Source organism: Diadema antillarum, unplaced genomic scaffold (assembly GCF_040938485.1).
Source record: "Diadema antillarum isolate AM-2024a unplaced genomic scaffold, OU_Dant_1.0 seq00000546_RagTag, whole genome shotgun sequence".
In the NCBI taxonomy this organism is placed as follows: domain Eukaryota; kingdom Metazoa; phylum Echinodermata; class Echinoidea; order Diadematoida; family Diadematidae; genus Diadema; species Diadema antillarum.
The window spans coordinates 490,510-551,457 of record NW_027271492.1 but is presented as its reverse complement, the minus strand read 5'-3'; the positions used below and the strand labels follow the sequence as shown (position 1 = coordinate 551,457).

Here is a 60,948-nt window from a genome sequence, read left to right as displayed (position 1 = left end):
ATGGGCGTGTCTGCCCCCTTTAATTGCGGAAGTGGCACCATGACAGATCCCTCCCCCATCCCCACCCCCACCCCAGTTACGGAATTCCTGGATCTGCTCCGATAAAGAATAGTCAGATTTTTAAAGAGTTTCTTTGTTGCTGTTTTCAATCAATCTTTGCGTCGATTTTTTTTTTTCAATCGGAGAAGGGACCGTACTTCACAAGCTTTGTCTTTTTAGTGGGTCCCTGCTTTTTTTCACACAATGCATATTTCATTTATTTCACTTTTGTTACCTCAGCAACCACTGCATTGTACCCCTACTTTAGGTTTTCAATTATTGCTTTCTCTGTACAAATTACATGCATTCTACTTTCATTGAAGAAAGCGAGATTTATGTTCACCAAATAGATTATTTTGCTGTGGAAAAAACAACAATGAATTTGAAGTTGAACTTGAAAAAAAGTCAGGAAAATGTCTCATGACAGGGTCTCTTCCATCGCAGACTCGAAACATCGAGGGTGGATTCCGCCCTTCCCTCTCCTGCCACGTCCCTTAGAGTTTAAGGGGTTTACCTTTAGAATCGGTTGATATATATTTTGATTTTTCCCATTCGTTGCAAGTATACTCATAATGGTCCAATAGTTTTGACTGTAATGTATTGGTACGTTTATAATCGTTTAAAAAGTGGAATCAATTGGTAAAACTGCCAGATTTGATGAACTGGTATGAACTTCCCCAGTCATGCCAGTTTGATACATTACCCGGCTGGGTTCTACTAACTGTTACAGCCTAAACTTTATCAAAGTGCATGTAGGTTAAATCCGCATTGCTTTGAAGTTGAATAAATCTATCAGTTGTGTCAAGTCATTTGCAACAGGTATACAAGAGCCTGGTTCAAAAAAGTTGAATCTGCTGGAATCATGGAGTTGATGTTTTAGTATGCCAGTTCTTACTGGTAAATCTGCCAGTTGTGTCCAGTCGATTCAACCTGCACCAAATTGGTCCAATTTTTTCGGGGTCATCCCACAAGTCATACGGCCCACAAGCTCGACATTGCATCATGGGGCTTATTGTAAAAGTGTCGTGGGCCTTATTTACCTAGTGTCGCAGTCATGTGGGCCTTGTTCGCTAGGTGTCAAATTCATGGGTTGTTTGATTTGTTGGCTGTATGATTTGTGGGTGTCGAACTCGAATGTGCACTCATTGTTTCTACTGTAATCAACTGGTTGTTGTATGCCATTTCACACAATTTCTTTCAAGTGGATCATCAACTGAAATATCTGCTTGTTGTGTCCAGTTGATCCCACTTTGTCTAAGGGCATACTTTGGTCTATTTCTTCCTACTGGAATCAACCAATAGGCTTTAATGTTCCAGTTTACACAATAGATCTAATTTTTTTAATCTGTCATTTTCATTAGAACAGTTCAACTGTTAGTGGTATGGCAGGGCCCTGTGGTATAGAGCAGCGACAACACTGGAGAGGCTCTCCTGGATAAGACCTTATTATTATTATTATTATTATTATTATTATTATTATTATCATTATTATTATTATTATTATTATTATTATTATTATTATCATCATCATCATTATTATCACCAGTACCACTATGCTACTACTATTAGGTATGTTGTTATTACACACATGTAACTCACTCATCACAGTTTGATCCATTTGTTCAAACTGGAGTCATCTATGTTTTCTCAGTGTACCAGTCCATTCCATCGCTTTCAAGTGGAATCAACTGGTAAATCTGCCAGTTGTGTCTAGTCAAGTTCAATACAATTATTGTATCTATACAGGAATCGGGTAGTTGATATTTCAGTATGACACTTTATTCCGTTTCTTGCAATTGGAATCCAGTGGTGAATCTGTAGGTTATGTCAATGAATTCTAATTGGTAGACAATTGCCTAGTTTATTTCATTTGTTTCAGTCTGTCAGTTGGAATGAAATGTTAGTTTGGAGTCAACTTGTCTAAGTGGAGTCAACTAGTGAGTCTGCCAGTTGAACGACATGTTTTCCAGTTGGTACAAATAAAACTTCATAATCAATGATTTAGAGCCAGGCCATAATATTCAGCTGGAATTGACTGGGGTTTTTTTTTCAGAGTGTGCCAGCTCATTCAATTTAGTGTCAGCTGGAATGGCGTGACTTGGTATTAATTTTCATCTTTAATTGTATGGTAATTCACACCATGGTAATGTGAACGAGTATCGGCCTACTTCCAGTTTGCAACTATTTGAACAAGTTGGGTCAAACGGATAGCTATAATGGGACCATTTTTCCCTTGTGATACCAGTAGAGAATGTACCTTTTTTCGTCATTATTTGACATTTAAAAGGAGTATACAGTACTGGATGAGATGAGGATTCAGCTTGTAACATTTTGCGAGATATTTAGAAACCACTCTTTGAAATGATAAAGAGCAGAAGAGGACTCAAACGTTTATTTAATGAAAACAGGCTGAGAAATGACTGAGATATCTAAAAACAAATTAAAACAAAGAGCTCCTAATGAAAGATGGGGCCTGTCAATTTCATTTTGATTTTTTTTTTTTTTTTGGGGGGGGGGTTGGTAATCTCAGCCATTTCAAGACGAATTTTCTTCAAAACGTTGAATCCTTCTTGAAATTACAGCTGTGTATGCTCTTTCATACACTTTATTTCATGAGAGGTTTATCATCTAACAGAAAAAAATAAGTTGTAAATCTGAATCCTCATCTCAACCAGTACCTACTGTACAGTCCCTTTCAGCTATAAGAATATCATAATTGATATGTTGTTGTTGAACCATGGTATCACCATGGCTATTTTTGTGTACCCTTAGAAATACAGAAGATGACAAAAAGACTATGGTTACATATGCTGCGGTACGATTAAAGACCCTGTGGTTGTAGTACATGGTATGATGGTTATCATATGGTATCTCCGTGGTTATTCTATGGTACAAGTAGGCCTAGTAGTGCCAGAACCGTGCCATGGTATGATGGTTATTACATGGTATATCCATGGTTAATTAGTGCAGCGATACTGGGGAAATTCCTTATATACCATGGTTATTTTATGGTACAAGTGGTAATACCGTGGTGATGCCTTGGTATGATGGCCATAACCCGGCATCACCATAGTTATTTTATTGTACCTGTATAGTTATACCAGGCAAATACAGTAGATGGCATGGTTTTTCCATGGTACTGGTAGTAATACCATGGTAGTGCTATGGTATAAAAATTATAACATACTATTACCATGGTTATTTTGTGTCGCCTATGGTAAAACCATGGAAATACCATAGACTTCACAGTTATTCTATAGTATATGTATCAGTACCATGGTCGTGTCATGGTATTGATAGTTTACCATGGTTTTTCTGTGGTATCACCGTGCATCACCATGGTTTTTCTGTGGTACTCGTAGCAATACCATTGATACCATGGTTTTACTATGGCAATTGAGGTTTTACCATGGTTTTTCTGTGGTATCACCATGCATCACCATTGTTTTTCTGTGGTACTCGTAGTAATACCATCGATACCATGGTTTTACTATGGCAATTGAGGTTTTACCATGGTAATACCGTAAATTTCATGGTTATTTTTTGTAAGGGTCGCATCTATCTCTCTGCGAGATGAAAGATAAAACCATTCCGGTGGCAGAGTGAGATTATGCTGCATGCATAGTTTGGTATAAAAGCACCAAATTTTGCCCACAAAAAGACTGAAATAATGTATTCCGAGCGGATTTAGATACTGAAGCCATTAGAATTTTGACGTCTTCTCCGATTGGCAAGTTAAGGAAGTATTTTCAAAAAGTACCGACTATAGTATACAATCACTATTTTCAATCTTACTACTTATCTTATCAAAATGTAATAAAAGTAACCTAATTTATGGATTGAGAATTACTCATTTAATTGCTAAAATCCCGAGTCATTCAAGGTAGTGGCGATGTTCAAAAATCGCTGTGTTGCACTTTTAAAATTTGTGAATTGTACGTCTCTTTTTTTTTTGTACTGATCACACGGACATGTTATTATCCCTGCATATGGCCGGATCGCTGTGTATATTTTCAACGACACGCATGTCAAATTTCACATATTTCTTCGTACATTCTGTTGGAAAGGTAAAAATAAATTTTGAATTGGAATTAACATGGACCAAAGTTAAACGTATGCGTGGTATTATTGTTATTATGTACTGTTATTGTGCTCGGACATGAGGAAGAGCCCTTTCGGCTGAATCATTTGCCGTTCTGGAGTAAATGCAATTATGAAATCAAATGAAAATTTATTCTTATCATGCAGTCATGGCAGTCTTCTTCTTAGTATCATATCTTATTTATCATAATCGTCATCCTTGTCGCTGTCACTTTACATTTTCACATTACTAATCCCTAACAACAACCATATTCTCGCCCTAATAGAAAAATATTCCTGGGTAAAATGGCAATGTGTATGTGTGTATGTGTGTATGTGTGTGTGTGTGTGTGTGTGTGGTGGGGGGGGGGGTTGAACGTACATCAATCGCCTTTAGTACATTAAAATTTTCTCTCTTGGCCGCAAATTAAACCTAGAGGTATGACCTGAGGACTTGTCTACGCCACTTCCCCCCTTTTTCAAGATTTTTTTTTTTTTAATTAAACAATGTCGGTGCCCACTTTGTTGGAATGATATGTAAAATATTTTTAAGCAAAGAGATTCTGGGACAGTGATTGGCTGAATCATTGTATCTGTCACCACTGCACCGGCGTAGCCAGGATTTGATCTTAGAGGGTGGGGGGGGGGGGGGGGGGGGTTACTCAGTAGTATGCGAACAGGGAGGTGGAAGAAGGGAGCGAAGCGAACGAACCCGAACGAGCGGAGCGACCGGGGGGGGGGGGGGGGGAGGGGGGAGGGAGGGGACGGTGTAGCGGGGGGGGGGGGGTCCCCCTCCCACGGTGAGAACTTTTGCATTTTGAGGTTGAAAATGGTGTCATTAGATGCATGTTTTTGCGTGTTTTATCGACTTGAAACAGTCTCACTTGTTTAAGGTAGCAGTATATTTTGATGTAGATTACTATTGAACATTCGGCCTAAACTTCTTGTATTATTTCTTAGAGTGAATATCATGAACGATGTCTGCTGTAAGCAATCAAACAGAAAAAGCAAGCACACGAAGGTATAGATAAGGGATATTTCTCCTTCCACACGAAGATGATTTTGCATTTTCAAACCTGAAATTTAGTGATCTGGGGCAAACTTTGGATACAACACTACTTTTAATTTTTCTAGCCCCCCCCCCCCCCAAAAAAAATGGAAATAAATAGGGTTTATTCAGGGAAGTGTTAATAGCTAAACCACGACATTGAACTCTTATTCCGCGTGTGCATCAATCTGTGTATTATAATTATGTACAAAGTCTATAAAAGGGGAGGGTGTGAGAGGGGGAAGCTCGACAGAGCTTTTACGTTTTTAGAATTGAAATAAAGCGATCTGAAGCACACTTTTTGTGGGAAATTCGGAAATTGTCATTCCCCAAAGTTTACTTAGTCTATAGAGAGGACCAAGCAATCGGAGGGTGGCAAGGCTGTATGTTTCGCTTTCATAATGGTCAGTTGCCATCTTATTATGTAACCGACCATGACCTGCATCAACTGTCCACCTGTACCTCGGTGAGGAAATATTTTGTCATGTCTTGCTAATCAGTGATACAGGTGATTTTACTTTGTATAAACCTTTAGTGAAAGCAGACAAACCTCTCCTTTCCCTTTCTCCTTTCAACTATCTTATCTCTATGCAAGTCATCCCTCCCTCCTATTCTCCTTCCGATGTATATTATAATAATTATTATGTTATGCTACGGGGGCTGCACGCAAATCAAGCTACGCTTATGCTGTAGCCCCTCTGTATTATTCATTGTTGTATGTTTTGTTGTACTTTTGCTGTACATTGTACACAGGCAATGGACAAGAAAATACTTATATATATTATTATATTTATGTTTGTACATGAATGTGTATATGTACAATGATGATACAGAAACCAATAAATCAAAATCAAATCAAAATCAAAGATATACCTCTCCCATATAAGAGGGATTTTTTTTCTAATTTTAGACCCGAAATCTAACAATCTGGCGCACACAATTCTGTTGGAATGATTTATGTGGAGATTTATCAATCAGAGAAGTGTAGCAAGTCTGTGGAAGGAGACAAAGCAGGAGGATGTGGGAGGGAATAAGCCCCATGTCCCCTCCTACACGAGGGGGATTCCGTATTTCCTTATTGCACTTAAACTTTTTGGTGCACACATTTTGTGGCATATTTAAAAAACTGTCTATGTTCAAAGTGTAGCCATAGTCTATATTTTGTATGCATAGGGAGGGGGAGGGGCGAGCAGAGAAAAAGCGTGCGAGAGTGCTATCCCCACCCACCCTTCTCGTACGAGGGAGCTTTTGCCTGTTTAAAGTAAAAGGGTTGATTAAAAGGGATATAGGGCCTACCCCTTGTACATGAGGGACTTTAGAGTTTTCGGAATATAAGTGATACGTCTTGTGCACTCAGAATAATTATTTAGAATTTTTGTAAATCTGAGAAATGTACTAAGGCTATAGGGAAAGGGGCACAGAGGGGGAGGGTTTCGGAGGGGAAGCAAGAGAGATTTTGCAATTTTAGAATTGAAATTCAACGATCTGGTACATGATTTGAGTGAAATATTGAAAAAAATTATGATCTTACTTGATAAAAGATTGAGAAAGAGACCCGCTTCATGCACATGCACACAGTATACGCGCAATCTTATATTTTTTCCGCCTTCGAAATCCCCGGTCCAAGTCGGGGTGGGGTTGGGGGGGGGGGGGTGGGGTGGCGACCGCCCCCATCGCCCCATCGCCCCATTGCCCCCTCCCCCACCCACCCTTGGCTATACGCCGGTGTCTGTCACCTCTTGATCCAAGTTGTCGGTCGGGGGGGGGGGGGGGTAAATTACAGGATATCTCCCTCCCACACGAGGGAGCTTTTGGTGGAATATTTGCAATTTTTAATAAAAATTGAGAAAATATAGGGAAAATGTGAATGGCTAATTATCATTCGCGATCTCTTCATCCAGGATCATTGTTTTTCATTTCATTTCATTTTATTTCATTCTTCTCCTTTTTCCAACAGAACACAACACAGTATAAATTAGGAATCATATCACAATCGTATACTGTACATTCAACTTGCAAATGATATCAAGTGATACAATAATAAAGTTACATATATATGCATGTATACGCAAAATAATACAAGGTTATGTTTCAGTTGAAAAAAAAAAAGGACTGAGAGATCCACCAAAAAGTAAGCTTGTAGATTGTGAACCACTCAAGAAAAATCTAACGAAATACTTATTTGCATATGCTTAGCACAAGTATAATTTAAGACAAGACGGAACAAAAATAGGAGACACACAGCAACATGACCCGACTAGACAGAATGAATGGAAAATGGAAGGAAGGAAGGAAGGAAGGAAGAAAGAAAGAAAGAGAATGCCTACACGCTGATCAAGGAAACGAAAGAGGGAATTGAAAAGGGAATTGAAGAGGTGCTTCAAACAGCTGGTGGCTGCATACAGCCGTGCAGAGATTATAATGGCTGTTTCATTATAATGAATTCAGAGATTCATTGATTGATGGTTGGATGATGAACCCTGTGGTTGTTGGGACTTGGTTAATAAAAACGAAACGTCAGAGAGGGTTTAACAGAAAGGATTTCAACTTCCGCTTAAAAGAATACAAAGGAGGATAATTTTTTTATTTCGCAACTTAATGAATTCCAGAATCTAGGGCCTGTGTATATAAATGTATTCTGAGCCAATAATGGTTTTATGATCCTTTCTTCAATGTGTAAGAGGTGGACCGAAAGGGCCGGGGAGGGAGCCCATGCATTTTCAGATTTAAAATTCAACGATGTAGTGACGCATAGTGTGGTGGAATAATTGAGAATTTTCAATCAAAATTTTGTAATATTTTGAACATGTTCGCATTGCAGATACAAGCTCTATCAATATAGTGCTTAAATGAAAGAAACATAAGAATATTAAAGTTTGAAAATACAGGAGGACGATTCTCAGAAATAAAAACAAAAAATCCAGGGAACAAGTGCGTCTGCCCCCCCCCACCCTCCCAAAGGTGTAAAAGGCCAAGAGAGCAGGGGCAAAAGAGAGGAAAAGAAGGGGAAGGGGAGCCGAGGGAGGCAGAAAGGCGTTTCAGCTCGAACTTTGAGGGACTACAGATTTGAAAATAATGGGCATTTCTTCATTGTTTTCCTTTTGGGGGATATATGATTCTTCTAAATGAAAATTTTTAGATCTTAAAAAAAGCTATATAGTCGGGTACCTAAGGGGGGTCACCATGCATCCCCCCAGGACTCTTCGAAACTTACATTTTCAGGATCCTCATGACATACCAAAACATAATCAAGATGTTAACAGGAACGAAAAGTGGCTGTTCTAGGTGAAATTTAATGTATTCTATTGTTTTTCAACTTTTTCAACTTTTGTTTTTTCTTTGTTTTTCTATTGGAAATTGTCACTGACCACTTTTTTACCATAATTAGCACAAAACTAATCAATGAAAGTGATTAATTGTAAAAATAATCAGGTTTTCATGACTTTCATGACAGAGCACCTGTTTTCCATAGGAAATGTACACAAAAGCACAATATTGTGCCCGTTTTGGGACGACATTCCGTTACAAAAATGGGCGTGACTTCGCAAAAGTATGCGGGGAAGTTGCAAATTTGGTCTCAAAAGTTGTGCGAGACTTGACCAAACAAAGTCAAGAAGCCTCGGGACCGATTTATAGCGCGAAACTTCGAGGGGGGGGGGGGCGGATCCCCCCCCCCCGTCCTTATGTATGTATGTAATATATATGTGCTTACATGTAGGGCTTACACAGTAGGGTACCTAAGGGGGGGGGGGGGTCACTGTGCACCCCCCCCCCCCAGGACTCCTCAAAACTTACTTGACTTTGTTTTGTTCAAGTCTCACGCAACTTTCGAGACCAAATTTGCAACTTCCCCGCATACTTTTGCGAAGTCACGCCCATTTTTGTAACGGAATGTCGTCCCAAAACGGGCACAATATTGTGCTTTTGTGTACATTTCCTATGGAAAACAGGTGCTCTGTCATGAAAGTCATGAAAACCTGATTATTTTTACAATTAATCACTTTCATTGATTAGTTTTGTGCTAATTATGGTAGAAAAGTGGTCAGTGACAATTTCCAATAGAAAAACAAAGAAAAAACAAAAGTTGAAAAAGTTGAAAAACAAAGAAATACATAAGAAATTATGAAAAACAATAGAATACATTAAATTTCACCTAGAACAGCCACTTTTCGTTCCTATTAACATCTTGATTATGTTTTGGTATGTCATGAGGATCCTGAAAATGTAAGTTTCGAGGAGTCCTGGGGGGATGCATGGTGACCCCCCCTTAGGTACCCGACTAATACTGCTGTTTGCCCCCTTAAAATGGAGAAAGTGAAGGGAGGCAGAATTCACTCCTTAGGCTGGGTTCACATAGGAGGACACTAATCGGGTATACGGTGCACGTTTTCGAGGGCACGCGAATAGCTTGAATCGAACAATAGGATTATACCGGGTCACAAGAGGGCACTATTCGAAAATGCCGTATAGCTGCGTATTATACAGTATAGTGGGAATTGTGCTTGTTCGACTTTCGTGCAGCGTATATCATCCTGTTCGGGTGAGGCAGCTGGTGTTTTGAATGTGTGCTTTGGTTAGATAAGGTAAGTAACAAATTATAGGATTTCTTGGTACTCATTTTCTTGGAATATTTATTATTGATTACTATAGTCATTCTTATGATAAGTTACAAATAATGTGAAAATCGATTTAATCCAAAAAATATTGTTTATAAAATAATTTCTTTATTATTTTACTTTTGCTGTGAGTTCACAGAGCTGGGATGGGGTAGTAGAATTGAGCTACCCCCCCCCCCCATAAAAATGACGTAATTAATGAATAACTGATAAAATCAATTAGGCTGATACATGTTTGAAATGTTAAAACAAATATTTGCAAACATATACAGTATTTCGACTTACATTCTCCCTCCCCAATCCCCTCCCCAACATCCCCCCAAAAGAAATAGATAAAATTTAATATTTAGTGTGTATAACCCCATGTCAATCGACTGGCTGAACTAACTCCATTAAAAAATCATTCAAAGTTGTATTTAGAATTTCAATAATTTGCAGAGGTGATTTCTCTTCTTTAAGTCAAATAGTCCTAAAAGAGTTTATTTTCGAATATCAATGAGTTTTGTTATTTTTTTTTTTTTTACAGAAATTAACTTCAGGAATTGGCGGCAAAAGAATGTAGGACACGCGTGTGCTACCTTCTGTGACCCGCCATGCCCGTATAGCGTATAGAGAATAGCGAATAGCTAATAGCGAATAGCGAATACCATATACCGTATACTATGTGAACCCAGCCTTATAAGTCACGTACGCTCGCGATAAGCCAGCGGTTTGCTTCCTAAAATGGCTGCCGTTGGGCTCCATAGCGTACTACACATTTTTACGTGTAAAATAGCGCGAGTGCACCCTCTTAGTTTATAACACGCTCTTTGGTTCACCTATGACGCAACAATTATAAATTTTAAGCATATTTCTCGTGTATGGTTACCAACAAACAACATGTACCATCGACCGAAACAGGTGCAGATATCAAAATGATCCTAACTTAGCTATGTATTAGCATTAAATATTTAAAGTCATAATAACGCATATATAAGCTCCTTGAAACGACCCTTTGAATAGGAATAACCTTTTCTCTGCTTAAGGTACAATCGATTTCAGAAGTTGTAATCTATAGCAAAAACTGAATCCGATTCTCCGAATCTCGTTACATCATACACTTGAAGAGTTTGTTTGCACAAACCGACAAGTCCATATTTGCCAAATGGAGATATTTGCGATTAAACGTCAAGAAAAATAAAGAGAATGACAAGAAATGTTTAACTTCTTTTGACCATAACTTCAAAAATGTACTTTTCTATGTAGTGACCAATATATCATTTAAAAGGTATTATTTTGTACTTTATGACAGAGACCGTACTTCAAAATCGTCAAAAATGGACTTATCGGTTTTTGCGAACAAACTCTTCATTTGTAATTATATATAGATGTGTATGCGTGTGTGTGTGTGTGTGTGTGTGTGTGTGTATCTACACGCATCACAACTCCAGAAATGAGCATAATAACCATGTGATCATGGTGTCAATACCAGCAGTTTACACTGGTATTTGAAGAACAAACCAATTTCTGGAGTTCTGCTCTTTTTCTGTTATCGATAATTTTATTCATTTGAGTAACAAGTGGATTATGAATTACTTAAAATATATGTTGAAATGTATTTGAATATAATGTCACGCATAAAGAATACGCGATCAAAGAATCAGTCAGCATAATCAATAGCCCTACGTGGTATCAAGACAGGATGTAGCTGGAAATCAGAATATAGTTTGTGTAAATACGATGAAGTTCATTTCTCCCGAAGCGGTCGGCGCTCTTCCTGCAAACATGAACCAGCATGATCCATAGGCCTACGTGGTATCAAGACAGGATGTAGCTGGAAATCAGAATATAGTTTGTGTAAATACGATGAAGTTCATTTCTCCCGAAGCGGTCGGCGCTCTTCCTGCAAACATGAACCACACACGACAGACTAAGAAAAACAAACCGACTGATGATCAAAACAGACATAGAGGTTCCGCAGAACATTACACCATGTATCTGTAGGGATTATCACTAGCACTCACCTTATAAAGATCAAGCGCTGGACTTGCCACAGTTAGTGTAGCCAAGGAGTAGCTTGGTGTTTGTGTTGACCTATCAGATACGAGGAACTCGGCAGAATGTTTTCTGTATTCGTGAGGCTCTACCCCTTGGTTTTTTTCGGGTTTGCACTGGCAGCGCTGCAAGGCACCCAGGCCGGTGGTTGTGGCTGCCCACCGTTGTGGACCGCATTCCAGGGGCATTGCTACTGGTGAGTGGTGATCAGAATAAACATTGATTTGATTTGATTTGATTTGATTTAATTTGAGTTGATTTGATTTGATTTGATTTGATTTGACTTTTATTCTGTGTATGGCATTGCTTTTCACTAACATCAATTTTCCTCAATTTCATCATACTTTGTAAACACAGATATGACACTACCCAGCATGCAGGCTTAATTAGGTGATTTCAATAAGTTTTGTTGCATAAAATTTTAATATAGGCCTATAGGCCTATACCATACCGTCCTGTTGTCTGTAATATTCACTTGCTGCCAAGCAACTGCCAAGAGTAAGTACAAAGCACAAATTATATGAAAGTCAAGTATTAAAACCTAAAACCTCTTCTTTTCTGTTATCGAGAAAATTCCAAAATATTGGGCAAAATGAAAACACACACAAAAAGAGTGAGATGAATAGAGACGGTGAAAATAGTCCTAGTCTCTGGCAAGTGGAATTAATTGGATTGTACAGGGTGGGATATTTTGTTTTCAAGGAACATGGAATCAAACATGAGGGTCCGGAGAGAATTGGTTTCGTGTTGTATCTTTTCTGACATTGATTGATCACTGTCAGTGTTCTACAATGGAGACATTACAGTACAAACTCTGATTTTAGGTAAACCCTACATTTTGGTCATCAAACCATTCTTCATTTTGGCTGCAGAATTACGGAGAATATATTATATTCCCCCTTTTAGTACGCATTGTCATGAATGTCAGGTTGGACACACTCTAAACGACTAAAGTTTGTAGGTAATTCTGTGAGAATAGGACAAATCTTTGTTTATTTTTCAAGGGTTTGTGCAGCCTTAATAATGAATTCAAGCAGTTAATCCTAATTCTAAAATTTAATGAGTATATATTGTTTGCAACAAATCAATGGCAAAAGTATAAGAATGGCATTTTTGTATGGTAAAATTGTTTTTATGACTTATGATAGAGTTAAAAATTTCCTTGAAAAATATTTTTTTTTTTGCATTTTTTAAAACAAAAAAGAAAAATTAATAACTTATCACCAGAAAATTCTGTTTAGTCGTATGAAAAATACGTTTAGGAAAGTCACATTCATGAATTATAAAGTTCATGGAAGTTTTTTTTTAATATATCTTTTATGTGCATTTACGGCTGAATTGAAACAGAGTTTCGTGACATCATGTAGTTTGGTGTTTGATGTATCTATGTCCATTCTATGATATGTTTAATTTATATCAATTTCACACAATACAAATAATGTATATAAGATTGTCAAATAATGGCTTTATGCTTTTCATGTTAGCTCTATAACGATTTTCATAATTTGACATCATGTAGTACATAAATCGACAACTCCATGTATAGATATGTGGAATTTACTGTGATTCTTGAGCATAGAAACAATACTTTGAAAAACCTGAAACAAATTACACTGCATGAGCAAGGATGATGACATACGAGGTTCACATTCAGAAATGTAGCAGTGTAATTCCATTACAATACCGCTTGCTTGCGAGTTCCCCTGCGTATAATCTATGCATGCCTTCTTCTTTTGTTCTGCTTCCTTGAGCCCCAACTCATGCATTCTTATGGTGACTATGCCATGTCATCAATTTTGTTCATTGCAATTTGTTCTAAATTTTCAAACCATTCTTATTCTTCATCCCAATGATCACAAATTCTGAAACTCTGTCTTCAGCATGTTCAGTATAACTAATTTATAGTTGTTTAAATGCAAAAATATGAAAATCATTCGGAGGTCTCCTTTAACATTGTGAACATTTGAGATCAATATTCGAAATGTGATTTTTCCTACTGGATCTCTGATCTAGCAACTTGGATATAATTTGGCTATGCGGCATTCGGTCTGCCTATACATAGTCTGATGTTTTATATGACTGTTTGCTTTGAACAGTTCATGCCCGTACATTGACACTGAACTGCCAAATCTGGTACAATTATTCTACTGTGGGTACTCATTCACCTATATAGCCGATATTGACAATTAACTGGCTTCAACCTGGGAGGTGGGGAAAGTTCCACTTCAGTGGTTTCATCCAGTGGACATTTAACATAGTGAACTTATGAAAGTTACAGAGTGTTAATAAGATTCCCATGAATTCCCATCTAATCCTACACGCATTATGAAGAGACGCTATAGCTGTTGTCATTCTCTCACTGCTCTCCTAACAAGTTGAAGAAGAAGAAAAAAATGCTGTCACCCACATATAACGAAATTCGCCAATGATCAAGCAATAGTTAATCGATGATACTTCTTTCTTTACAATACAGTCACTGTTATTAGATTATTCTAAGACTCCAAAGTACAATAGTTTGATGTGAAGGACGATTATTAAGCTTTCTTGATTCCAAGTCGAAATACAACTTTTAGAAAGATGCAATGTGTTCAGTTCAGTTGGATTTCAATGAAGTTAAGACAGTGTTAACACTGCCAATTTAATCACATTTTGTGAGCAGTGGTGTTGAAACCAATTTCCGAAAGCATGAAAATTCGAAGATTCCAAACCTCTCTCGAGTCTGACTGTGATGAAACATCTTTCATTCATTCCTATTCATGTTTTTGCTCTTTTCCTCAACGCCAAGCTGAGCGTGGTGTGCAACTTTACAAAATTATACTTCGATTTGATTCGCCTTATTTTCCTCTCAGATACTTCTCGGTGGAGAACACAACGTGGTACGAAGCGGAGCTGCACTGCCGCTCTTTCGCTGTTCCATGTAACGAAAGAGACGGTGCACCTCAACTGGGCCATCTCCTCTCTATTCACTCACAGGAGGAAACGGACTTCATTGTGTCTCTCTACGAAACGCTCCGGAACAAGCGGGTGAGCTCGACTTACAATGGAGTAGTTGTAAACTTAAATGAAGCAAGTCATAACAAATCACGAACAAACGAAGAAATTACAGGGAGCGATTAAAAACAACATTTTTTTTTTTTTTTTTAGAGAGAGAGAGAAACACACCTAGACCCCATTTACTGTTGACATGAAATCTTGAGCAGCATATTTGTTATATAGGGTTTCAGATCCTATACAGTACTCACGCCAAACGACACCTTTTAGTGAAAACCGTCAATGCTTGCTTCTGTGTATTAAATGTAAACTATACTCTGATTGTTAAGCACAATATTGCTGTGTGGGCATTCGGTTTTCCGACATTTCCGCGGAGGCCTACTTTTTATCGTATATCCGCTCTTTAGCGATTGCATCGGAGGAGAGTAATGTATTGATAAAAACATATTTGGTGATCTTTTAATTGCAATTTCAATAAAGAGAAACAAATTCTGCACTTCTTAAGCACTCATTACGAAAATGTTGAGTTAGTATAATAAGTACAAAATAATTAATTCAGCCCTGTGCATTTCATTACAAAATTTGAAGTCGTTCACATACACCTATTGGTGAAAGCGCCAATGGCATTAAAAAGTAAATTAAATGTAGCTCTACACACCCAGCAAACACATAACATTTTCAGAACGTTTCCTCAACGTTTTTTTTTTTTTTTGAGGTTCCGTACGTCTTCGTATAAAATGGACGTTTTTAAAACTTGCATACAACGTCAAAGTTGGGACTTAGCATTTACCGCAAAGCACAGGTGTTTTTGGAAACCGTTTTAAAATGTCAATGGACGTTAGGTTTTTATTATGTCTGCTACGTCTTCGTCCTTATAAACATCCACACAAAGTTTTTATTAGGTCTGCTACGTCTTCGTCCTTATAAACATCCACAAAAAGTTTTTATTAGGTCTGCTACGTCGACTTTGTCTTTATTAAACGTTTTAAAAACGTTTTTATTTGGTCCGCTACGTGTTCGTCATTAGTCTCTTTATAATGAATATTCATGCGTATTTATGAATATTCTAATATGCAAATATGACTTGAAAACTAGTAGAAATAGATGAAAGACATTGAAATTTAAAGATTTATGATGGGTTCAAACTGTCTGTGTTAAAAATAAACTTACCTATACATTATTGTTCAGTTATTCACAATTTCAAATTGTGTTATGAAGAGGTATTTTCATATGTTAATATGCTAATTAAGGTGCGTGTGTTATTCTAAGTAACCATGTCTTCATGCATTACTATACAAATGATGCACAGGATAGAGTGCGTTAGTGTAGGCGTAGTGCACTCGAGGGTATTTACAATTGTGAAACATGCACGAGGCGAAGCCGAGTGCATGTTGCACTACATTGTAAATACCCGAGAGTGAGCTACGCCTACACTAACGCCACGAAATAATCCTGTGCATCATTTGTTTTATAAAATGGGTCGAAAATTCGAAAACTAACATCATTTTTCAGCGTTTTTCACGTACCTTTGTGGGTCAAGACGTCCGAAGATGTTCGTCCCAAACATTTACGCACGTCGCACTCGCGGAAGTCCCGCACATACAGTATAAGTATAATGGGGGGTTGGGTTTCCGGACACTTAAGTTCCCGCATGAAAACTTACTTATTTTACATAGAATATGCACCCTTTACCTTAAAGACTTGATATAGACTCCTCATATAGGCCTACTAGACAACATACTCTGAAAACGGCGTGAGAATTAACCTGCTAAATCGTTGGATTTGCTCTTCAAAGTGACTCCATGTACGCGTCCGGTCCCATAACGCTTGGTCTACTGTACTGTACAAAGTGTATAGTACAGTATACGTACGTACGCCACATATGTTATGCACAAGGGAAGACAGGCCGGCCGGCCGGCAGCGCAGCCCGAACTAGAAGTTGTTTACAGGATTGACAGCGCGTACGCGTATGCATGCAATTCATCAAAGGAGCCGCCGCGCGCACAGACGATCGGCAATCTACCATAGGATTACAGGCAGTGCAGTTGTACTGAAGTAAAGGAAGGAGGTGTGTCTCATTTCAGCGCTTCCTATTGGCTACATTCTTGAACCCATTTTATAAAACATTTTGCTGGTATATAAAGAATGTGATACACATTTCTCAATTGGGAATAAGATGTAGTATAGGTATAGGTGGTAGGACAATAGGAACAGTTTAGGATAGGATTATATTGACCGATTCTGTGACGCGCTATGTGTATTTTTGGCATGGGCAGCGCCATACTGGGTGTATCATCCGACCCCACCCCCCTCCGCACTCCCCCACCCCTCTCCCTACATTAGCACGCGCGCAGAATGAAAAACTGCGTTAGCCAATGGGCGTCTCGTACTGAGTGCGCGAATGCTTGCTAGTGCGCGAACCGTTGTTACAAGTGCGTGATAAACATTTTGCCCGGGGGTGGGGGAGAGCAAGGGGGGGGGGGGGGGGGGGTCGGCTGATACACACCGATACACCCACTATGGCTGCGCCCTGTGCCGTAAAATGTCTGCTGCCCTCAACGAACCCGAATCGGTCAATAGGATGAGGATTAGGGCACATTAATCCTAGATTGTGCCTGTATAATCTCATAACTATAATTTTCTCTTTTGATACCCAATAAAAATAAACATTAGACGTTCTTGAAAGGTTTTTTGAACTTTCTAGATGGATATGAAAGGTTCTCTAAATGTTCTGGAACGGTTCATAAGACTTTTTAAACGTTCTTAAAACTTTTTTTAAACGTTCAAAACGGTTTTTTAAAGGTTTTCTAGACGTCAGCGGAACGTCCACATAACGTTTTGAATATTCTTAAAAGGCTTTACTGACGTCTACAACGTCCAAAAATTTTTCTGCAGGTCCTTAAAAGTTCCAAAAGGTTTTTTATCGGTTTTCTAAACGTTAACAAAACGTTTTTATAACGTCCATCTGAAACGTTTTAAATACGTCGAAAACCTTCCACAAAAAGATGTTTTGAAAACGTTTTGACAAAACGTTCAAATAACGAACTTGGAACGTTTCAAGAACGTTCAGAAAACGTCCAAATGTTAGCTGGGCATTTGCTTTTCCTCGTTCCCCTGCACTGAGCCTGCATGTATTGATGTTTGCTTGTGGTTTCTCTCGCAGGTGTCCACTAAGACCAGGGTCTGGATCGGATTGCACGACAGGGTCACGGAAAATACATTCACCTGGAGCGACGGCTCACCCCTTGACTACCTTAACTGGGCACCCGGACAGCCGAACAGCTATCAGGGCGAGCAAGACTGTATCTCCTTCTGCGCGGACTGGGGACACACCTGGAACGATCTGGCCTGTATACCCACTTTGGAGTTAACGTACACTATCGAAGCGTTCATTTGCAAACTACCCGTTTGGTAAACGTGGGTCGACAGCGCTGTCTTCGATGTACTCGTTGCCGCATTCAGCCTCATATTGTTGTTGTTCTCATAGCACTTTCACTTGAGTGGGCGGTAGATAAAGAGTAGTTGTTTCATCCATCATGCATCCGCAACAAAAGTTTGAGCTTCCATGTTGAAGATAATTTCATTTCCTCTCTTTTGTTACGCTCTTATTATATCTGTGGGCAAGCCGTATAATCATGACTGGCCGCCACGGTCACGGTCAAACTTGAATACATGGGCAGGTTTATAGATACTGTTTATCAGCCTTAAAATGGAGGCAGAGTTAAAAAATAACAACAAAAAGGCGTGTTGGAAGCAGTTGGGAAAGAAATCTACGTTCTGTTTCATTGTATCTATGTACCCTATAAAAACAAAACAGACGTCTATTTCGTCTCTCTGCGAGCTGAAAGATAAAGCTATTCCCGTGGCAGAGTGAAACAATATTGCATGCATAGTTTGGTCTAAAAACACCAAATTCTGCACACAAAAAGACCGATAAAAATATAGTTTTAAGCGATTTAGATACTGAGCCCTTCAGAATTTTGGCGTCTTCTCCCGTTGGCATGTTAAGGAAGTATTTTCGAAAAGTACAGACTACAGTATATATACAATCATTACTTTAAATCATACAACGTCAAAATGTAATAGCAGTAACTAAATTTATTGATTTAGAATTACAATTTAATTGAAAAAATATTCCGAGTTTAAGGTCGAGGAAATTTTTAAAAGTGGCTGGTACCATAGTTTGAAACTTGAATCACCAGAAGCGAATTAAGTAATTCGAAATCTATCAGACTGCATGTTTGTTAAGTGTGGTTGGATATCAAACATTTTTGGGTACAACAAAAAATGCATTCACCTTTATTGACGTTGGAACGCCCGTTTTGCCATTTGGTGGATGTTTAGATTTCATTGCGTTGTTAAGCATTTTCATGTTCACATTTTAAAGGATTCACTAAAATATACATTGAATTTGGTAGAAAGGCCTATACTCGATTACATTATATAAAGTGGTGGCACCGCGCAGGCTTGTCATAGTTTTTGATTATGAACTTTGCTTTGTTGTCCTTAATGGAAGCAGAAGAAGATTGAATCTGATGAACACGAAATCACTAGACCGTTGCATAATCCACATTGTGTGGACCTTATGCTTCTTCCTCCACACTCTGTATTGCATATGATTGACATGTTGTCCTGTATTGTTCATTCTTTTTTTCTTTTTTAAAAACCAGTTGTGCAAGTTGTGGAAATACATGAAATGAAAACAATGCCTCTCTAAATGATGTTCTTGTTTTGTGCTGAAGCAATAATAATTGCACAGAGATAGTTCAGTCTTTGGAACTTCGCTGTTGGATTTAAATTCTACATGTACTTCCATCTCACTCATTATGACTCACTGGTGTAGCGGGGGGGGGGGGGCGATGGGGGCGGTCGCCTTTTTCAACCTTCCATCAAATAAGATCATAATTTTTTGAATATTTCATTTAAAGTGTGCACCAGATCGTTGAATTTCAATTCAAAATATGCAAAATCTCTCGTGCTTGGGAGGGGGATACCCCTCCCAAACCCTCCCCCTCTGTGCCTCTTTCCCTAGCCTTAGTAAATTTTTTAGCTTTACTTATGAATAATTCTGAGTGCACATGACTTATAACTTATATTCCGAGAACTCAAAGTTCCCTCATGTACAAGGGGAATTTCCCCTTCTAATCGACCCTTTCGTACCTCAGTCTCCCCCCCCCCCCCACACATACATCAAGTTTTTTTTTTAATGGTTTTCCATATATTCCATCAAATATGCGTATACGAAATATCTCAATTTCAACCTTAAAAAGGCAAAAGGTTGGAGATAACACTCGCCCACACCTTCTCCCTGCTCGCCCCCACCCCCCCCCCCATGCATAGAAGTAGACTGTGGCTGCACTTTGAAAATGAAAAATATGACACAAAATGTGTGCACCAAAACGTTTAACTGCAATCAGAAAATTATACAGAATCTCCTTCCACAGACTTGCTACACTTCTCTTCTGATTGAAAAATGTCCAGATATTCCAACAAATGGGAGGGGGACACCCCCCCCCCCCTCCCAAACCCTCCCCTTCCCCTAGCTCGCTCCGCTCGCCCGGGCTCAGTCGCGTTTATGATATTCAGAGTAAGAATTGATACAAAAAGTTTATCTAAATGATACCATTTTATATATATTATAGGCAAATTGTGCAATAATAATCCACACTAGAATATACTGCAACCTTAAACAAGCGTGACTGTTTCAACTCTTTAAAAACACGCAAAAACATGCATCAAATTGCACCATTTGCAACATCAAAATGCAGAAAGTTCTCACCGTCGCGGTGGGACACCCCAATCCCACACCCTTCCTCTTCCCCCTCGCTCGCTCCTCTCGCTCGGGCTCAGTCGCGTTCATGATATTCAGAGTAAGAATTAATACAAAAATTTTATTTAAATGATACCATTTTATATACACGTATATTACAGGCAAATTGTGCAATAACAATCTACACTAGAATATACTGCAACCTTTAAACAAGTGGGACTGTGTCAACTAGTTAAAACACGCAAAAACATGCATCAAAATGCACCATTTGCAACATTAAAATGCAAAAAGATCTCACCGTGGGAGGGGGACACCCCCTCCCATACCCTCCCCTCCCCTCGCTCGCTCGGGTCCGCTCGCTCGAGTTCAGACGCGTTCATGATATTCATTAAAAAGAATTAATACATGATGGGTATTTAAATCATACCATCTTATAGGAAATTTGTTCACTAATAATCTACATCAAAATAATTATACTGCTACCTTAAACAAGAGGGACTGTTTCACGTCGATAAAGAAATTGCCCCATTTACAACATCAAAATGCAAAAAGTTCTCACCATGGGAGGGGGGACACCCCCCTCCCACACCCTCCCCCCGCTTGCTCCGCTCGCTCGGGTTCAGTCGTGTTCAGGATATTCAGTGTAAAAATTAATACAAGACATTTATTTAAATGATACCATATAACCATAGCCAAATTGTTAAATGATAATCGACGTGAAAATATATTGCTACCTTAAACAAGTGGGACTGTTTCAATTCGATAAAACGCGCAAAAACATGCATCTTAAATCGCACCATTTACAACATCAAAATGCAAAAAGTTCTTACCCTGGGAGGGGGGAACCCCCTCCCACACCCCCCTCCCTCGCTCGTTCCGCTCGCTCGGGCTTGGTCGCTTCGCTCCCTCGCAGACTAACCCCCCCCCCCCCCCCAAGATCATATCCTGGCTACGCCGTTGTTAAGACTATGCTGTCAAGTAAAGGGCTGTACTCAAAAGTGTCTGATAAGGTCTGCATTGAAAAGTTGCAAAATGAACAAGAACGGTCCTTATGAATGAGAATGGTCGTGAAGAGTAAATAGAGAACATGTTCTTTTGTGTTCTCAACTGGTCAGCCATGAAGGCAAATTTGAATAGACATCTTAACTTCACATTCAAGTTTTCAGTTGTGCCATGCCAGGCAATTTGATAGCTCATCAAGTTTTATGGTTGTACATTATGCCACGTATAAACAATGTTAAAAAAAATCCCGCGCCATAGGGCAAATTGAAGCTGAGATGCTTCAAAAAGATGACAACGCAAGACCACATAGAGCGAGACTTGTGCGCAGCTTTCTCAATAGAGAGGACATCACTAGAATTGACTAGCCTGCACGCAGCCCCGACCTCAACCCCATAGAACATCTTCGGGCTCAACTTGGCCGAGCTGTGGGGAAGAGGGTCACAAATGCAACGACAATTGGCAGGACTCCGTCAGATACAGGTTGACGAGTGGAACGCCATTCCTCAGCAGCGAATCACGAAGCTAATCAACAACATGAGGACACGGTGCCAGGCGGTGGTGCAAGCACTTGGGTCGTCCACCAGATACTGAGTCCCGATCATATTCATTGACAATATAAAGACAAAGTAAACCTAAAGTAAAGACAAAATAGCGACAAAATGAAGACAAAGATGAAAACTCCAATAAAATCAAGACCATTACATGCCATTTCACTTCTTTATGTCTATGTTGTGATTAAAGTGGCGAGGTTCTGTGAAATAAAATGTTTTGAGTCATGATCGTTTGTGTTTGTGTGTGTGTGTGTGTGTGTGTGTGTGTTTGTTTGTTTGTTTGTTTATCTGTTTGGTTGAACGCATACAGGTTTCACTCCATAAAAATGCTGATTACTTTAGAGAAAGTAATCAATGAGGATCTGAAATCCGCTATGACATGGTTTTCAAATAATGAATTGCTGCTCAATGTTGACAAATGTCAGTTTATGTTAATCGGTTCAAAGTCAAACTTGAGTCGTTTCTGTAATGTTGATATTCGTCTAAATAACAAAAAATTATTTAGAGTCATGGAATGCAAATATCTTGGGGTCTTGCTGGATTGTAATCTCTCATGGATTCCACAAATTAACAATGTGAAGAAAAAGGTTTTAAAGATGTATTTTGCTTTAAAGCGAATAAGACAGTTCACTGATGAAAAGATAGCGTTAATACTTTACAAAACCTTAATCCAGCCTCACTTCACTTACTGCAGCACTATTTGGATGAATGGTCGACAAACTCGGTTAAAACAGCTGCAGATTTTACAAAATAGATGTTTAAGATCTGTACTTGGAGTGAATAGTAGATTTCACACTGAAGCTCTCTTTGAAACCCTCAAGATTGATCAGCTGAAAGAATACTGGGTCAAACAGGCTTTGGTTAATCTGTTTAACTTACTTCATAATCTCGGCCCACCTGTTTTATCTTCATTGATCGAATTCAATAGTGATGTTGGCTATGCCCTTCGTCATGCTAACTCACAAATTGCTCTTCCAAGACCTCACACAAATTTTCTTCAACTTAGCCCATTATATCATGCATCAAAGCTTTTTAATACATTGCCCAACAATCTCAGACTTATAACAGATTTGAAATTTTTTGGTAAAGAGATCTGTAAAATTGAAAATATCGGCTCTCTTCTTTCATCATGTAGATATTGAATATTAACCTATGTCCTCTTATGTCACTACATGGTTACTACGGTTTCTTTTTCTTGGTTTTTTTTTTCCTTGTATTTTTCTTTCTTTCAATACTGTAAATGTGTTCAATCTTGTTTATGTTTTGTTTAATTGTATTTCATTGTTCTTATCTATTGTTTTAATGTATATCACGACCTCGCTGAAAAACAGCTATTAGCTGAATGCGGGCACACTCTGTATGTGTTTTTTAACCGTGAATAAATAAAATAAACAAACAAACAAACAGTAAATGAACACGGAAGAAACAATGGGGAACTCACTCATAACGAGGAAACTCCATTAGGGACGTCACAAATTGGGCCATTTTGCAGCTTTTACATTCTGACTTTACCTCATATTTGTAAGAACTGCACCTTCGTGTATATGATAATCAGAACAAGTAATGTATGGTATCATTTTAAAGAGAATTAAACAATCTTTATGTGGTACTAAGCACAAATAAATCATTTCTAAGGAAAAATGAGAAATGATTGATCAAACTCAAATTTCCAAACTTTTTTGAAGGGTTTATATATGTCAACAGGCCTAATGCCTCCTCAATTTATCTAACCTACGGCAGAGTCTGCTGACTGACTTGAACCACTGAAATGTATGCGCTACCTTTCTTCGTGTGTGTGTGTGTGTGTGTGTATTTGAGTTTGGATTACAACATTGATAAGGCTCTTGCGATAACGTTCCCGCTGACAATGCCACACCCGAAGAGCATTTAATAGTGCATATTGCGTTCCCTAGGGGAAAAAATAGATAATAGTGGGGAGGGGGTAATACTGTTTGAAATGAGTTGTCAATCTCGCCCGGAAATGAGAGCGCGCCGTCTTTTCCTCATGAGTTGTAAGGGTTGTGTATAGAATAAGATAAGCTTAACATGAGAATAAGCTTTCTCAGGAAACCAGAGAGTTAGTATAGGAGTGAGCGAAAAGGAAGATATTGATAGATGAGCGCAGGTTATGGGTTTTTGATATCATCAGCGTAAAATGATAATCTTTCAAACTACAGTAACTGACAGTGTTTCCAAGCCCCTCAATAAGTGCTGCAATATCCAGCGCGAAAAGATATATTGTAATTACAAAAAAAGTACTGAGAGATAGATATACAGGGTGGCCCAAAAAGAACGGAACGCCTAAGATCTTTAATTTCAGCAATATCGTTGCAAATATGTCATCATGTTGCATACTATTAAAAAGGCCATTCTTTTTCCAATAGAATGACACAAAGCTCTTTAATTTCAGTTAATGCATTATGATTTTAGGCCCATTTTTGTCGACCCTTGCAATTTTCAAAATGTGATCATTTTGCACTCTCAGAGATACAGAAACCAGTGAGAATTCGGCTTACCGTAGAACCAGTAGCGTTCGCAATGTGCGGAATGTGGGGCGGACAGTGTTACTGTTGTCAGGTCGACTCATTCACAATGGTAACGGACATTGACATCCACATTCCACACAATGTGAACGTTACTGCTTCTATGGCAGGCCGAATTCTCGCTAATTTCGGTGTCTCTGAGAGTGCAAAATGATCACATTTTGAAAATTGCAAGGTTTAACAAAAATGGTCCTATAACAATGATGCATTAACCAAAATTAAAGAACTTGGTGTCATTCTTTTGGAAAAAGAATGGCCTTTCTAATAGTATGCGAAATGATTACATATGAGGAAAAATATTGCTACAATTAAAAATCTTATGCGTTCCGTTCTTTTTGGGCCACCCTGTATAGATAGATGGAGAGAGAGAGAGAGAGAGAGAGAGGACAGGGTGATCATCTCTGGCTGGTTATTGGTTGTATCAATCATGACATAGCTGAATATGACAGATTACATTTCCACAAAGCATGAGCATCATCGGTCCATTACACTGGAACGGCAATCTTTACAAACACTGCCGAAAATGACACCATCTCAGATATGACTATAATCATGAATGATGCCGAGGTTGTCTGTCACTTTAATCACTTTTATCACTTTTATCAAGAGTAGAGGGGTGCCTTCTCTCTTTACAGGAGGATTATTTTGGTTGAAAAATGTATTTCTTCTCTCGAAGCGTCGACGATAGACGTGCAATTTCTGAGTCAGCGCTACTTGCAGCCGGAAACTTTAGCTACTCTTTAACTACTTCGATGGTGGCTTCCCAGGTTGATGTAGTAAAGTCTGCTACGAGGGATTCAGAATTGATCGCAGAGTAAAACAACTCTTGCACATTCCTTATTTTCTGAGTACAATGGAAAACGCTACAAATACTCTTCTGAGTACCGGGTCGGAGATGAGATACAAGTACCAGCTTTACGACCACACCCTACCAGACCTGGTTTACATCCGCACGGGTGCATTCGTGTATTTCATAACAATGGTGGTGTGTGGAACGATAGGGAACGGCTTGGTTTTCCTGGCATTCATTACCCATCGACCGCTTAGAGCTCATTCCATGAACGTCCTCATGGTCCATACTTCTGTCATGAATCTGCTCGCATCGTTCTTTGTGAACGGGTTTTACGGCATTGCTTTCTTATACGACGACTTTAGACCGGGCATGTCGGCTTCCGCCTTCCTGCAGACTGTGAATGTGATATCAATGTACAGCCTTTGTTTGGTCGGAATCAATCGCTGGCTTCTGCTCACCAGGCCTCACACAACTTTCAGGATGTGCTGCGTCCGTCGGAGCACACTGGCGAAAATCATGATCGGGATCATGGCCGGAGCTGCGATCAATACTGCACCCATCTGGATGCTAGTCGCCTGCCCCAAGAAACTCCTTAATGATCAGCTCACGATTAAAGTTTATTCGGTCCTAAACAATGTTGCATTCGGCCTCACGCACCTGCCCATAATAGTTATCCCTGTAACGCATGCACTAACTCTGCGAGCCATCGGCAAGAATCGCAGGCGAATACAAAGTCGCAGAGTTGGACCAAGCGCTGGAGAAAGCAAGGAGCACGGCAGTCACCACCAGGAGCCTTTCTGCGTCTCGGGCGCTAACGGACTGGAGGTTGCAGAACTGACCACTCTCAAGGATGTAGCATCATCCTCTTCGGGAAGGGTAGGGACTTCCCACAGTGGATGGTTGGTAACCAACGACCAACCGTCTTTTTCTGGCGCAGAACCAGCAATCACTGAGGGCAGGGGATCGTTCCACAGCAAGTTGTCCAGGAGATTACGGCCGATCCTCGCGAGGAGCATCCGACCTCACTTTAAATATCATCTTGGAGAGAGTGAAGTACGGATCTTGAAGATGATGGTATCCATGTACGTTGTTCTCGTCATGCCGACGATATTGAAGATGTGCGCCCTAGCCAATCTTACTCCGACAAATTACTACGTTGGTCGCTTCCGCACGGTTTTATACTTCTACGGTTTCTTCACGCCCGTTTACCCAGCAGCTATGCCATTCATCTTTCTCTGCAGTAACAAAAAGTTTAAGGCGGCCGCATCCAGTATACTGCGTCGGAAGACATTGAAGTGCTTAAAATAACTGAGTGATATTGTCTCCTGGAGATCTTCCATGGGCTCATGATGATCAGGTTTTGGGGTTTTCAGGAGCATTTTGCGAACATCCATCGTCTTGCGAAGGTCGTGCGCATATGACGAGGCTTTCAAGACAACTTCGAGAACAGTGGACGATTCCGAATCATCGCGCCGGTTTAGCAATCTTTTGTAGACTAAAATAAGAATACCAGACTTTGCCTTATTTGGACATTCGTATCCTTCGCATATCATTCGCATGCTAAATGGAATTGCCAAAAAAAAAATAAATAAACAATCGGCAAACAGGCGCGGGTGTTCGGAAGCGTCGTCAACACCGGGTGCCGTTTTTAATTTAGTGGTGAATAAAAACAAGTAAAAGGTGGAATTTCTTGGGAACGTTTTCCGCGCACTGAGTCGAAACTTGCTCGTGATTTGTTCTCCAAATATCATTCTGATACTTTAGCGAAGGCCGAGTGCATAAACCAACAAACAGAAGAAGAAATTAAACGGAAAGGAGAAAAAAAAATGACTTCAACTCAAGACACCTATCAACTCAAATTTACTTTGCAACATTCGATTAATTACTATTCATTTGTAACATCATATTGCATTGTTTTGTTTCCAATAGATTTATTTACTTCTGTATACTATACAACGCATTTCTGTTGACGAGATGATGTTAGATTGCATATCCCTGTTGAAGTATTCGAATCATTCGAACAAAGTTGTTTATCGTTATCATTCCAAAAGAATTATATTGTTATCACAAGTTCATGAAAGTATTTGGCATTGCATTGCATGATATTGCACCTAGATAATAGCGGTCTATTATGCCATTTAGACATTATTGTAATGTGTCCTTTTGGTAAATTCTGATGAAGACCAAGACTGGCCAAAAGCTTGATTAAAAGGAAACGTATATAGAGAGTGACGTCCGCCTTAAGGTTGATTTCTTTCACACACATTATGTTATATATTTCATATAAAAAACCATTGAGAATGGCACTTCTATGGATAGTCTATGTAAGAATATGGAGCTATATTTTTCATGTTATATGAAAAATGATAATATGATAATATATTTACTAATATTCATTATCCAACTTATCCAATTTACTAATATTGATTATCCAACTGATCAAGGTATAATAGTTTCGGATATGTCTGATCATGTCCCAGTGTTTGCTTCCAGTCCATTATTCTATACTAAATCGTTTTCAGCCTGCAACTTGGGAAATGAATTCTACATCTCGTGTTATGTCTGAACAAAACAGTATAAGATTTAAGGAAAGCCTGTTAAATATTGATTGGTCAGTGGTTGTTAATGCGAGTGAGCCTAATGACGCATATGATAAGTTTGTTGATCTGATCGCCCCTCTTTTCTCTTTTCATTTTCCAATAAGATCACAATCTAGATCAAATCGTAAAAAGATACCACGATCCCCATGGATATTGAAATCTTTGTTGAGGTCTATCAATAGGAAAAATAAGCTCTTTTGTGTATTCAAGTCTCAAGAAACTGATGCTGCTAAAAGTAAATATTAAAGTTATTAATAATGTTTTTCAGAAGAAAATCGGATATCCTTATTATTTGTTTAAATGATATCGGGTCAAGAGATGATAACGAAATCTCTGAAGTGTTTAATTCACATTTTGTGAACGTTGGATCTAATTTAGCTGATGCTATTCCGGAAACGACCGCGTATTCTACGTATCTAAGTCATCGCAATAATCAATCTTTGTTCTATATGCCTGTATTAGAATCCGGAATTGTTGACATTGCAAATAATACTGGTTATGATGGAATTTCTAATTATCCTCTTATGTTGTACATGAGATTGTTGTACCTCTCGCCCATATTCAATTTGTCATTAATGAAAGGTGTAGTGCCTACTAGAATGAAAATCACTAAAGTTATCCCGATATACAAGAAGGGCCGAGAGGATGAACTGGGAAATCATCGACCAATATCGTTATCAACTTCTTTTTCTAAATTACTTGAAAAGATTGTGTATACACGTGTATTCCAATTCTTAAACGACTTTAATGCAATAGATAAAAATCAATTTGGATTTCATAAAAAGCATTCCATAATTCATGCTATTTTACTAATGATAGATAAAATTATTAAAGCAATAGATGCCAAGTGTCACACAGTAGGTATCTTTCGTTGACACAATCAACCATGAAATATCATTGTGCTAATTACAACACTATGGGATTCGTGGAAGGGCCTTGGAGTGGTTTAGAAGTTACCTTACTGGAAGAACTCAATTTGTTAGTTTGAATGGCCATGTGTCCAGTTCACAGCCTATAACTTGTGGAGTACCGCAAGGATCCCAATAGGTCCTTTACTGTTTCTTCTTTATATGAATGACTTTCGCTGTTCGTCCTCTCTGTTCTATTTTCTACTTTTTGCCGATGACACCAGCATTTTTTATTCAAATCGAAACCCTCATGTTTTACTGAATACCATTAATACTGAATTAAAATCAGTATCTAAGAGAATTTAAGCTAATGAATTGTCATTGAATTTGACCAATACAAAATTCATGGTTTTTAACAATATAATCAATATTTTGCCGGGCAAGTTGGCTGTAAACGACGTGGAATTGAACCAGGTGGAACATAAAAAAAATTCTTGGTCTTTATATTGATTGTAAGTTGACATGGAAAATGCATGTTGATTTTTTTGCGTAAACTATTATCAAAAAATGTAGATGTTATGTATAAGTTAAAACAGTATTTTCCTAAACATGTTCTCCATTCATTGTATTCTACTCTTTTTCTTTTTTTTTTTTCTTTTTTTTGCTTTATATAGGGTATGGAACCCTGGCATGGGGAAACTGCTGTACAACTGTATTCTTTATTATTGATACAGAAAAGAGCTATACGGATAATAACTTCGCCACATTTGTGGAACACACTAATGTCTTATTCTTTTCCAGTAGAACACTTTAGATCCAGGATTTATATCATTTCAATATCGGGTCATTTATGTATCAGTTAAACTCAGGTGGTCTCCCTGATATGTTTGTCAAAAATACTGAAGTTCATTCTTACCCTACTAGACAAAAAGATTCTTTTCATATTTTTCCTGTACGGACCGTATCTGCTTTAAAAACAATAACCACTACAGGACCTAAATTTTGGAATGGGTTGGATAGAGTATCATTAAATCTCAGTCTCTTAATTCATTTAAGCATAAACTTAAAACTAGTTTTTCTGAATTCATATCTATAGCTATTCTTCAATCCTCCTCGACATTCTCTGTTCATACTTCGCATTACTAACATTATTGATTATGTAACATGTGCCTCACTCGTGATTTCTGTATTGTCTCCTGAACTTCATTTGTACACATTTGGTATCTCTGCTATTGGACACTGCATCTGACTTGTACCCCGCTCGGGTGATCACGCAACTCTCAAGAAGTCTTGTGCCGCGGACATTGTTTTCTCTGTTTTTTCTTTTTTTTTTTCTTTTTCGACGTTTATATTTCTCCAGTTCACAAATTGTCATTACTTCAATTACAGATACCAAGTAAGAATTAATCTCACATCCGCATCTGGGAATCTACACCCTACAAGCAATGCTTCTATGTAGATTCCTCATATTTCACATGTTTTATTGTCTTATAAGCTGTACTTGACAATTCATCCATGCTTTTGTATAATTGTGATGTTTATGTTTTACGTATTTGTTGAAATGTGGAATATGGAACAATAAAAAAACAAAAATATTAGGGAAAATATCGGAAATCAGGCTTCATATCAAACACATGCGTGGATCTTTCGGACAAATTTGTCAAGGAAATGGAGTTCGTGTTCTTTGCTGTACCACGAAATAGAGATAGATTCACTGTTTGGGATCACATAGTTGAATTTTGATCGTATTTGTACATAGGAGACCAACATCAAATTTTAAGTAGACATGCAGATACAATGTCTTTTGTATATGTTCGAATGAACATTTAAAGAAATGCATGTTCTATAACGTAAAGAAAAAAAGAAAACAAAAACATGTACATAATTTTCATAAAGTACAGTTCTTTTTAACTTAATACTGTATCCTCGTCATATTTGAAAATGTAGTAATTGTAGCAAATTCCGAGCTGTATATATGTGACCGTGCACCTCAAAACGAACATAAAGTCGCACACACTGATTTTGCGTGAGGACTGAAAATAAGTGAAATGGGCTAACCTAGCCGAACTTGACTTTTTCATATTTTCTGAAAGAGCGGGTCTTCTTTTATATTATTGTAAAATTTTGTATCATAAAACGGGCAGGAAAGTGTGTTTTTTAACACTTTATCTCGAACATTTTTGGTAGAATAGTGTGATTAGGTGTGTCTTTAGAATCCCTTTTTCATTTCTGAAAAACCTTTTCCACACTCTTCACTTTCAACTCTAATAACTTTTGAAAGGGTAGTGCTGCTGCTTTGAAAGTTGGCGTTAATTATGGACAGAATGTGTTAATGAGGCGTGCTTAATTTCAGTTTAATTTGATAATCCCTTCATTGTTGTTACTCTGGTGGTTTACTTCCTGTTTTTTGTCCCATTCATCGCAAGGCCAGCACGGTTTGGTAAAGATTAAGCGCTTGAATAGACACTGTACTTCAGAGCCTCTTTTCTCAGCTCACACTTTTCCTGAGTTTGTGCTTTCTTTCCAATATTTAGATAGGTTAGGAGAGTCCATTTGATTGGAGTTATACATCATTTCAAAGCTTAAAGTCTGTTCTTGCAGAATATGGTCTTAACTAAAAATTCATGTCTGGCGACTTTTTGTTTGTTTTGAGGTGCAGGGTCACATATATACAGTATATATATATATATATATATATATATATAGATATATACACACAGTATATAACTACGTATACACTGCAGTCAAACCTATGTGGCCGTTATAGACATGTAGTCGTTATTGACTGAGTCTGTAGTATGGTGCGTGATTGTGTGTGTGTGTGTGTGTGTGTGTGTGTGTAAGTGTGTCCGCTAATGCAGGTTTGACTCTAAAATCTATACATGTTACTTTATACCTAGTGGATCCAGCTTTCAGGGAGACAATAATGTTTTCAAAATCTATGCTAAGTCCCATTCAGTCGCAAGTTCTATCCCATTCAATCGCATGCTTTCCTGCTGACATCGCTAATCTACACCATGTCTCCTTAAAGCTGGATCTAGAGTTATGTGTATACAATGTACCAAAATATAAATTGTATTGCTGCCTACTGCAGTCAGTATTCGCCACTGACGGAGGTCCTGGACCAAAATCAGGAATAAAGCAGACAATGAGAGTTCAAACCCGCAACGTCGACTTGTCTGTCAATCACTTTGTTTCAAACTATCCAATTTAAATGGGATTCTTTATTCAGCAAATTGTCATATCAATATGGTGTGCTTGTTATCATGTTACTTATGCACATTTTGACAGCGTTTTTTTATCAACTGTGAGCCATGAATGGTTACTGTCTGGAGAATAAAAAAGACAGACGACTTGCCCCCCCCCCCCCCCCCCCCAAAAAAAAAAAAAAAAAAAATCTTTGCAGTTACTCGGTCACTATGAAATAGCGAGTACATGTTCAACCCTGGCGCGTATCAGGGGCCTGCAGACTTTGTGACGTGCAGTAAACAAGCCTGTCGACACTGTCAATATATAGCATCTCATCTTCCACCAGAGCGTCGGCCCATTCCTGCACAGTTTGAGGAATAAGGCTACTGTCACTGCTGGCTCGGCCTAGGACATCCCACGTATGCTTTATAGGGATCATATCCGGCGAGCAAGATGACCATGGCAACTGCGCTCTACGCCCTCTACCTCAAGGAGTCGCGCAGTCGAAGGCAGAGGAACTCCAAGATATCCCTGGACACGACAGCGTGACTTTCCTTCCGGAAGCGCCAGTGGCGGCTTTTTTTTTCTTCTTCTACATGCAGTAATGGATGACCGTCAATAACGTCCCTGAGCCACCAGAGGGGGCGCTATGGCATAGTGGATACTAGAGCCTTCTATTACATTAGAAGGCTCTGATGGATATGACTCTCAACTCCCAATCGGAGGACCCGAGTTTGATTCCCGCCCAGTGCTTACCTCCTTGGATAAACTGTTTTTACCCACCATGTCCCTCTCGACCTAGGTGTAACGCTGAGGTAATAGTAATGGCAGGGCCCTCTGGTAGAGCAGAAGCAACACTGCAGAGGCTACCCTAGATATAAAAAATAAGACCTTATTTTTTTTATAGTTATTATATTACTGCTATTCTAACCTTGAGCCGTCTCCTTGATGCGGTCACCACGAAAGTTCTTCCTGGGTAATGCGCCTGCTAATTGTTTCTCCGGCCCTCCAGTACCCTGCCGGGGAACGCGCCATGTAATATTTATATTATATTGGATGGCTATGAATGGGATACCAGGGAATATTGCACGAGTTAGGGCTAATATTGCCAATCGAGGATGAGTGCAATATTGACCCTAACGAGTGCAATATTCCCTGGTACTCCATGAATCAAGGCCATCCAATATAATTATTATCATCTATACACAGAGACTCCAACTCTCCCGTTTTCGACGGGAGTCTCCCGCCGAAAGCCCATTTTTGCACAATCTCCCGTTCTCCCGTTTGAGATTTGATTTCTCCCGCCCTGGCTCTGTGTCTCCCGGTGGAAAGGATTTCTTACTTATTTCTATCGTATGTTGAAAAATAAGCCTTAGATAGCACCAGAGAACATCTAGAATCCTAGGAACTTCGCGCTTCGCACACATCAACTTGGAGTCTCCCGTTTGCTAGGGGTTTCGGGCGGGAGAATCTCCAGATCAGAAGGTGCTTGGGGTTGGAGTCTCTGTATACAATCAAGCAGAGCAAGCATAAACTGCTCAAAATTACTCGGCTTCTACTCGTCTTGGAAGTTGACTCGGCAGTCACATCCAAGCGCTGAAAAGGCGAAGACCCTAAAACTGTGTATGAAACAAACAACTAGCAAGATGTTTGTGCGCTTGTGAATTGTAACAAAATGACGCGCACTAGTAGCAAGCGTTTACGCATTCAGCAAGCGCTCGCGCAAAAAACGAGACAGAATTGAATAAATTAGCCGGGTTCACACGTACACCAATTAGCGGGATACAAATCTCGAGATTTGCATTGCGATCGTCATCCCGAGTTTTTTACACGTGTGGACAGAAAAAAACCCCGAAAATTAGCGGGATACGCATCGCGAGGCTAATCCCAAGAAATCTTGCGCTGGTTCATCAATTAGCGGGATAATTGGCCCCGCGCTGGTACGCGTGAACGGTTGGGATTATAATCTCGAGTTTTTATATCCCATCATGCAATGCGCACATCACTACAGCGACGCCTCTGCGAAGAGGTCCTTCACCTCAATGGCGCACCAAAACAACAGCGCGCGAACCACACTACTGACGCGTAAAAGACAATGGGCAAAGGAAAGTGCCCGCAGGCAGTGATAGAGAAGGGCGCTGCGTGACCCAGTTTGCAGGCTTTCCTGTTATCTCTTTCGGCAATTAGCGGGATAATTCGGTACGTGTGGACGCTCGCCAAATTAGCGGGATACCGATCGCGATCGCTATCCCGCTAATTTTGTACGTGTGTACGCTCGCAAAAAAAAAAAAAAAAAAAAACTCGAGTTGTGGATCGCGATCGTCATCCCGCTATTTTATACGTGTGAAATATGTATCGTGTGATCTTGAATGGCAAGTAACGATAGCCTATGGGGAATTGATACGTTGGCCTACGCGTTTCGTTCAACTGATTATGCTCTGATATTGAACGGGGAAAATTGAGCGGACTACAATACGCGTTTTTAATGCGCCGCTAAAACGTCCTATATAGATGATAAATTATATTATTATCCATACAGAGAATTATTAGAGCCCAAATACAAGTGTTATTTTGCCGACGCACGTCATAACTTCCGACCCACTTAGAAAGTTTGTTGAACTCGACCAATATTTTTTTTTGCCGAGGGGATCAATATTTAAAATATTGGAGGGCAGGAGGGGATTCCCCAAAGTTTTTTATAACCTGCACTGTGATTGGTTGAGATATGCGAGATGACCAGAAATATGAAATACAAAACGTCTGTGATTGGTCAATCACGAATTAACTAAAATGTCGTTCCTTCTAAATTTCTGTGTTTATACAAACAGATTTCATATATTAATTAGTTAAAATTGTTTTTCATACAATTTCTTAAAATGTCACTTTCATGCCAGGAAATTAAATTTAGGTTTGATGAAAACAAGTTGCATTATTTATTTATTTATTTATTTTTTGTGCAGGCGACGATTGATCAGCTCAGCGCTACTGCTAGATAGCCCTGCCCGCGCGCGATACACATTAGCCATTAAAGCCGGCCGCCGCTTAACGCGCTTGCATTTGCATGCGCATGCATGTTACGTTATGTGTTCATTCGATCTTTCACGATCTATAACACGGTAGATCTCGGATACAAGATCTAATAACGTCTAATTCTGGTCTACATTAGCTAGATCTCGGCCTAACACTAGTAACAGTAACATGACGGCTACCATGGATAGATCTACAGCTCGTCGGAGATTTGCAGATCTGGATGCCGAGGATTATGAAAAAATTCTAAATAAAAAGGACAGTGAGAATACGCACAAAGCCACCAAGATCTCGGTGAGTGTATTCAAGGAATATCTGCGTGAAAAAAACAAACAAACAAACAAACAAAAACAAAAACTTAGATACCGATTTCGAACAGCTTGACAAACCAGATCTTGCAAATATTCTCCGAAAGTTCTATCTAGAAGTCAGAAAGGTAGACGGAGATCACTACAAAAGGGATGGCCTGCTGGTAATCAGGCAAGGTTTGAACAGACACTTAAAAAGTCCTGATGGCAAAGACGTGAGAATTATGGACATAGCTAAAGCTGTCTAATTCAGTGAGGCAAATATTGCTTTTCAAGCTGCCCTCGTGCAGTTGAAGCCACTCGGAACGGGAGATACAACCCATAAGAGTCCTATTTCACAGGAGGACATAGATCAGCTCTACAAATCAGGGGTATTTGATGAGGATACTCCTCAAGGTCTCCAATACAAAGTTTTCTTCGAACTGATGCTATTCATCTGTCGTCGAGATCGTGAAAATCTTCGTGACCTAACTCCAGATCATTTTCAGGTAGATCAGGACAGCAACGGAAGAAAGTTCCTTTCTCAAAGTAAAGACGAATTAACAAAGAAAACACGAGAAGACAACCCAGATAGTAGAATAGATGCAGGACGTATGTACTCATAGGGAAAGCCTGGGTGTCCAGTATCTTCCTGTGAAAAGTACATTTCGAAACTGAACCCGAAATGCAAGGCCCTTTTCCAGACACCTATCACTTCAGAAGCACCATAGGCGAAGACAAATTCCTGGAACAAAAACATGGCAGTGGGCCAGAGAACACTGGGCGAAATGATGTCTACTATTAGCAAGAAAGCTGAATTGTCACTCATCTACACGTACCAACCACTGTATTCGTGCCACTGCTATCACAATTCTCGATCGCACGGGATTCAGTGCCCACGATATCTGCAGCATTTCTGGGCATCACAATGAGGCTAGCCTCGGAAGCTACACTGGACTAGTTACCGGCAAGCGTAAGAGAGAATTGTCTGATGCATAAATTTCATCAATTACTCACTCGCGGGATAAGACCAGTGTATCTCCAGACGTGTGTGATGATCCAGAAGTACATGAAGACCAACCATCACGTCAAGACCCAGGACCCAAACAAACAAGAGCAGGTGAAAGTGAGGTAGGCCTAGATCTACATGAGTACAATGAACAGGACCAAGAAGAGAGTCCTATTTTCTCTGACTCCCACGTTGCATTGATTGATGACATAATTGGTCCTCAACCGGAGCGAATTTACGATATCAACATGGCCAGTGCTTCTCGGCAATACAACCACAAGTATGGAAATGCATCCCCTGGTCTTTAATAACTGCAGCAACAGGCATAACCATCAACTACAATAACTTCCAATAGAGATGGAAGTCTTTTTATTTTATAAATAGACTGGTGTTCGAATTGACATTCTCTCAGACTTAGATTTCTTTGTGTTACTGAAGAGTGTACCATAGGCCTACCCCATGTCAGGATCAAGTAGGAGACCATACAGCACTCGGAGACAGAAAGGGTAAGTGAAAATATTCTTTGCTAAAATCCCCTGTAGGATAATAATGATAATATTGGATGTCCTATTTCGGTTAATACAAGGAAATATTGGACTCGCTAAGCAAAATATTGGACTCGTCTTCAACTCGTCCATTATTTGTGCATAGCTCTTCCAATATTTCCTTGTATTAACCTCAAGACCATCCAAAATATCACGTGTTTGTGCAGGCAGACGTCCCTGCCGGCGGAACTCATGCGGTGGTATGGGGGCCGGGATTTATAAGTCAGTGAATTGTCACCAAAGATGCCCTGCTCGTCGGGGAAATTGGTGGGGATTTGTCAGCTTTTAGAGGATCGGCAGTCCCAGAGGCCGGAGAAACAACCGACAGGCGCATGAACAACGAAGTCGTAGTCGCCCATCTGTTCGGTCAATGGTGAAGTGAGCTCATCACGTCCTTGAAGACAACCTGTCGCTAGTGTCCAGAGCGAAGGGTTCTGCGCTTCCAAACCTTTTATAGGGGAGATAAGCAAGTCTCTGTTGGACAACCAGGCGTGGATATCAAAGTTTAGTCAACCGTCGAGCTCGGTAACCATGTTAGAGTAACATCTGATTAACGGATAGGGAAAATTAACGTTGATCCTATGATACCCCTTCCTCAAGTGACGAAGATGATTCGACAGCATTTTCCGGTTTCTTGCGCAGAGATTGAACAGTCGGCAACCATCCAGTCTTTGTAGTTGAAATTGGATGTCCTGGAGGTTTCCATGGCTGCACCTTTCATTCCTCACCTTCGGGTTTCAGAATCGTACAGACTGTACTCTGGATGTCCCGGGGACATCCTCTGTGTCACTTTGTAGCAATTTTACTGCAGTGCTGTCAATCTCTCGTGCATTACTTATGATGTTGGACCAAACAGGTTCAAGAGATGGATTTCCAAATGGCTGTAATCATTCAAACAGCTGCATTTTTATGAACCCTCAAATGAATCTATAGGAGGTGCATTTTTGCCTTCCATTACTGAGGTTCGACGACGCCATCTTTACGAACAATCTGAAGATTATTAATCTCAGCTAACATATCTGGTATATTTTGCTTGTTTACATATTATATGAAAAGAAACTATAGTGAATGTCAATAGGTCTAACAACGCAGTGTTTGACCAACTCGTACCAACAACAGAGTGTACGCACTTGTTTGAAAACCGTGTGAACTACCTTTCCTTTTGTGAGTTTTTTCTTTCTTTCTTTCTCCTTGATTTGAGTTTCTGGTTAGGACATCAATAAAGCGCGGATCTCGCGAGACAACTATCCCGCTGACACTGCCACAGCAAGAGAGCATTGTCAACTCAGGAAATAAAGACGATGCTAGAGCATATTAGTCCCTTAAAGGGAGAGAGAGAAAAAAAAATGTGTAGGTGGGGCGGGGGCATTGTGCTAGAGCAGCACGACAGCAGTTGTCAATCTCGCCCGGAAATGAGGGCGCACCAGCATGTCTTTTCCTCATAGGGTTGTGTAGAGTAGGCCTATATGCAGCATAAAAGAGTATGAGAATAATCTTTCTGTAATATTACAGGGTTAGTAGGCGTTAGCAAAACGATTGATATTGATGGATGAGGTTAAGTGATGGGCGGTGATATCATCATCAGCGTGAAATATCTTTGAAAATTCATGACGTTTCCATGCACCTCAGATAATTCAAGGAGGCACTATCCAGCACGAAACGATCATTTGTACATAATTACAGAAAAAAAGTACTGAAAGAGAGAGAGAAAGAGAAAGAAAGAGAGGGAGAGAGAGAGAGAGAGAGGGACAGGGCGATAATCGCTGGCTGGTTATTGGCTCTATCAATCATGGCACAGAGTTAAAAATGATAGATTGAATTTCTAACAAAGCATGAGCTCCATCGGTTAATTACCCTGGAACTATCTTCGCAAACACTACCAAAAATATACTATCACCGTTTTGACTACGATCATTAATGATGCCGAGATTGCATGTCATTTCCGTCTCTTGACAACTAAAAGAGTAGGGGCGTCTTCTTTCTTTACAGCAGGGTGGTTTTGGTTGAAACATGTACGCTGTATTATTTCTCTCGAGGCGTCCACGGCAGACACGCATTGCGCTGTCAGCGATATTCAGGGCGGAAGCTTTAGCTGCTCCATGGTGGCTCTCAGTTTTAGTAAGTCTCCTCCAAGAGTTTCACATGCGGAAGGCGTGGAATCGGACATTTATTTCGCTCTTGTTACTTCCTTGTTTATAGTAGGCACAATGGAAAATGTCACCAAAATTCTTCTGAGTACCGAGTCGGAGATGAAGCAGGAGTACCAGCTTTACGACCACACCCTACCAGACCTGGGTTACATCCGAACAAGTGCATTCGTTTACTTCGTAGCAATGGTTGTGTGTGGAACGCTGGGAAACGGCTTGGTTCTCCTTGCATTCTTTGTCCATCGACACCTTAGAGCTCATTCCATGAACGTCCTTATGGTCCATACTTCTACCATCAATCTATTCTCGTCGCTTTTTGTAAATGCTATCTACATCTCGGCCTTTTTATGCGGCGACTACTGGGCGGGCATGTCAGCTTTCGCCTTCCTGCAGACTGCGAACGTGATATCGATGTACAGCCTCTGTTCAGTGGGAATCAACCGCTGGCTCCTGCTCACCAGGCCTCACACAGCTTTCAGGGTGTGGTGCGTTCGTCGGAGCACACTGGCGAAAATTATGATCGGGATCATGGTCGGAGCTGTGATCACTACCACACCCATTTGGTTTCTGATCACATCCCTAGAATCACGCGTCTACGATCAGTTCCTGGTTCAAGTCTATACGATTCTCTACAATCTTGCATTTGGCATCACGTATGTGCCTATGGTAGTCATTCCCATAATGCACGCGCTGACGCTGCGAGCCATTGGTAAGAGTCGAAGGCGAATACAAAGTCGCAGAGTTGGACCAAGCGCTGGAGAAAGCAAAGAGCACGGCAGTCACCACCAGGAGCCTTTCCGCGTCTCGGGCGCTAACGGACTGGAGGTTGCGGAACTGACCACTCTCAAGGATGTAGCATCATCCTCTTCGGGAACAGTAGGGACTTCCCACAGTGGCGGGATAGTAATCAACGATCAGCGGTCTTGTTCTCGTCCAGAATCAGCTGTCATTGAGGGTAAGGAATCGATCAACAGAAAAAAGTTTTCAGTGAGACTGAGGACGATAATACTCGCGAGGAGCATTCGACCTCACTTTAATCGTCATCTTGGGGAGAGTGAAGTGCGCATCGTGAAGATGATGGTTTCAATGTATATTGTACTCGTCGTGCCGATGATTTTTCGGATGTGCGCTTTCGCAGATACTAATCCGATAAATTACAATGTTGGTCGTTTCCGCGCGGTTTTATACTTTTATGGTTACTTCATGCCCATCTATCCAGCGGCTATGCCATATATCTTTCTCTGCAGTAACAAGAAGTTCAAGTCTGCTGCATCCAGTATTTTGCGTCGGAAGACATTACACTGTTTAAAATGACTGAGATGAACACAAACACACACTCAAAAAAAACCCCACAACTTTAATTTTACTTTTCCTGGTTTCCTTTTCCTTGTTTCAGCTCAAGATGTCTCGCAATGAACGAGGCAACATGAAGTTGAAATTGAATCCAAGCACAAAAAGTTGTACATTTGCCGTTTGAATGCTTGGCGAGTTAAAGCTGCAATCCCTATCACGAGGATGTAGTAGCCGATCAAGTCTACAAAATACTTTTCTGTGGTTGAGGTTGTATTTCCTAATTTTTGACTATTTCTTTTATTCAGTGTTAGTGTTTAATAAGGTAGGATTAAGTAATAAAAGATTGTGTATAGAAGTGTTCATTTCATTCGAGTCCTTTGCAGTTCCTATGTATTTTTTTGTTCAATTACAGAGTTTTTATTTTTTTTTTTAGCTCCCAGCTACTTAATTTGTATCTGACTTTCTTAAGGGTTATGCTTATTTGATAATGAAGTTCATGTTTCTGTTACAAATTTATCATTGATTATTTGTTACATTTTTGATCTGTGCAGATTATTGGAATTTTAATAACCTGATTCATAATCATAATTTTTCTCCTTATATTCAGAGTGGTATAATCAATCAACTTGTGCTTTATCGAATTAAACAGTAAATGCTTTATGATTTTCCTTTATTTTTTTGTTACCAAAGAGATTGGGTTTTCGTAATAAAACGAGAAACGTCGCATGGTAATCTAACACTTGTAGGAGAATACGGAAGAGGGGGTGGGAGCGTCTCTTTATAGGCCATGAAGAAATTGATGTAATGAGTGGACGTGTCTGTATGGATGTGCATCATGTTATACAAGACGTTGCAGGATACATTATGGACATGAATATCAACACAGCTATAGTGACATCGTAGGACCTCTGTTAAAGTCTCATACTTGCTTTTAAAGTGAGCTATCCCCGGCCTCGTAATCTGTCATATCAAAGATTCCAAAGTAAAGAGCGGAAACTTTCATAAACAAAACAGCAAAGACCAGTTCGATGAATACAATGTACTTATTAACAATGCGCGGTTGATGAGGTGAATTTCTCTGTAGAATACACCTCAGCTACAAGTTACACACGCTTTCGGTCGAATACAGAGGGATCATTTTGTTTCAGCGTGAATTAACATAACGCTCGCAAAATTTGAGTGAAGAAGCCTATCTACCTCTATAACAACGTTTTTTAGATGAGAACTCTGGGCCCATCTAAGGACTGGGGTACAGCAGGTTGATTTCTTGGCAATTGAAACGCGAAAATCTCTCCTTTCATTTCAAATAATTTTGCATAAGAACATGCATAATCTTTGAAAATATAGAGGAATTTAGATCTGCGACTGTAAACATTTTAAGACGCGCCTATTCTCGGGTAGAAAATGGAGAAAGCTGTTTGGCGCATGTGTGCAGAAAAAAAAAAAATCGCCTAATAGCCGCGTCGTAGAATTAGAGACGCAGATCTAGATCTTGCTATGATTTACTGGGGCGAGACAGTATTTAAATACTCCTGCAATTCCCTCTGTAAATGACTTGTGAGACGAATCTAAAGAAACAACCAGTATTAATCTAGCAGCATTTGCTCATTACTGGTCTCCCCCACCCCCCATGACCATCATTATACACACCTCTACGAACTCAACACATGCAATCATTATCCAACAAATCGATTTATTGATTGGTTGAAAAACAAACAAAAGCTCTCTAATAGCCGCCATGATTTCACAACATTTTGTTGCAGCAGGAAGTCTTGCTTTACAGTTTCAGATCTGAAGCTGGGCAATTGAACGATATACATTGTGAGCATGGGCATTTGACAAACGGTGCGCAAATCCAGGATGAGCCATTCCAACGTCATGCGGTTCGCCACAAATAGTCGTCGTTTCCGAGCAGTCTGGCGAGGTCCTCATTGAACGGCTGGTAAAACGCGTCTAAGAGTCGCTTCGATTCCGGCATCATTTGTCCGAGCAAGACATCCGGGTCCCTCCTCTTGTTTGCTCTTCCCTGCGCTGTAACATTTTTCAGGACAGATGACGGGAGAGGGTCTGAAAAAAGAAGTGACGTACAAAATAAGAAGTCAAATATGAAAGTAAAATAGCAAGGCATTTTCTCCCTCTTGCATAGCACTTTATACATACAGTACATATTCTCCTTTTCGGCATTTTATTGCTTGAAATTTATAGTTTGTATACCAAAACAAAAATGCGAAAGCAAGTATTGTTATGGCACAGGAGATAAAAGAATAAAAGAAAGAAGAAAGCCAAATGATTTTGATATGAAGTCCTTCTTAGTGTATAAATAATCCGGTTCTACGAGTAGTTTAACGCACAGTCATACATGTATATTGTAAGGAGAGAAAGCATTTGTGTTTGTGCGTGTGTGTGTACGTGTACGCGTACGCTTGTTTTGCTTGTGTTTTGCACTGGGGCCTACTTGCAGCCATGATTTTGCAATGCGAACGGGAAACAGCCATAGACAAGATTTTAAGATCATATACTTCCCCGCTCTATCCACAGCATCGGTATAGGTTTGGTTTATTACACTTCGGAGGAATCCGATTTGAAATTTTGAGATTCTTTATCTAATTGCAATTACATCCACTATTTCATACGATTGTACTCTCTAAAAAAAATCGAGTAAAAATATTCACTCTTAAAGGAGTGAATACAAAAAACAGTGAATTTAGAGTGAACTTGGAGTGAATTTGGGGTAAAAATGTTAATTTTCACGCCAAAATCTTCGAGTGATCCTTGAGGTCACTCAAAAATTCACTCCAATTTCACTCTAAATTCACTCTTTTAAAGAGTGAATATTTTCACTCGATTTTTGTTAGAGAGTAATCGCATCCTTTTCACTTTGCAGGAAATGTTTAAATGTTTAATGTATTTGCCTGCTTATGTTTATTCTTACCATTTCAGAATGTCTCACTCTTTTATTGTTTTTTTTTTCCAGGCGTAGCAAGTCACATTTTCCTGTGAATTAGATCTTTGCTATGTCGTCATCGCTGAGTAGGGCCATCCATTGGTAGGGGCCTGTTTTACGCAACTATCAAGGTATCATAATAATAAAACAAATGCCATACCAAATGCCATACCAGACCATGCCATACCTAACCATGCCATACCATACCATACCATACCACACCATACCATACCATACCAAGGCGTAACTTGCACGTACATAGACCGAGAAATGCGAAGATTTGAGCCAGTTCTTTCGCGGGGTCTTTGGCCCAGTCCTCCGTTCGCAGAATGTGGAACTGTTCGCGTGGAAATCGCTCCAACCATTGCCGGATGTAGACGGAATAAAGGCCCACATTCAGCCTCTGGTATGCAATGGATAATGTGACATAACCTGTATCATGGAATTAAGAGCTTGCTTCCATTATGTCACGAATTATATGGGTTGCGTGGCAGGACAAAGAAATAATAATGTGTAAATACAAAACAAATGATATTTCAGTGATGTTGTTGTGTGGTATGGAAAATTTCTGCCTGCATGTGTCATCTAAAGGTACTTATGAAGGTTGTTTCACGTTTCGGAGGGAACCCTGTTTTTCCATATACATGTATCGATTTGTTTGTCTTTTGTTTTTCAATTATGTGACCATTTACATCCATCTTCATGTGCATTACGATCAATATCACATGCGATGTGAACGTACTCTTACTAAATGTTCACACTGAAGCCTGATCTCCAATTTATAAATATCCTGCTCTATAGAAGTCCAGCTCTGAAGTTTGTCGACATTTAGGCCCTACTGTTTTGTGTGTATGATAACTTACCAATTCTCGCTATCGCCAATGACGTAAAAAGTACCCGGATGTGGCTTTTTCGTCAAGATTTAGTGCACTTGGTAGCAAGGGCACTTCCGGCGCGGGGCATTAATTTGCACAACGCTAGCGTGCGCGTACGTGTACCTTACCTATAGCGCAGCGCCGACCACGGATACTAGTACAGTATCTAGTAGGCCAATAGGCCGCTGTACCGCCCGAGCTACGAGCCAGCGAGTGTGGCGGCCAGGCCTGTCATACTCGTACACTGTAGTCCCCGCCGGCGGCCGGCCTTGCATTAGCATTCACCATAGACAGATAGACAGAAAGATCCGTCTGTCCGGAGGACTCTTTTATATTTTGCCATTAACGCTGTCCTCCGTAGACGGAGGGGATCGGTGAAGCCAGACGCAGTCTCCGCGGAACATTCCCCGACGGACAGATACAGACCGATCTTTCGGTCAACATGCACCACTGCACGCAGCGCATAAGCTAATTACATAACACATACCGGTACGGCGTACTGCTCGATCATGCGATCGATGAGCACATCACAGATCAGTCATCTCTGCATACGCTGAAAATATGCTGGAAAATATTCACCCACCTGGATATACAGTATATCGTCATGGAATGCCCATCTTTTTTTTATTTGTTCTCTGTCGAAATGTCGCGAACACAATCGGGAACGAACAGTGATCTCGAACTTATCCTGTCTCCGACGCAATTTCTTCCAAGTAAGTACGTACAATGTACGTAGCTAGGCACTAGGCCTACTACCTAGTGCTACTACACTATAATACTACCACTACGTAAGTCGCGCGTGCACGTACTGCGCTGTGGAGTCACCCGCAAACTTCACCCACGCGGCCACGTCACGTCTCGCATGCCAGTAAGGGTCCTATTTCTGCAGATTTTTTTCATTTATTGTCGTGCGAACAACACATGGCAGCTTCGCAGCAACAACCAATAGTCGTATTAACTGCGATTTCTTAAGAATGGAGAAATTTCAAATCATATTAAAGCTGTAATTCAAGTCGAGAAAACCGGAAGTACACGTAGAATACAGTCGGTTGTGTGTGTAAATAGCATTAGTCACGTATCACGCGCGTACGAACGGAAGTGACTTTGCTACCGGACTATCCCATAATGCACCGTAAATGACGCTTAAATCAACATCCGGGTACTTTTTACGTCATTGGCGATAGCGAGAATTGGGAGATTATGATAACTTACCAATTGGGAGATTATTTGAGTACATGTCCTGAAAGAGAACTGTTCTATGCATTGCCGGAAGTCCTCAAGGCACAGTATAAGGCGGCGGTGGAAGTCCTCCGGCGATTTTTCCCTGCGCCAAAATCTGTCAAATGCCATGTAGTCCGAGTAGAGCCGCTCAGACGGTGCGCGTAGCAGAACAACGAAACGCGCATCGGGAAGAAGTGCGCGCATGACGTCAGCGTGCGTGAACGGAAGAGGAGCGCGCAGGGAAAACTTGCCTATGGAGTAGGCTGTATCCCACAATGTACTCGCCGAAGCATCAACTGCAAGATTAAATGAATGAAAAATAGATAAACATAAACATAGATAGATAGATAGAGACAACAATTATATACAAATGAAAGAATGGATGAATAAATAAGTAAAAAAGTATGATATTTATAGACAACAAAATTAAATACGTAATAAAATTTTCTCTCTTTCACGGTAATATACACAATATATCATAATAAAATTTCGACATGGGAATGCGCAGTACGACGAAAAACACGAGAGTGTCAATCAACTGACCTTTCTCACATGTTATTGTACTGTCGATGGAATTGCGGTTTGCTATGCCAAGGAGGTATCACACATACCTCATTGGCTATACTGACATTCTTCAATAGGCAAAAGGTGATCAGAAGACGTCTCTGTTTATCTATCTTATTTATTCATCACTTACCTATGGCAGCCCGCAGGCAACTCTCAGGGAATTTACAATAACAAATGTTTTTTTTTTTTTTCGTTTATGATTTGTGTTTCTTAGATGTACCAGACCAATGGAAAAGTTTGTCAAATCGAAGTTTGGAGCGATGGATGAGTGCACTCTGCATTCCTTTCGAAGAACACTTCCCACCAATGCCCACATGTGTGCGCACTTTATTTCAAGCACGCAGAAACGGGACGCGACACCCTAGTTAATGCACTCCGCTTTAATAAAGGGATCATATAGTTTTGGTTGAGACCTAAGTTTAGGTTTCTAAAGTTTTTTGGTGAGATAATGAGAAACCTCTTATAAAATATGAAAGAGCATGTAATTCCATGAGGAATTCAACATTTATTTGATGAAAAATTGGTTTTGAAATGGCTGAGATATCCAAAACAGAGCGATTCTAAAAAGTGTTGGACCCACACTTTATTACCATCGTTTTGTTTTACTTAGTTTTTGGATGTTTCACTCATTCCAAACCCAATTTTCATCAAATAAACTTTGAATTCCTCTTAAAATGGTATCCTCTGCACTATTTCGTAAGTGTTTTCTTGGTATCTCGCGGAAAGTTAAAAGCCCAATTCTCATCTCCACCAATACTGTACCATCCCTTTTAACCGCCCCTATGCAATGATGCTGACTAACATGACCACATAGATTTCGAAACAGGTGGAAACAAACCAACATTCACTATTGCCGATTGGAGAGCAGTTTCGTCAATCCAAAGATGCGCAGAGACGGAATGTAAGATGTAATTTGTGGTTCAGTTCAGTTTAGCTCAGCACAGTTCAGTTCACATTTTTTTTTTTCGTTTTTCCACAATGGAACAATCAATAAGCATAAATCTTACTTTCTTCTGTGACAAAAATAATGCATGTAAATTTGTACAGAGAGACAATAATTGAAAATGTACAATGGTTGCTGAGCTAAGGAAAGTTGCTGAGGTAACGAAAGTGAAATAATTGTCAATATTGACAGAGTGGTTACCGTATCTGCGACTATTGTCTTTCAATAATAGACATTTTTACATACTTCAGACCAAAGAATTGGTATGATATTCAGGAACTCACGTGTTATAAGCTGCTTGTTCCCACTTCTAAACATTTCTTTGATTAGATTTCTTTGATGGCCAAAGTAGTGGGTGACACTTGCTCCTGGATTGAGGAGAGAAAGAGATACACACAGGAAGAGAGAGATAGAAAGAGAGAAGTAGAGCGTAGAGAAAGTACAAAGGTATAGAGAGGGAGAGAGAGAGAACATTGACGAATTGCATATATTTCAATTTCCACAAGAGTTTTAAAGGACAAGTTCACCTTAATGTAGTCAATATAATGATCAAGAGAATGCACCAATATTAGTAGAACACGTCAGTGAACGTTTGAGGAAAATCTGATAATCCATTCATGAATTATGCATTTTAGAAGATCAGCGCTGTCACTGCTGGATAGGAAGACTACAATAGCTTTGATGTGACATGAGTAGAATAAATGAAATTCACCATATTTTGGTTTTTCTTTCATAATAAAAAATCACTTTACTTGCCTATCACATAATGTAGGGAGAAAGATAGATCCCTTAAATTACACCAGTGACAAGTCAAGGGAATGTGCACATTTTTACAAAAGTAAAATTTTGTGGAATTCTCTTCATATTTTCCTTATCGTTCTACGCATGCGACTTCCTTAAACTGTAGGAGTCTTCTCATCCAGACGTGACTGGGCAGAAACTTCAAAAATTCATAACTTTTAAATGGATTGCCCGACTTATGACAAACTTTCACTGATGTTTTCTGCTGATACTGCTGCATTCACTCAATCCACATGAATATTAAGATGAAATTTCCCTTTAAATTCTATTCTGCTACTCCCAATCTATATAATCGACGGTTTAGCAATAATTGATTTCCTTTTTACTCTTTTGCAATTATTACTTCACTGCTACACTAGTATAACAGAATTCCTGATAAAATTACATTTTCCCGTTCCGACAGTTTCTTTATCCCGACTGCCAAAGTGTAAACAGCCTGTGATTTTTCCATACTCGTGAATGTCGTACGCGTCCACCAGTGCGGCTCTTTCCACGCCTCAACGATGTCTGGGTGACTTAAGAGTTTCTTGTACAGATCGGTGGTGGCGCACTTCGGAAATCCGGCAACAAAGAAGTAGGGCAGACACACCAGTCCCAGGTCGTCCGTGGATGAGTAGAAACACGGACTTCGGTAGTCGGGTAAAAACCTTTTCGGCACCATGCGAAAAATCTGAATGTATCAGGGTGGAAATAATGGGGTCATAAAAGAGCAACGAGTGTCAAAATTCAGTGAAGGGGAAAAGGGAGAGAAAGAGCTAGTAGGAGATGTAAATCTAAAATAAAACTGGCGTGGTAGACACATATTAAATTCATAATTTGTTTTCCTGTTTTTGTTTCTCATGTACGTTTTTTTTTTTTTCGCCAAGATCACTAAGATCATCAAGGGGAAAACAGGTAAAAAAACACATTCCAAACACACACACACACACACACACACACACAAGAAACTCAAATCACTCGTGTTCAAAGGAGGACACACGATTGCAGGGAAGAAGTATTGGAAAATACAGTATTATCTGGTGATAGCATCTTTGCAGGGTTCGAAATTGGCGATGGTCCGCTGGCCATTGGCCACCCGAAACCACGTCGGACTAGCTAAAAACCGAAAAATTCTAAAGTTACTAGTCCGTCTGGCTAGCCAAAATATTGCTTCAGTGTCAAAATTGATTCTAAGTAGTCCACCTGGCTAGTTAAAAAAAGTTAAGTGCGACCTCTGCTTTGACAGGTCACTTTTGTGGTAAGGGAGATTTCCAAAAATGATATTCAACGCTTGAATCAGGCGAACCATTGGCGGAAGTTGAAGAAAATATCTGAATCTGTTCAGTAATATGTATTTCAATCTCATTACCTGAAGAGAACTATGCGTGATAGCTTTCCTGGAGGATGACGTGTTGAAACATTTAGCAGGGCTGCACACCAACCCATTTTTTTTGTACTGGTCCTACCTGTCTGTCGGACCCCTCTGTACCCAGTTTTTCTATGTTTTTATTGGTCCATTTCTGAAATTTAAAGTTACTGGTCAGACAGTGATTTTTACTGGTCAGAGACCGTCAAACCAGTGCCAGTGTGCAGCATTGCATCGACAGAGACAAATTGATATCTTCGTAAAATGGAGTATGCGCCATAAATGTCACAGCCAATTCCCGGAAGGAAAGCGTCGTAGAAGCCTGCAAATACTGTTTTTAGTTGCAAGAAATCGCTTAACACTACATTCATGCACTTTGGGAATCATTGCCAATGGATATTGGGTTGGCTATACACTCATGCTATGAGCATAGACTCGGCAGACCATACCTGTAGATGATGGGTTGATGATGAGGAAAGTATTGTATGACATACCATTCGACCAAGACGAGTCAGATTCCTAGGGAGCGCCGAACGGTTATATGTCAGCAACGGTTTCCGACTTGAAATAGCTGCCATATCCGCGTGTTCTTCGCGGATTTTCCGCAGCAATCCTTGGAAGTCGGCATCGTTTACGTGAAGAGATGCATTTAGCGGCAGTCCCTCCAACGCCTCTCTCCTCAATAAATCCGCATCAAGTGTCCTCTCAAGGGATTTGAGTTCCTCGATGACGTTCCTACCATGACTTATCTTTCTATGCATTAGTGATGTGCGATTGGCCAACGATTGGTGCATGGAGCGATTCGGGGTGTTTTTCAAGCCAAGTCTTGATCGAATCCCGCCTGTGACGTCAGAACGACCGTCTCCTCCTATTTGCTCGCCCATAACGAATTCAGTCCGAGGCATCTTGTTGACTGAGTAACGTCTCTGCTGATTATTTCCCCAAGCAAACGGGGACCTCTTCCCAGATTCCCGGTCCCCCTGGACGGTCGGGATTATGTACTCGCCGAGACGAGCCGACGAAAGTTCACGATCTGTCATGTCTGTCGAGTGCAAGTCATAATGGAGTGCTCGGTGGTAGTAGGCCAACGACAGGAAACCGCAAGCTGCAAAGAAGAAGCCGATCGTTTTTGGCTTCTACGGAAGGAGAAGAAACATGATAATGGGATGATCACTTAACTGTCTCCCTGTCTTAACATTCTTCGCAAGTCTAACTCTTAAAATGAATAAACAAACAAACAGTCAAAACAGTAGCAGGGAGAGAATTCCACATTGGGCATGTTGGGAAGAAAAGGATCAGTAACGGATACTGCCAAACTTTGGAAAACATATGGTCTACATGAATATAAACATTGGAATTTGCTTGGAATACATCGAAAGGATCTACCAAGAAACTTACTTGGCTGACGCTATTTGCCAGGATGACACGTTGTTATTGAGTATTTTGAGATCAACAGTTTAGAATGATTTCAATTGTAGTTCAAGACTTTTATCCCAGAAGAGCCATTCCGTTCAGCATTGTGGGTAGGTAGAACGTTTCGTGACGATCAATCGTGCCCTAAAATCGTACTTTCTAACAAGCTTCACTCTATAGTGCAGAAGATCAAAGAGCGTGTTTATACAGAGAAGCAAAATACGCGCTCATGCCGGCTCATGCCGGCTCATGCAAGAGGACCTCTCGAATTTTGCTCTGTATAAACACGGCGTATGCCGGCATACGCCGCCAAATGCAGGCTCATGCGAGAGGTTCCGTCCGCCACCTTTTGAGGTGGCCGATGCGAGAGGAGCCTCGCGTATTTTGCTGTGTGTTTATACAGACGACCGAAATTCGTGAGGTAACCGGAAAGCGCGTATTTTGATATATGTCATGATCGAACCACGTCTTCTCCAACTTACTGAAAAACTGGATTTCAATTGATCATTTGGCCGGGTGGTTGTCAAGAGGAACGTTACAAGAATGACCTTCAAGCTTGGTGGTCCTGATGACTTTGCCGGTGCCATCTTGATTTTTTTTTTTCATTTTTTCCCATCATGCAATAAACTGCACTGCGAACGTGACCTATGCTTGACCCCAAAATTCGAGAGGTCCGGTTCAGCGGAGGTCCGTTCGCATGATCGGCTCGCATCGGCTCGCATGAGCCGGTATTTTGACTTCTGTATAAACACGAGAAATAAACGCTCATGCGGGAGGTAAAATACCGGCTCATGCGCGCCGATGCGAGAGGCTCCTGTATAAACACGCTCTATGAGTACTGCTGTTGCCCTATTTGTCAATTATCGATAATCGATTATAAAAAAAGAAAAAAAAAGAATACGTAGCAACCACGATCGAGCATGCTCCTATCATAGACTTCGGTGCACCTTTTTTTTTTTCTCTCTCTTTTCTTTTTTTTTGGGGGGGGGGGGGGTGTAATACTTCGTATTACTGTCGCTACCCAACTGAAATTGTGTTATGACAGCCTATTTCCTTCTAATGTAAATGTATACATTGTTGATCAAAAAATCAAGATCACTTTAATGTCATCACTGATTTTGAAGAAAATCATCAAATCTATCATACTTACCAGTACTTGATTCTTTTGTTGACCCGAGAAACGTGGGGATGGGTGACATTGAACCTTCATCTAACCAACCAAGAGCGCTAACCCCCCCCCCCCCCCCTGTATAAACGGAACCTATTTGAATAATTCGTTTTCATAATGATATTTTGAACCTTTGATGTTTCCCTTTGGCCAGTCAAGTTATCCTCATATTTATGTTCCCAGCACTTACTAGTCTATTCACACCAGTTTGTTTTCTTTTATGCGTTGTTATAAAAGAAGGACCGCCTTTATACAATTATTTGCTCTGTTTCGTTTCATTTTCCTTTCAAATGGGGTTGATCCTGAGTACATTTAACAGTAAAAAAAATGATACAAAAGTATTTCCACACCGAATAGATTGCAAACGGCGGTTAGGAAAACTTAAATTGATTTCCAACCACTTAAAACTTCAAAAATGAATTCAACCTTGATCATTTCAGTTTCAAATGGGCGTTGATGATGTCACTGAAACTCTAGTTAGAAATTGAAGAGGAAAATTGTTGAATAATATGCATCTCACTTTTTTCGGCAAACTGTGAAGGCCTGTCTGTGAATGGGAAATAGCTTTTGCTATGGAGTGTAACAGGTCAGGTTAGGAGGAAATGGTTGACAAAGCCACTGTGTACCACTGGGAGCAGTGATTACAAATAACGTTTGAATTGTCTCTTCACTATGCTTTACCTGGTATCGTTCAGTTGTATCACAAAACATTTTACCATATGAAAAAAAAAAATTGGCAATAATGCCGCAAATATAATGGAGACACCACATATTTTCTCGATAAAACTTATTTACTGTTGGCGGTTTATTCTAAAAACGATTTTAATAAAGTTATTGTTGACATTTTGTATATCTAACATAGATTATCATGATCTAACATTTTTACGTTGGTTCTTTTTTTTTAACGGCTAACTCACATTAAAGAACTATTGTGAAGCACTAAGGCTCGGTTTATTTGTGTGTTTGTTTGCTTGCTTTCATATGCAAATAGGGCCCCTACCGCACGAAAAAATCACCCCCACACACTCACCGTCAAACAAAATACATTAGGCCTATATACCATACAAAGTGCAGATTATCACACAAAGTCATGCTCACTTTTTTCTCTCTTTGTCTTTGCAACCGTTTGGGCTTCACGTATTACAGCAGAACATTAACGTCTCCGCATGATGGTGGATGTGTGTGTGTGTGTGTGTATGTGTGTGTGTATGTGTGTGTGTGTGTGTGTGTGGCTGTGAGGGGGGGGGGGGGGGGGGGGGGGAGACAAAAATCAAATGTCTAATACCTACCAGTCCTTGCCCTATTCCTGTCGCCATGTTTGCTTGACTCGTACGTGCTGAACCTTGAAATCACTTCAACCCGAGATCCTGCGGAGGAGGCCTGCAACTATCAGAAAAAAACGGAAAATAGATGAGAGGGAGAGAGAACAGAGGATGCACGGTGACTGTATCGCCAATCTAATAATGGTCTTATATTGCTAAGAACTTGATGTAGGCTCAAACTGGGGTCGAAATCGACAAGATCAGGCATAATTTACAGTCCTTCATTATATTTGACACGGGTTGCCATGAGCTATGCGTCAGTCCAGAAGCGAATTCACGATGTCAATGATTGTCGGGACTTATTATCAATATCTTTAGACTTTACGCCTCTTTCGGAGTGCAATTTAGATTTAATGTTTCCACTATACTCCTGGGCCCCGTATTATAAAACCGTCAAATCAATCACAAGTCCCCGAATCAATCGCAACTTGCATTGCAGCTCTCACAAAACTTGTGATTGATTTCTATCACAAGTCTTTATAAGACAGGCCCCAGATGAAGAAACCGTACATGTCGTTGGAGGGGGGGGGGGGGGGGGGGTGGTGGGGGATGGGACTCACGCACGTTAAAGGACAAGTTCACCTTCATGGACACGTATGTTGAGTGAATGCAGCAATATTAGTAGAACACATCAGTGAGAATTTGAGCAAAATCGGACAATCCGTTCAAAAGTTATGATTTTTTTAAGTTTCTGCTCAGTCACGGTTGGAAGAAAAGACTATAGCTTGGGGTGTCACATGAGTACAACGATTTAAAGAAAGAAGAAAGAAAATTCAACATATTTCCATTTTTCTCGCATAACAAAAGAACACTCCACTTCTCTCTTTCAGAAGGCATGGGTAATAATCAACCCTCAACATACATCAGTAGGAAGTCGAAGAAATGTGTACTTTATTACACCAAAAACGGACGAATCGGATGTGATGTCGATCAGCAGTGGAAATTCTGGTTCTGGGCCCTGTTGCATAAAACCCTTACCGCTGGACTTGCCGCTCCTTTCTAGCGGTAAATCTTCAAATCAGCGGTAAATTTTGTAATCCTTGATGCTGATTGGCTGTGACGCCTAATTTTGACGGTAGTTACCATTGAAATTCAACGGTAAGTTTTATGCAACGGGCCCCTTGTTGTAGTTCTGGTTGGGTTCTACGCAATCACTGCCGCGCCTGCTACAAAGGCTGTAAGTGACTAGGTCTAATCCCGCGCAGTCGGTGTGAACGGATTTATTTCATAAGATTTTAAATTCTTAAATGAGCTTCTTTGACCAGCTCTTCTACATTGATTGCGTCAAGCATAATTTTGAAATTCTTTAAGTTGGTAATACTTCTTGTCTCTGGTACACTATTATAGTAAGAAGTTCCATTCTCTGGTTGTCCTTGGGTAGAATGAATGCTGGTAACATGTCTTGTTGATGAAGGCATCTCTAGAACGTTGGGACCGGCCCAGCCCTGTTTGTCGCCGTGTTGAACCGGGTCTCTGACATTTTTGATAGGGTAATATTTTGTACTTCAATCGGAACTTGGTACGGCGATTTTCCAAGGTTTCATTGGAGTTTGGATAGGATAGATAGTATTAACAGTTAGTAGGACTATAGTGTTAGACCGTAAGACGCTAGGCTCTATTCCTTTAAGATTACCAAATCTTACTCTTGATAAAAAAGTGTTACTGTTAGAAATGGGAAAAAATGGTTTCTAACATAACAAAGCCATGTGCAGGAGTGCTAGGATAGTAAACTGTACTATAACTGTAACGTTAGACCCCTAAATTCGGGATTTCGGCTGTCATTAACAATATACAGCCTTGTCGCTGTAACGTTTAATACACAGGTTCTGGCGCACAGGAACCCATGCTTCGCACGGTTTCTGTCGGGCCGGCTAGGCTGTCATAGACTCAACCAAAGATAGAGCAAAAGAGAAGCCAACAATGCTTACATGAATTATAACGGCAATTCATACAGTATAGCACAATGTAGAGTCTACAGCAACTACTAGTATCCCCCCCCCCCCCCCCCCCGCGCCCGTAAATAGATTGGACTTGCCGTCCCCTACATATAACAGACACTTACAGTATGTCAGCAAACTGCCTGACGTCCTCTTTCATTCTGTGTGGCACGCATTGCCATTGGGTGATTTCAAGTTCGGTGCTAGTGCTAGTGCTAGTGCTAGCCCCCGAATAACAGCGTTAAATCGAGCTCCAACACCGACGGTCAGATTAACGAGGCGATACCGATCAAAATTATCGATCACCAGCACTAGGTGTTGGAATCACAGCACCGCGAGCTCCGCGAGAATTGCGCGACGAAAAAAGTGATTGCGCGTGATTACAGTCAAATATTAAAAGATGTAGCCAAAATTGCTTAGTTTTAGGGACATAGTGGGGAAGAAATATAAAAATGCCACAAATTTCATCCACTCCCCAAAATACAACTATCTTAATTTTGCTCCCAGGTTCAGATTTATGAAGCCATGTCGAGAGTGTTCGTGTACGTTACGTGGGCGACCACTGCATTAGCATCAAAGAGATTATACCTATAGAGTAAGTAGTCACCATACGCGTGCGTACAAATAGTGCGTCCAAAATTGAAGAGGGAGCGCACACTCAGCTCCTGGCACTGGATCTAAGTCTACGTTCAAGTCATATCTTCTCATATCATATCTGGAATGATATGTTATTCTTCATTACACATTTTCATTTTCAGAATCACAATGTGGTTAATTGTTTAAATATTAGTTTCTACGATGATATCATATCATTTGAACCATTTGGTAGAGTCCAGACCTCTTTGTTGTTCGCAAAATAAACAATGGGAACTTGGGTGTAGACTAGACAGTACTTGAGCATTATGACGTTTGTTTCACGTACATTCCCACTCACGCCATAAAATCAAACAACATCAGCACCATTATGACGCTTAAACATGACCATTGTGACGTCACAATAAAACAACGCAAGGTCCCTGCGCCGAATATTCAAGTCGAGCGCATTAAACAGTGCGCTGCCACCTACTGATTAATAACTGTACAGGATCCGTGCAATGGCGGCTCCCACAACGCGAAATGGCAGCTCCCACAACGCGAAATGGCAGCTCCCTCGCGCGGCTGCCTCACCACTGGACTACGCCCTCTTGTGGTATAATCTCTTTGATTAGCATAGACTTTGCACTATTATGGACGTGAATATGAGTCTCGCACGGCAACGCTAACACCAGCACCGAACTTGAAATGACGAAAATGTTAATCCCTAGGGGCTAGTGTTAGTCAATGGAGAAAAAGCACGTAAATCGCTAACACAAACGGCGGAGCTCGGTTCAGCAGACGACATTCAACACCGAGCCCAGCACCAGCAACCGGAAATACGTCATAATTTTGAGGTCAACTCCCAACACCGACGTGATTTCAAGTTTGGTTTTATCGCCGGTGCTAGTGCTATCTCAGCACTAGCACTAGCACTAGCACCGAACTTGAAATCACCCATTGCGGGCATGGATGCCTACACAGGCCTACAACACGTACATGTACTCTATGCAAGTAGGCCTACTGTATGTTACTATTTGTATCTAGGGCCGTAGGCGTACGGTTTAACGGTTAGATCAACTCACCGACAGCAAAACGGCATGTCGACATGGGATCAATTTTTTCCTTTAGAATCAGAAACTACCGAAGAAACAACAACTAAAATTCACATTAGCTCCTCGCAGTATTCAGCTGATCAGTGTGTAGACGTCAGACTAGGCCTACGTACGTACATAATGTACGTGTGCAGCAGCTATGAACGATTCTAGTCTTAGCTTTGTGGGATTATGTATACACGTGTATTACTATTACGTTGGTCAATCCCTAGCCGCGCAGTGCAGTACAAGTGCGTGCATGAGCGGAAAGGTGCACTGCGCGCCTGTGACACAAAGCACCGAGACTACGTTTTTATGCCTCCGCCACGAAGTGGTGCCACAGAGTTCTGTGAGTGGTGCTGTTATGCTGGTGTCACATGCACAGGCCATCTTTCGGCCAGTCGATAAGTTCCGCCGGAACTTATCGGCGGACTTTGGCCGGTATACAGTACAGTGTACATCTATCAGATCCCCCGGATCGAATCGGCGGGATTTTTGCCTCACCGCCGATAAGATCCCCCACCGCTTATTCGATCCGGGTCTCTACCATATAATGTATACAAAGTGGTAATGGGGAAACACCCCTTCAGTAAAATGTACTCTTCCAGTCTCCCTCTACAGCCAATGAACTTCTACAAATCTCTCTGACCAGCCAACCAAGCGAAGTTGCCAATTTGAAACCCAGACTACACTAAAAGCGATTCCTTTTTTCCCCTCCCTTATTAGTATCTTTCGTCGTCATGGTGGCCATGATACAGTCACAGAACTCTACTGCTCCGTAGAGTTCTGCACGATGTGACTTTGGCCATGCCAACCTCTCTCTGATTTGAATCATTTTGAAACAAATAACCGAATGAGTTAACAATTGAGTATATGAATATAAGAACGACCCAAGTCCATGGAAGACCATTTCGAGTAAACTAAAAAAAAATCATATCTTTTTTGTTTGTCCAATAATATTATACTTAACTGTGATGGGAAGGCAACATTGTATATACAAATTAGAACATATATTATTATGACAATTAATATTAACATTAATTGTGGAGACGCCATTTTGTGTGATGGACTTGGGTCGTTCTTTGATTCATATGGACATGGGTCGTTCTTTGATTCATATGGACTTGGGTCGTTCTTTGATTCATATACATGATATTCTGCTATAGAGAGAATGACGAGAGAGGGCGCTATAATATGAATGTAAGAATGACCCAAGTCCTTCATTCTTACATTCATATAAGATATAACTCATTTATTTCAGGCACTTCCGGGGGTAATTAGGACTTATCATTTACACACAAGATGAGTCCATGCATAAGCTACAATTTCCCATGTCAAACTGAATTTGGCCAAAAATTGGACTTGTGTCGTTCTTATATTCATATACTCAATTGGGATGTTCGGCATGCTACTTATACAACACCTTAGAATGATGTCGAATTGTGATTGGTCAAGAACATGTCACGTGACATTCAATAGAAAATACCTATCAAACTCATTGAGAGTGACAGCCATGCAATAGGCCCCTGGCATGGGTCTATTGCACGGCTCGAAGGTATACAAATGATGCACAGGATAGTTGTAAATACCCGAGAGTGAGCTATACGCCTCCACTAACGCCACGAAATAACCCTGTGCATCATTTGTTTTATAAAATGGGTCGAAAATTCAAAAACTAACAACATTTTTCAGCGTTTTTCACGTACCGGTACCTTTGTGGGTCAAGACGTCCGAAGATGTTCGTCCCAAACATTTACGCACGTCGCACTCGGAAATCCCGCACATATAAGTATGATGGGGGGTTGGGTTTCCGGACACTTAAGTTCCCGTATGAAAACTTACTTATTTTACATAGAATATGCACCCTTTACCTTAAAGACTTGGATAGACTCCTCATATAGGCCTACTAGACAACATACTTAGAAAACGGCGTGAGAATTAACCTGCTAAATCGTTGGATTTGCCCTTCAAAGTGACTCCATGTACGCGTCCCGTCCCACAACGCTTGGTCTACTGTACTGTACGTATAAGAGTATACGTACGCCACACATGTTACTGGTATGCACAAGGGAAGAAAGGCCGGCGGCCGGCAGCCCGAACTAGAAGTTGTTTACAGGATTGACAGCGCGTATGCATGCAATTCAAAGGAGCCGCCGCGCGCACAGACGATCGGCAATAGGATTTAACACGCAGTGCAATGGGACTGAGTAACCAAAGCACACGTGACTCATTTCAGCGCTTCCTATTGGCTACATTCTTGAACCAATTTTATGATATAGCACGGCTTCGCGGGGGGGGGGGGGGGGGGGGGTACTTAATGCACGGCCGCTCACACTAGCAAAGCGCCAGCAAACTACATGCTGGCCGGCTGCGCTGCCGGTAAGTTCACAGACCTTACAGGCGCGGCGGAGTATAACGTTAACGTGTACGCGCAGCTACTTTACCTAGCTAGTTGCATGTATTGCGGCCTTACCTACTGCTGTGTTTTTACTTTTGACTCTGATCTGCTACGTGGACGACAGTGATCCCAAAATCAAGACTTCATTTCAAGTTGAGAAACCGTAATTTGATTATTTTTCTGTGTTTTTATACAGAATCATTTTCGGAAATAGACAAAGTCTAGACCTACTACTAGATCTACCGACATCTCAGATCGGCCTAACAGTCTGGCCTAACTCGATCTAACGTTAGTGTAGATTGGGTATAGACCCTGCAGAGTTTGTGATTCCTGTGACTGCGTGGTCGAATCATGACGAGTGTTTGAAAGCAGTACACTAGGTGGTTTACAATTCTCGGCCTAATTGTTACATTTATTTTTGGACCTTCCTGAGTTGGCGGTCACTAATTTAGTACTGTGATTGTGGACAAGGTGTTGTATAAAACGAATAATTTATGATTTTGTTCGTGCATCGGGGCACGTAATATCGCACTCGGCGCGAGATTCGCCACTGGTCTATTCAACGCGGCGCTACGCGCCTTGTTGAATAGACCAGTGGCACATCTCGCGCCTCGTGCGATATTCGTGCCCTAATGCACTCACAACTCATAAATTATTCGTATACTGTAATACAAGGAGCTTTATATTAAACATACGTATGAGGTCAAATAGTCCACCTTCATTTTAATGTCTATTTTCAGGGCACAGAGTCTAATCATTGTAGTGCGATATAACGACCAATATAAACGCCAACGTCATACATGCATGTTCGTTTGGTTCTTTATTTTTTCAATTGTAACAACTAAAAATGATGGGATGAATTTTGTTTTTTTTTTGTGTTCAGTTGTCTTTATCATATCTTGTGTCCGTGTGTATGTGGGTATGAATGTGTGTGTGTGTGTGTGTGTGTGTGTGTGTTTCTCTTTTGGGGAGGTGGTCTACCTATACACAGAGATTACTTCAAACAGGCAAGGTATTCTAAAGGGATATCCAGTATAGTTTTGGTTGAGATGGGGGATTGAAAATTTAACGTTTTGCAAGGTAATTAGAAAGCACATTTGAAATAGAGAGCATACGATTCTAAGAGAAATTAAAAGTACATTATACCAAATCGGTTTGGACTGAAAAAAAAAAATACATGTGTAGTGGGCAGATAAGGTGGGTCCATCCTTTAATTAGGGTCTCTTTGTTTATACAGTGCGTATAAAAAAACGCAACAAGATTTGATTTCAAATTTGTATTAACTTTACACCAGAGTGAGTAACAACATCTTAAAACCATATATCTCCTCTTCAAAGTGATATTTATTAAAATGCATGTACACGGTCATGGGTGGCTAAGTCATCATTCTTTTTAGACAATGGGTAAATTGGACTTGGGACCACGTTTAGACACTGCAAGAATCAATGCACCTTATCAGAAATTAACTTAACAAATGGAATAATGAAATTGATAATCACAACTTATCTTTTTTTTTTTGGATAACTCTTTTAACATAACATTCCATGCCCCTCAACATGGCCACCATTCCTTCCCACACAGAGATTGGCTCTTTTCTCCATCTCACGCACAGCCCTACGAATCATTGTGGCCTGATGGCGTAGAGCTTCAAATTTATCAGTGATTCTTTGTCTCAGAGTTGCAATGTCAGGTTGAGGGGTAATGAACACTTTGCCCTTGAAATAAGCCCAAAGAAGAAAAATCGCAAGAAGTCAGATCCAGAGATTCTGGTGGCCATCAATCCACATCATGATACAAGGCAATCACCCGATTTCCAAATACCTCAGCCAATCTGTTTCTTACTGCAACTATAGTCGATGGGCTTGTGCGCCATCCTGTGCCCACCATAGGAGTCTGAACACACCCCTTTGTTCAATTGCACAGGAAAATTTTCTA

General features: G+C 40.3%; 1 protein-coding gene and 1 pseudogene across 1 annotated transcript; one reads left to right on the top strand and one right to left on the bottom strand.

Annotated features, from left to right (window-relative positions):
• The first annotated feature begins 11,882 nt into the window (after positions 1-11,882).
• On the top strand, positions 11,883-18,223 carry LOC139734751 (echinoidin-like; annotated as a pseudogene).
• Positions 18,224-42,288: 24,065 nt separating this feature from the next.
• LOC139734749 (carbohydrate sulfotransferase 15-like) lies at positions 42,289-51,108 on the bottom strand. The gene is made up of 7 exons (XM_071645547.1): positions 51,004-51,108; positions 49,603-50,244; positions 48,217-48,433; positions 47,247-47,330; positions 45,444-45,748; positions 43,615-43,759; positions 42,289-42,479 (listed from the first exon to the last, which is right to left on the bottom strand). Exons 1-7 carry the CDS (start codon positions 51,106-51,108, stop codon positions 42,289-42,291), a joined length of 1,689 nt encoding a protein of 562 aa, XP_071501648.1.
• Between the last annotated feature and the right edge of the window lie 9,840 nt (positions 51,109-60,948).

Coding starts and splice junctions, on each gene's coding strand:
- LOC139734749 (XM_071645547.1), bottom strand. CDS start 51,108: ATGGCACCGGCAAAGTCATCAGGACCACCAAGCTTGAAGGTCATTCTT. Junction 45,749..47,246: donor GAACAAGCAGCTTATAACAC/GTGAGTTCCTGA, acceptor TTAATCTTGCAG/TTGATGCTTCGGCGAGTACA. Junction 43,760..45,443: donor CTCAAATAATCTCCCAATTG/GTAAGTTATCAT, acceptor ATTGCATACCAG/AGGCTGAATGTGGGCCTTTA.